The following is a 70,952-nucleotide window of genomic DNA, read 5'->3' as shown; positions in this document are numbered from 1 at the left end:
TTTAGCTTTCCCCTCAGGTCCACATGGTTCCCTTCTCTTCTGCTTTATGCAATCTAGACAAAAATTCAGAAGTAGAACCATAATTTCCAAATCCCAACTTTGCCAGAGGATTTTCCCACTCCCCCTTAATTCTAGTGCCTTCTCTTTGTTGATTACCTCAATTTTTCCTGTCTGTATTTTATTTACCTATAATCCTGTGTGGTTAGTCTCTCCCATTAGACTGAGTTCCTTGAGAGTAGGGACGATGTTTTGCTTCTTGTATTAGTCTGGTGCCCAGTACACACTTGTGCTTAATAAATGCCTGTTGACTGGACAGTTTTTCTGAACACCCCAGGCAAGAAAATTCCTAACATTTCTGTCTTAATTTACATTCATATCCACCTCGAGTTAACCCTCGATTTTTTTGTTATTGAGGCAAAAGTCACTGAGGAGAGACCAGCCCTTTTGTTGGAACTGTCCGTAGTCCTGAGTGTGTGGGTATAACTTCTGGTGTCGACCTGAGTCTTCTGCCTTGAGATGCCAGGAGGGCTGATGGCCCCCTGGAGATCTCCCTTCTCTACCCACCTCAGTCCTCCCTGGTCTTTCTCCTGGTGCTGTTTGCTCCTGGGCTGCCCATTTTTTCTAGTTTTTCTGGATGTGAGAACCCCTCTCTGTGGTCTGGGGACAGCTCTCCATTTCAGTCCCTCACCCAGTGTCTTTGGTTGACTTAAGGAGGTGTGAAGGCCTTGTTCACATTTCATTCTGATAGAATGAGAAGTGTTCTCACATAATAGAGGTAATTGCTTTTAAGTGGGGTGGGCAGGAGATATCTTCACCTTACATAAATGTGACAGGTGATTTGAACCTGTGTCTTCCTCTTCTTAGAGCCAATGATCTTTTTCCTGTGATATACAGCCTCCTTCACCTAAGGCCTAGACAAAGTTAGTGGTAGAAAGAGCAGGTGTTTCCACTTCTGACTCTGTTCCTGTAGTAGGGCTAATCGAGGGAACCCCTTATCTGCTGGCTCACCCACAAAGCTAGCTGTGCATTTTGGCCCTTTGCTGAATAAGATGCACCTTGCTGGGAGGACATAGCAACTCTCGCTTGGTCCTTGTGATTGGGGTAGAGTGGGTGGAAGATCATTGTGTCGGGGGGAAGAACTCTTGTGTAGGAATATCTCCTTTCTGTGATCTATGAGAATGGGGGGCCCCCTATAGCTCTCTCTTTTAGGTGCCCTCTCTCACTGGGAATGCTTTGTCTCCCTTGGATTTCCAGCAAGGGTGGGTTGGGTAGCTGTGGGAGGGGATTTCTCTCCTTCTCTCACCTCACAGAAGTTGTGGCTACAAGCAGGCTGCAGTGGGGACCTGAACTAGCCTAGGGATGCCCAACTCCCCGGTCACACCATTCTATCTGTATCTTTTCTTGAGGATGTCAGTGACCAGAAATCCTGAAAAACAGAAGCTTCCACTCTTGGCAAAAACCTTATGGGTCAAGAGTATTTTGGGAGGAGCTTTTGCTTGGCTACAGGTCTCCTTCATCTGTTTGGTCACTGGAGCTCACCCTGTGGGAACATGTTTGGGACTAAGGCTCCAGAGGTCTCAGTCTGGGGCTACAGAGAAGGCTGAAGCACATGGGGCTGCTCTGCAGAGAAGCAGAGGTCTGGGACTTACTGAGATCTTGAGTGATCTTCCACTGGAAGGGTCTCTGATGGGTCGGGGGCAGCTAGGTGACACAGTGGGTAGAGTGCTTGGCCTGGAGTCAGGAAGGCTCATCTTCCTGAGTTTGAATCTGGCCTCAGACATTTACTAACTGAGTGATCCTGGGCAAGTCACTTCACTCTGTTTGCCTCAGTTTCTTCATCTGTCAAATGAGAAAGAAATGGCAAACCCCTCCAGTATCTTTGGCAAGAAAACCTCCAAATGGGGTCAGTAAGAGTTGGACACAACTAAAATGTCTGAACCTTGCCTGGCCCATTTCCTGTATCTGTAAAAGGAAGGGACTGGACCAGAATTACATGGCCTCCTAGGGTTGTTGTAAGGATCCAACAAGCTTTGCAGATCTTAGAGCAGTGTGGACCTTTGAGTTATTATTTCTTGGAATTTCTCATACTTCTCATGGCTTATTCTCCAGTCATGCAGATACCACGGCACCCCTAGCGCCCACCTTGTTTCCAGAGCTTTGCTACCACAGAATGGCCACTGTGACCATTTAGGTGGGTACAGGAATTCCTCTTGGCTCGTTGAGAGCAGGACCTAGCCACGAGATTGCAACAGTGAGCATAAAAGTATGGCTAAACAAAAGCCAAGGAACAGGGCCAGGAACTCTCTGAGATCACGGTGAGTCCCTGCCCCTAGTACTGTAGAGCCTTGCAGAGCCCGAGGCAGTTCCTATATCCAGGTTGTTTCCTTAACTCTGTTTTTGTTTCTTGGAGGGTTTGATTCTGGGCTAAGGACAAGGGGATGTTGTATATTCAGCAATTACTTTGACAGAAAACAAAAGGTATCAATAGAACTTTTTTTCAAGAAGATATCGAGAGAAGTATGTGGTAGAGATGAGAGCCGGCATGGAGGGGATCGTTCGAGGTTCTGTGGCCCCAGAAAGGAGGAGGGTGGGAAGTGGGGAGAGGGGTCTACTGTCCAGAAACGATTCAAAGGATCATGACTTTGAAAAAAAAATTGATTTGCTATTCCATTAACAAGTCAAATATCAAATCTCTCTCTCTCTGCTCGGTCTACCTGCCCCGCCCCCACATGGGTTCACAGATTCAGAGCAAATGCAAACATTTTAATTCTTTCAGCTAGTCTAACAATCCCCTCATTTTCCAGATCAGGAAAATGGGGCCCGGACAGGCATCAGAACTTTTCCAGGTCTCACAGGTAGTAACTGGAAGGGCAGAGACGTGAACGAAGGCCTCTCTCTGCCTCCATCCCCTTGTATCCTGCTGGAAGGGCAGAGGCATGGGGAGAGGGGAGCAAAGCTGGAAGGGGACGGGGATAGTGGTTGGGCCCGTAGGAAAGCAGATGGGCGGGAGTGGGATCATGATAGAGGCCCGGTTCGGCCCATTCTGCCCCATGAAACCAGCTCCAGGGATAACAGCGTTTTCAAGGTTTAACAAGCCAGACTAGTCCTCCAACAGTTTAGGTGGTCGGGGTAAAGGACCCAGCAACGACGTCTGGTTTACGGAGGAGGAAGGAGGCCTAGAGACTTGGAGACTTGCTTCTCCCAAGGTCACATCGCTGCCAGTGAGCCTGCGGGGTTGTGTGTGTGTGTGTGAGGAGGTCGGGGTGGGGGGAGAGAGGAGGGAAGGGGGGGGGCACGTCTCCAGAACCCAGTTCTTTCCCCTCCGTCCGGTGTTGGCTTTGCATCCAGAGTCTCAAGTGCGGGGTGGGGTGGGGGGAAGGGGGACGGGAGTGGGGGCGGGTATCACACGATGTCTAGGGAGCGGGTCAGGCTCTCTAGCCCTCTCTCCCTTTCAATTGGTCTTCCTGGTGGGCGGAGGACTGCCCAGGCCCCATTTAGGGGTGGACACTTGGGCCTCCGCCTCCCAGATCCAGACAGATCGGATCTCCGCAGCTGTCCACAGCCATGGGCTTGGAACTCTACCTGGACCTGCTCTCCCAGCCCTGCCGTGCAGTCTACCTCTTCGCCAAGGCTAATCGTATTCCCTTCGAGATGCAGAACGTGGAGCTGTTCCGGGGTGAGCGCCCGGGCCGGGCTGCCCCCAATCCCAAATACTGGCCCCGAACAATCTTTGCGCCACCCTTAAACCTACCCCCATTGCCCCTGAGCTCAGCTCGAGTCCAGAGAAGTCCAAACGTCCCGGACTCCATCCCAGCCAAGCCCTTCCTCTTCCCCCTTCTCCCTTCAGACTGAAAGTGGATGTGGAGGAGACAGACCGGGGTGTGCGGGGATGCTGCAGATGGGCCCCGGGCTCCTTAGAGAAGAGAGGGCGGCTCCCCCCGCCCTGACTCTATCGTCCTAAGTATGGGGGGGGGTCGGGAAAAGGGGAGAGACCAAAATGTGAACGGAGGCCGGAGCTCAAGATGGCGGTGGACCTTCCTCCTCCAGCTCCCCGACATTTGGGGGACGCTTTAGCTGTGTTTTGGAGGAGGGAAGGACGGCTGTCCCGCCAGTCACTGAGTGTGCCCCCGCACCACCTCTTTAATGTCATTTAACAGGGAGGTAAGGGTAGTGGCTGAGGGGGCAGGTGGGCTTGAAGGGAATATATGGCTTTATGTGTGTGTGTGTGTGGGGGGGAATCCATCACTTCCTTCCTCCCTCCCTCCCTCCCACTTTCATTTTTTCACTTTTCCCAGTTACAGATCATACTTACTCCCACCTTTCCCTAGTGCTCTCACTGGGAAGCGTTCTTGTCCCATTCTCGACCTTCTTTCCCTCCCTTTCCTTCCATTCCAGAAAAAAAAAAAGTTCCCTTTTTCCCTCTGGAAGCCCAGGCTGGCTCTGAGATCTGGGAGTGGCTGGGCTGTATCTGAGTCAGTCACGTTGTGAGCCCAGTGGGCCTCTTCTTAGGGGGCCCACAGCGCTGGACGCTGTGTCCTGAGGGAAGCCTGCACCACCTCCTGGGTGTTCTGGGAATTAGCTTTCCCCAGGAGTAGAGGCATGCTTGAATGAATGAATGAATGAATGAATGAATGAATGAATGAATGAATGAATGAACGAACTAAACAAACGTCTTTGAAATTGTATCCCTGGGGCTTAGTGGAGCGGCTGGCACTTAGCAGGTGCTTAATAGGTGTTTGTTGCCTTGACTTATAAACGCCCATAAAGAGACTCCTGCCACTACCCCTGTTATGCAATCTTGGAGTGTTGGGCGTTGAGCTTCCGGAGCTCATAAGGGGCCACAGAGCCAGTATGTGTCTGAGGTGTTCTTTGAACCTAGGCCCTTCTGACTCCAAGTCATCTAGCCACAAGGCCAGCTAGCTTCTACTACTTGTGCTGAGGTCAACTCAAACACTCCAGTTCAAACCAGTGACAAATGTACTAACTCTTTCCTCCTCTGCCATCCTTCAGATTTTCCTCTCAGACAACCTCAGAGGACCAGTGGTTCCACTGGCTTACTTTTCCCATCTATCTGTATCGGTAATAATACATTTCTTTTTTGCTTAAGGGTACCCCTCAAGAACTCTCTTTCTTCTTCTCTGACTCTGTCTCCATCCCTCTTGCTCTCTCTTTTCTTTCTGTCCCTTTTTTCTCTCTCCATCATCCCCTTCCTCTCCTCTCTCTCTGTTCCCTTCCTTTTTCTCCCCCCTTCCTCTTTTTTCCTCCCTATCTTCCTTTTTTTCTTCCCTGCCCAGCTTCCCTATGCAATAGATAATAGCCTCCCATTTTTGCAAGGGAAACAACTCTTATTTCATTTTGGCCCCCTTAAAGTCCATGACCACATTAATCAGCTTGCCTTTGTTGTCCAACAAGTTATTCTTTTGAAAATAGTCAGTTAAATAGTCTAAAGATAATCAGATTAAGTGGGAAAATCAAAACTCTCTAATCTGGCTAAACTAGTGGGGGAAAGGACAGTGAGGGGAGGAACAGGAAGCTAAGGGATTGACTGGCAAACTGGAGGGAGAAAAGTGGATTGGAAGAGGAAGTGCTGCTGCCTTGGTGGTCCTCCTTTATTCTCAAAGAGGACCAGTGAATGGGTGAGCAAGAGTCTGAGGGCTGCCCTGGAAATTGGCTGGCCTCTAGAGCCTGCTACTTGACTCAGTCTCATATTTCATCTTAATATCTCAAGCTCCAGAGTCACCCAGGGGTGGGGCCATCTCCAGTTATCTGGCCACTGGATCCAGATGGCTGTTGAGGACAAAGTGAGGCTGGTGACTTTGCACAGCCCTCCCTCACTTAAATCCAATTCACTTGCAAGTCATGGCATCATCTTCCTGATGTTATGGTCCTCTTTGAGAACAAAGAACAAGTCACATCCAGGATTCATATTTGTATATTTCCCATTAATTAATACAGTTTACACACACATATTTTTAATCAACTAAGCTCGGAGTCCTCAGCTCACTTCATCAAATATTTATTAAGGGAACTGGAGAAAGCCACTTTTTCCAATTGTGATAACAAACATTTCTTTGTATTGAATCCCTCAGTCTCTCAGGATTTAATTAATCCTGGGCAGCTATGTGGTGCAGTGGAAAGAGTATTGGCCTTGAAGTACAGGGAAGACCGGGATTTAACTCCTACCTTAATTACTAGTTTTGTGACCTTGGGCAAGTCACTTAACCTTTATCAGCCTCAGTTTTCTTCTCCAAAAAATGGGAACAATGATAATATGCACCTTACAAAGTTGTTGTGAGGATAAATGAGTTAATGAATTCAAAGCACTTTGCATACCTGTAAAGTACTATATAAATGCTAGGGGACACAAAGAAAAGGAAAAGACAGTCCCTGCTCTCAAGAAGCCCACAGTGTCATGGGAAAGACAACACATTAAAAAAAAAAGCTGACAAGGGAAGGAGGGCAGTTGGTGTGGAGCCTGATGAAGTCCAGAGGAGGGTGTAGCTGGGGGGGGAATGATGAGATGGGTGCCCTCCTTCAATAAAGGTCTCCACTTGCCAAGCAGAAGGAGGAAGAGGTCCCGGGGCACACATTCTGAGGAGGTTAAGTATCAGGGGTGATGGGATTTTGCAAGAGAAGGAGATTCTGGGAGAGGACGGTGAAGTCCCAAGGACTGCAGCCAGGTGGCAGACGAGGTCATCTAACTGCTAACTCTCCCTCCCAGCGGCATAGCACCTGTTAATATGGCACTTTGTGCTATTGATGCCTTCATGAAATCACTGATGAAAATATTGACTGGCCAAGGACACCTCAGTAGAGGAGATTTCCCAAGACCCTGTTGAACAGTTTATGACTGCTGTGGGGGTCTGATCATTCATCCAGATTTGAATCCACCAGGATGTTTGCCTCTGGCCCACCTGCCTGTATTATCATCTAACCCAGAGGTTCCCAAACTCATTTGGCCCATTTTAAAAATAATTACCCAGCGCCCCCCTGCCCGGAAATCTTTAAGCCTTTAACAGTTATCTTAAGTTTGTGCCATTTAAAAATACAAATGTTTTTAAATAAGGCAGCTTAAATTCAATAATTTATTGTAAATTTATGGTTTTTTCCTACATTGAAATTTTGATGATGCAATATTGCATCACGTAACTGTATAGTATCATATTGTAAACAAGTCATTACACACACATATTCCTGTCAGGGTATGCTGGAATTCCCAAGAATGCACTAAAGGCTTGCCCAGCAATACTTGTTTGTTAAGACTTGTCAGACTTGTTATAACTCGCATTTTATGTGTTTATTTGGAAAATAATGTTATCACTATAATTTAAGTGTGTTACACAACAGATGAAACATGTACAAATGGTTTTTCAAAGTTTTCTTACCTTCTCTTTTTTATTCAATGCCCCCCCATTGCACCTGAGGCTATCACCACCCCCCTGGGTCATTCCAGCGCTCCCCAGGGGGCAGTATCAGCCACTTTGGGAACCTATTCTAGCCCACCTCTCTCCATCTTTTGCACAGAGATAAAATGAGGCAGTCACTTTGTCAAGTGGCTTGCTATACTAGGGCTTCTACATTGTCTCATCTACCAGTCTAATGACCTTCAAAACGCCTGAGTGGCCTCACATCCATCTCTTCAGACACCTCCAATGGTTCCATATCTCATGGAATCATGCCTTTGCACCTTCAGAGATTAATTTCATTGTTGAGAGCTACCCATTGGTTTGGGTTAACTTCCCTTACAGACTATTGGTCCATGAGATGGGACCTAAGCTTTCCCTGGATCCTTGGGGATCCGCTCCTCAGAAATTCAGGGTGCACAGGAGACCATGCCCACTTTGCATTGCTCTATCACAAACTCTATGGAAAACCCTAGGGCAGCTAGGTGGCACAATGGATAGAGCGCGGCGCCTGGAGTCAGGAAGACTCATCTTTCTGAGTTCAAATCTGGGCTCAGACACTAACTAGCTGTGTGACTCAGAGCTAATCACTTAACCCTGTCTGCCTCACTTTCTTCATCTGGAAAATGGGCTGGAGAAGAAAGTGGCAAACCACTGCAGTGTCTTGGCCAAGAAAACTTCCAATGGGGTCACAGAGAGTCAAACAAGACTGCGAATGACTGAACAAAACAAAATCACGAGCTCTCAGGTAGAATGGTCACCTGCCCCAAGGGTTCCATCATCTCCTCTTTAGCGACCAGTCTCTCTCCTTTGGTCAGAATCAGGCCCAGAATAAGAGGTCCTCTTATTGCTCATTTTACCTGCTCGATCTCTCTGGGAATGAGGGGCTTAGACTGGACGAGGTTTCAGGGCTGTGCCCTGTGCTGTTCTCCCTACCTTGACCTTGAGCTGGCCACATTCATGACCTTGGTCTTGGGCTCACCTCCTTGGACAAGCCCTTTTCCTAGGAGTGAGGAGTCACAGAGAGTGAGGACAATAGTGACAACCCTAATGCCCTCACCACCACATCCTGGCCAACTGGCCCACACTGAGAACCTGGGAAAGCAGTGGTTCACCCCCCTTCAAGGATGCCCAAGCACCGAGAAGGAGAGGCCAGCTCCCTGAAGGCTACAGCTTAGTGGGGAGGGGAGAGGGCCCACAGAGAGTGAGGACAATAGTGACAACCCTAATGCCCTCACCACCACATCCTGGCCAACTGGCCCACACTGAGAACCTGGGAAAGCAGTGGTTCACCCCCCTTCAAGGATGCCCAAGCACCGAGAAGGAGAGGCCAGCTCCCTGAAGACTACAGCTTAGTGGGGAGGGGAGAGGGCCCTTCTTGCCTCGTTTTGCACATCTGCTTTCCCTTTAGGGGAGCACATGACTGATGAGTTTGCCAGAGTGAACAGCCTGAAGAGACTGCCAGCTATGAAAGATGGAGATTTCACCTTGGCGGAAAGGTACGTTTCCTGGCCCTGGGCCCAGCTCCCCTACTGCCCTCATGCCCTCCCACACTCAAACTCTCATTTTGTTCCCAAATTTTCCTTCACTATCTATCTTTGAGAAACTTTTCGAGTGATATGAGCAGTTGTTATTTTTATACAGTTTGGCTAAAGTTGTGAAGTTAGTGTAGAGTTAAGAGGAAGAGAAGGAAGTGGGGGAGAGGGAGAGGGAAAGGAAGGAAAGAGTAGAGGAAGGGGGAGATAGATAAAAAGGCTTTTTGGCTTTGAGTGGCCTAACAGCCAGGATTCAGCCAACATCCAGCCTAAAGACATGCATTGTACTGCATCTCACCTTGTCTACATACTCTCAGCTTTCTTGGAGACCAGAAAGATGTCCAGGGGCATAGAGAGAGAGAGAAAAAGAGAGAGAGATGCATAATGGATAGAACTGGGGGTGGAGAAGAGAGGACCTTGGGGCCCTGAATTCTAATCCCCGCTTTCTCTCAATTACTATAAAAAGTTGGCCAAGTTTCTTCTTTTTTTCTTCATTTTTTTCTTCTTCTTCTTTCCTCCTTGTGTAATTCAAGGGCATTTGGTTGCCTTATCCCAAAGGCTTTTTGACCCTAACAAGGAATGAAAGTCAAAGGCCAGGATGCTGGTCTTGGGAGATCACATAGTCATGTCCTTCACCCCCATCTCTCAACAAACCCACTCTTACAGAGAGAGACAGACAGACAGAGAGAAGAGAGAGGAGAGACAGGCACAATTTTCTGGAAAGAATTACACCAGAATAGCTTGATGAGATGGCCAAAGGAAATCCTTTAATCTTTTGAAGGAAGGAGTCTATTTATAGAAATGCATGAGGACACTGCCCTGATAAACCTGAATGTGTCCTGAGAAGGCGCAAGGGAGAGAATATGGGGAAGAGGCCAGTGGGCAGGAGTTGACTGAGGCTGTCCTTCTTGCCCCCTCAGCGCGGCCATCCTGCACTACCTGAGTCAGAAATACAACACTCCAGCTCACTGGTATCCTCGAGACCTGCAGGCCCGGGCACGGGTGGAAGAATACCTTTACTGGCATGCTGACTCCATTCGAGGCACTTTGGGCTCAGTGCTATGGATTCAGGTAAGACAATGGGCCTGCCCTGATGGTGAGAGGTTAGGGAGTCCTTACAACCTACCCTGGCCTTTAGCATTGGTTGGAAGCCTTAATGCCTTCAGGTGGGGAGACAGACCCAGATGGACTTGGGGAGAGGACTTTTTGTGTGGAGTTGAGACTGAACCCTCCTCCCGACCCCAACAGGTGCTGGGCCCTCTCATTGACATCCATGTTCCCAAGGAGAAAGTGGACAGGAACAGAGCCTTCATAACACAACTCCTGCAACATCTGGAGCAGAAGTTCCTCCAGGACAAGCCCTTCCTCACTGGTGACCAGATCTCTGTGGCTGATCTGATGGCGCTGGAGGAGCTGATGCAGGTGTGGGGGGCAGACTCTGCCCTGGTGCTAGAGGGGGGGAAGGTGGAAAGCTAAGGGTACTTGTCCAGAGCCAGAAGTGAGCTCGTCCCTGCCCTGAACCCCCTCAGCCTAGCCTCCCAACTCCTTGGTAGCTCCCTTCCTGGGGGCCGGAAGAGACCCGAGCACAGCCCCTCAGCTGTCTTGCACATTCTTTTCTGCAGGGCCCTCAAGCCATTCTTTCATGGGATCATGCCACACTGGGAGCTAAGTGAGGGCAGAATTAACATCTCCATTAGACAGCTGAGGAAACCAGGACCCAGGGACATGTCGTCTTCATCAACAACAACACATCCTTACTGAGCAGCTGTTGTGTACCTGGCCCTGTGCCAAGTGCTAGGGGTACCAAAAAAGGCAAAACCATAGTCTTGCTCTCAAGGAACTAGAAAATCAAATAGGGGAGTCAACATACAGATAACAAACTCTATATACAATCTCTCCAGGGTAGATGGGAGACAACGCCAGGCAGAAGGCACTAGTGGGGGGAGGGTGCCCAGGACAGGCTTGTTTCAAAGGGAGGATTTGAGCTGTGTCTTGGAGAAAGCCAGAAAGCAGAGGTGAGGAGGAGCAGCATTCCAGGAATGAGGGACAGCCAGGGGAGAGGCACAGAGTGGACAAATGCAGTACTGTATGGGAAGAACAGCCAGAAGCTGAGATGCTGCTCTTGGAGTATGCCGAGGGGAATAAAGGGTAGGAATACTGGGAAGGGAGTGTCATGAGGTATGCTCTGGCTCTCTATGTCCGTGCCAAGCTCTTCTTCCCCTTAGGGTGGGTCCTAGAGTCCCCATAGGTAGTGATACGCCTTTGCTGTCAGCTCAAACTCTCACTGGCTGTGTCATCTCACATTATTAGGAGCCAGTGACTAGCACTCTATTCCATTTAACCCCAGAACATCAATTCAAAGATAAGGCAAGAACATACAAACATTTTTCCCCAATGCCTTTGAAACATACTGTCCCCTGTACCATCTCAGTCTCTGGGGATGTAGGCTCACTTTGCTAAGAAAGGAGAATGAAGAGGAGGAGAGGGTGAGAAAATGACAAAGGCTGCTGAGAGCTCAGGAAAGATGAAGGCTGAGAAAAGCCAGTAGACTTGCCAATTATGAGATAGACCATTGGTACCTTTGGAGAGAGTAGTTTCAGTTGAATAAAATGAGATCAGAAGCTGGCCTTCAGAGGAGAAGGAATGGAGGCACTGACCATGGATCTCCTTCTTAAGGAGTTAATCCACAAAGAAGAGAGATATAGGGTGATAGCAGTGAGGTTTCGATGAAGTAAGGGTTGACTAAGGATAGGAGAGATGTGGGTGTGTTTGTTGGCAATAAAGATGAGGTTAAGAAGGGAGAGATTGCCGTTTAGTGAGAGTTTGGGGATGATAGAAGGCACAGTCTTCTAGAAAAAATGGAGTGTAACATGATGGCATAACGTGAATGTTGAGGGGTTTGCGTTGGCAAGGAGAATGGTCACCCAATTGCAAGAGAAAGGAGTGAACATGGAAATAGTGGGGAAAGATGTCTGAGTGATATGGGTGAGGAGGAGGGAAGAAGTGGCACCTCCATCAATGGCAAATGGGATAAATGTGAGTGTCACATTTTTTTACTGAAGTAAGGTAAATTTTGGTGGGGTAAAGTTCTCTCAAGTGTGGATGTGGAAGGTGGTAACCCATGGGAAGCTTGGTGAGGGATAGATAGGTTTGGATGTGGCTGTGGTGAGTGCAAGAGGTGTACGAGGATAGCCTTGTTGCAGCAAGGGCCCAGGTGAAAGTATGGAAGGTGAAGCTGTAATGTATTCCACTCAGCTTGGCTTTGTGGTTTCCTCCAGCTCCATTCAATAGCACGAGCACAGGAGCAGAGGCAGTGGTTGATGGGAGCAATCCAGGGTTGGGGCTTAGAGAGCCTTGAGCATCAGTAGGACAGCAGGGCAAGGGACTTGAGTGTAGATGATCCTGTTGAGTTGAAATGGTTCCTCAAGGGCTAAGATAATGCAGTGAGGACAGCGTAGTCAATGCAGTAGACATGGCCTGGGAAAGAACAAAAGAGCTGGACGTCATGGTGAAGACCAAGAAAAATGTTAGGGAGTGTGAGGCAGAGGGAAAGCTGGAACCATAGAAGGCTATGATCAGATAAAGGAATTTCCAAGTTTATGAGCATGGAAGTAGAAGATTTGTGGATGATGGTGAGGTCAAGGATTTGACTATTTCTGTGTGTAGCCAACATGGAGTGCCGGTACAGGTCATGGAAAATGGGTCGATGGAGAGCCTGGGAAGTGTAAGTGTTTGAGGGAGAATGAGTATGTAGATTAAAATACACTAGTATGAGGGCATGAGTTGGGGTAGAGAGAAAGCCAACCTCCATCCTCAAGGACTCAGTGCTTTACTGGAAGATACAATATGATTATAGCTTAAAAATAAATAAATAAATATAAGGTCACGAGGAAAGGCAGAGCACTAACCACTGGGGAGGTCAGGAACGACTTGATGGAGAAGGAGGTGCCTGAGCTCAGACTTGGAGGGGGAGCTGAGGATTCTGGAGGCAGGGTGGTAAAGTGGGAAAGAATTCCAGGCATGGGAGAGTTTGTGTGATTAGGTGTGGAGATTGAGAATGGGATGCCAAGTTCAGAGACAAGCTCGAAGGCCGGTGTGCCTGGGACACAGACTCCATGAAAGGGAGTAGTGCGGAATCAGACTGTGAAGGCCAGGATGGCAGATGTTCAAGTCCAGCCTGCGGAGTCTATTTACATGGCGTTCTTCGGGCAAGGCAATAGGGAACCTCTGAAGGATGTTGAACAAGAGAGTGCCATGAGTAGGGCTAGCCTGTATTTTAGGAAGATGCTTTTGGGAGCTGTGAGGCAGCTGGATTAGAAAGAGGTGAATTAGGCACTGTTTTCCAAGTGGGAGATGATGAGTCCCTAGTGAGTGGAGGCCTTATAACCTGGAGACAGGGCAATGAATGCAGCGTGTCATGGGAAGTTAGAATTAAGGAGATTTGGCAGTTGATGGGCTAGGGGTGGCTATGGAGGAGATGTCAAGGATAACCCTGAGGTTGCCAATCAAGGTTACTGGAAGGAAGGTGGAATAGAAATTGGAAAGTTTGGATGGAGGGGGGAAGGTTAGTGGGGAGGTGATGTCAGTTTGGGAAAAACTGAGTTTGAGATGTTTTCCTGCAGACCTTCTATGCTGGTTTTGATGTCTTCGAAGGGAGGCCCAAGCTGGCAGCTTGGCGTGGGCGGGTAGAGGCCACCTTCGGGGAGGAGCTATGGCAAGAGACCCATGAAGCCATCCGTAAACTCTGTGCAGATCCCAAGTCCTTGAAGGACATCCCCTTGGCCATGCAGGAGGGGATGAAGTTACGTCTTTCAAAGATCCCCTAATACAAGGTGAGATGGAGAGCTGTGGGATGAGAGAACTACTGCTAAAAGAGGGGAAGGCCATGTGAATGTGAAGAGAAGGGGAAGAGAAGAAAGAGTGTCTGGCACCTTGCCTCTGCTTCCTAGAAATGTAATCCGTGCCTCCGGTGACAGCCTCACAAGCCAGGCTCACAAAACACCATGTTCTGTAGGTGCTTCTCGGCTCAGGGCCTGAGGTTGGCTTCCCCTCCCCTCACATCCCATTCTCCTACCCATTGAGGACCAGCCAGCTCCTCTGCAGTCCCCACCCCCCAGCCTGCAGCACCTGGGAACCCTTCAAGGACAAGAGCCTACAGCTCCTACTTTGACAGCCTCAGACCTTCCCAGAAACTGGTGGGCAGAGGGAAGAACCAGGTCCCAGTCCCTTCCCAGTCAGTGAGGGCTAAAGTGAATAAGGTCCTGACCACTAGGATCTACTTCTGTTTCAGAATTTCTCCCTAGGTCAGAACCCTCAAAAGGAATGAGCCCCAGTGATGAAAAGCCCAGTGTAGACAGATGTATCCACGGATATCATCTCCTTCTACATAGATTCATGACCAGCATTCACACACCTCCAAGCATGCATTTGTGCACACCAGCACACATCTGGATACCTCGGATAATTCCCACCCCCTTATAGATACTGACAAGTTCATATCCACACATAGGGAGATATCAGCAAACCAACTGATGTTTGAGGAAAAGGATCTCGGTTGTCTGGAATCCTCATCTGGGTCTGGGAATTTATAGGTTTTACACAAACAAATGTAAAATTGTATTTAAAAAAACCCAACACTAAAACTGAATAGGAAACTACTTGTCATGATGGTAATTCAAGGAGAAAAGGTCCTAGGCCTTTAAATGAAATAAGAGCTTCAAAGGCTGGACAGTGACAGAGACACACCGGGAGGAGTGGGGGGAGGGTTGGCTTTGGAGGCCAAAGGACCTCAGAGCCCATCTGGTCTAATGGGAGTCCAAACGGAATACTCTCTTGGCTATCCCAAAGAGATGTTACTTCTAGTTGGAAATTCTGGACAGCTAGTGATGGGGAACTCATTCCCTTTGGACACAGCCTACCCAAAGTTTCAGATAGTTCCAAGAGTCAGGTGATTTTTCATTATGTTGATCCTAAATCTGACTCTTTGCAATGTCTCCCCATTGCTCCACTCTCTGCCTTGTGAGGCCAAGGACAACACATTTAATTGCTCTTCCTGACAGATCCTCAAATATCTGAAGACTGATTATTGAAGAATAATTCAACATTATTAGCACCCACTATGAACTGGAGGAACTGGGCATACCCCACTCTAATTCCATTCTAATCTAGCCAAGGGCTGTGTTCTGATATCTTCCCAGACGTTTCCAAACAATGCTATCTGTAACCTGGTCGTTCGTCCTCCTCCTTCTCACTCCAGATCCCAGATCCTGCCCCGGGACACCAGACTGTGAAGATGAACAGTGCTCCATTTCACTTCCCAACTATTTCCAAACTTTGTGGCCCCGTGTTTTCCACTCCCTTGTCATGCCTAGCTTTCCTTTATTCTGCCTCCTCCCCCCCCCCCGCTCCCATTAGAATGTAAGCTTTTTGATGGCTGGGACAGTCTTCTTTGCTAATTTTTGTATTCCAAGCATTTGACATAGTGCCTGACATATAGTAAGAACTGAATAAATGCTTTTTCATTCATTCGTTTATTCATCTGGTCATTAAGTCTTGCCTCTTTTTGTAATCTACAGAAATGCACAATCTCACTGATTAACCAACCAGCTCTTAGTCTCTGTGCCAGTTTGTGAAGTAAATGTGGACAGCACACATGGCAAAGGTCTAACTCATAGCTTCTGGTTATTAAGAGTCTTCTCTTAAGACCATAAGGGGCAGCTAGGTGGTACAGTGAATAGAGTGCCAGGCCTAGAGCCAGCAAGACTTATTTTCATGCGTTCAAATCTGGTGTCAGACACTAGCTGGGTGACCCTGGGCAAATCACATAATCTTTTTTCCTCAGTTTCTTCATCTGTAAAATGAGCTAGAGAAGGAAATAGCACACCACTCCAATGTCTTTGCCAAGAAAACCCCAAATGGGGTCCTGAAGAGTCAGACACAGCTGAAATATGAGTGAACAACCACAAACTTAAGACCATAGCTGGTAGTCTTCTCTGGTATGGGGAAATTGCAGGTGTTGGACCTTTGTCCTGCATTGGGTAGCTATTTTTCTGTGTCCCTTTGTGTCAGTGTTAGGTCTCAGTGTTTCCTGTGGGTACGTTGTCAGCTACTGTTCTAATTTTTCCAATACTATGATTAATGAGGGAGAGGGAAGGTAATGCTCCCTCTGGGCTGATCTGTCCCCATTTTTGCCATCTAGTGCAGGCATAAGTTTGTGCCTTTTCCTGGGTCAGAGCTATGCCGGGCAGTGGCTGAAGGAGGTGGGGGGAGCAGCCTCATGGGAAGAGCTCTGCTGCTGGAAGCAGGAGACCTAGTTTGGAGGCCTGGTTGATGCAGGGCACTAGACCAGTCACTTCCCCTCCAAGGAGCCTCAGTCATGTGAGGGTTTATCAGCAGACATTTATTAAGCACCTACTATGTGCCAGGGACATTGTGCCAGGTTCTGGGGATACAAAAGATGAAAAGGAACCAGTCACAGCCCTCAGGGACTTGCATCCTCTCCGAGGAGACAATGTGTCCACATATGTAGATGTGTACATATATTTTGTATATATACAAAACTGAGAAAAATACTGGGTAAGCTTTCAGAGGAGAAGGCACTGGGAGCTGGGGTGCGGGGAGGGGAGACTGGCCAAGGGACAGCCTCATGCAGAAGGAGGAGCCTGGGCTGAGTTTTGAAGGAAGCAAGGGATGGTAAGAGGTCAGAGGTCATTTGGGACCATATCTCAAGCGTAGGGACAGCCAAAGGTCTGGAGATAAAAGATTGAGGGTCATTTTGGAGAAAAAGCAAGAAAGCTCTGACAACCACAGAAAAATGAAAGGTCCAGAACGCTGGTGGGAGGAGTGATCAAAGCATTTCTCCCCCACCCCTCTTCCCACAGACACTTTGTTGACGGAGTGGGGCTGGGACAGGTCGATGAAGTGGCCCAAGGGAACCTTCTGATACCCTGAAGGTGTCTGGACATTGAGAAGTGTGAAGCCACTGCCCTGAGGCACAGGGGAATGCCCTGGAAAGGGGTAGAAAGGGGATGGAGGAAGGGGTCTAGAGGACTACGTTGAACGTCATTCCAACTGTAAGATTCTGTGAGAAAGCCCCCCCTCACCAAGGCTGTCTTCCTCCATACACTGCATGCCCCCCCCAAGCATAGCCATCCTGCACCACCTGAGATAGAAGTACAATGCCCTAGTCCAATGGTACCTGCCTCCCCAGCAGACAGACCCATGCCAGTGTGGAAGAGGACCCATCCTGATGTGCTGACTTTGTGCAGGGCACCTTTGACTCCATACTGTTGATCTGAATGAGAGGACTGGGCCCCTAGAGAAGGGCTGCTGTCCCTGCTTGGCACAGTGTGGTCAGTGCTGAGCACCTGAGCGTGTTGAGGTAAGGTATGGCCATGAGGGTGACTGTGCGCAGCTGGACGTCAAGGACTGCTGAACCCTCCCCTAACACACCAGCCTCGCTTATCAAAGGCCATCTCATGCAGGAGAAAGAAGACAGCAATGTGGCCACAGTGGCCCAACCCTACAGGGTCTAGAATAGAAGTTTCTGCAGGATAAGCCTCTCCTCACTGGTGTCCAGATCTCCCTGGAGGAGCTGGCGCACATGCATGGAAGAGCCCCTGCCTCTGGAGTGACTGAGAATTATCTGGAGGTCAAGCTCCAAACTACCTCGATGCTATCAGGCACCCCAGCTTGGGCTGGATCTCATACCTCATTTCCTGCCCCTCCCCACTTCCTCCCTGGAGCCAACCTTCGGCCCAAAGAGTTTTTTGGATTTTCGAATATACCTGTTCATGTTCATCCTCTCCTTTGAGCCTGAGAATAGCCTGGTGAGGGAAGTGGGACAAAATCCTTGTGTCCACTTGCCAAACGAAGAATCTGAGACCCAGAGAGGTGGAGGGGGGGAAGGCCCTGCGTTTACCAGCACTCGCTGAATGACCCCGTCCCTGCTTTCAAAGAGAGATGGAGAATCCAGCTCTAGAGTGGATGGAAGGGCCCAGTGGTCTTTAAGGGGCTGCAGGGGGCAGAGAGCAAGGCCCAGAAGCCTTTGGGGTTCATCTTCAGGCCAGGTGGTTGTGCCCTGGCTTGTCTTCACCAGGAAGAATCCCTCAGAATCACACACACACAGACACACACACACACACACACACATGAAACCACCACCCATGTCCCTACAGCCCAGAATTGTGAAGTACTAGGTGTGTGACCCTGGGAAAGTCAGTGAACCTCTCTGGGCCTCAGTTAATGAGGAGGTTGGATTTGATGGCCTTTACAATCCCTTCCAGCTCTGAATCTGTGATCTTACGATCCCCTTCTTTCCAGGCAAGTCAAGTTCAGAAGCATTTATTAAGTGCTTCTTAAGTGCTACGCGTCTCTCCCAGTCTTTCGTGGTCAGGCCAGCACGCAGGCTTTCCAATCTCTCTTCTCCTCTGAGAAGGTGGTCCCTTGCTATTCCTCAGGTTGCTGAAGGCCTGATTTCTCTGTGACTCCTGGCCCTGGCTAGGCATTCTTCCCCATCGTGGCTTCTCTTTCTTGGCCATGGTTCCCTCGGCTGCCCTTTTGCTCCAGCAGAGAGGATACTCCATAGTAGTCCCCTGAGCCAGGGGACCCTGCTCTGCCTTCCCTTGTCCCTCCCAATCACACTGCAGGGCCTCCTGCCCAACACTCTTTCCCATCTCTGCAGGGACTGCCCAGGGGTAAACTGAGGACCTTACCTGTGGAGGGGCCAGGGGATAAGGGATGTAACAAGGCATGCATCTTGAGGTGCGACTTCCCCATTTGGCAAGGTTCCCTGAGGCACTGGGCTACTTGCAGCCCTGTCAGTCTTCCTCCTCCTCCTGAAGTATTTATTAAGTGCCTACAATGTGCCATTCACTGTGCTGATTGGTGGGGATCACAAAAAAGACACAACATTTTGTTGAGCATGTTGTAGTGGGATTTCTCTTGCCAGTCTAGGTTGGACTACATGGCCTCTGCAAGTACCACATCCAACTCCACATATCTGTGCTCCTGTGATCCACATATTATTTTCTAAAAAATTAGCCTGTTAAATTCATTATATGTTTTTTAAATTAATTAATTAATTTTTAGTTTTCAACATTCACTTCCATAAGCTTTTGAGCTTTAAGTTTTTTCTGCCTCTCTCCCTTCCCACCTCTCCCTTCCCAAGACAGCATGCAATCTGATATAGGCTCTACATATACTTTCTTATTAAACATATTTTCACGTTAGTCATGTTGTAAGAAAGAATTAGAACCAATAGGAGAAACCACAAGAAAGAAGAAACAAAATTAAAGAATAAAAAAAGAGCAAATAGTCTGCTTCAATCTGCATTCAAACTCTATAGTTCTTTCTCTGGATGTGGATAGCATTTTCCATCGTGAATTTTTGGAAATGTCTTAAGATCCTTGTACTGCTGAGATGGACTAAGTCTATCAAAGTCAGTCATCACACAGTGTGGCTGTTACTCATCATTTCTTATAGCACAATAGTATTCTGTTACATTCATATACAACTAATTCATTCCCCAACGGATGGGCATCCTCTCAGTTTCCAATTCTTGGGCACCACAAAAGAGCTGCTATGAATATTTTTGTACATGTGGGTCCTTTTCCTGTTTGTATGACCTCTTTGGGATACAGCCCTAGAAGTGCTATTGCTGGGTCAAAGGGTATGCACAGTTTTATAGCCCTTTGGGCATAGTTCCAAATTGCTCTCCAGAATGGTTTGGATCAGTTCACAACTCCGCCAACATATTAGTGTTAAAATTGTCCCGTATCTTCTATTTTGTGTTTTAATAATATTTTATTTCCCCAAATGACATGTTAAAACAATTTTTAAAACTTTTTTTTGTTTTGAGTTTCAGATTCTATCCTTCTCTTTCTCTCTCTTTCCTCTCCTCCTCAAGTCAGTAAACAATCGAATATAGGTTATACGTGTGCAACCATGTAAAACATTTCCTCATTTTGTCATTTTGTCCAAGAGACAAACAAAAAAAGAAGAAAAGAAAGTGAAGAATAGTATGCTTCAGTCTGTAGTCAGACAGTATCAGTTATTTTTTTCTCCAGAGGAGGACGCTGGATCCAAAGAGTAGTCATTAGTATGTTAGCATGAGACAGCTGGCGAGGCAGCAGATTTGATAGATGTGGGGCTCGGCAGGCTGGAAGATCTGACTCTGAATTCCATCTCAAGTGTTTTTACCAGCTGTGTGACCTTGGGCAAGTCACCTAACCTCCATCTGCCTCAGTTTCATTGTCTGTAAAATAAGGACAGTAGTACTTCCCTCCAGGTTGTTGTAAGGATAAAATGAAGTCATGCACGCATGATTTCATAACAGGTGCATAATTAGATATCATTACGCATATTTGGACACATACACACGCGTATGGGTGATGAACTTTGCCAAGCTTAAAGAGCTATGTAAATTTTCACTGAGCAGTGGTAGAAGAAGTAGTAAAAATCATTGCTGCTGTTGTCTGAGGTCTCCAGTGGAGTGCCCCAGGGATCTCTGCTCGGCCCTGTGCAATTCAACTTATTTAGAGACTTGTATAAATGCACAGGTAGTGCGCTCATCAGATTCGCAGATGATGCAAAGTGGGAAGGGAAAGGGAACAGATAGGATGAGAGAATCAGAATTTAGAAAGACCTTGACAGATTAAAGCATTGGGATAAAGGAGAGTCTTGCACTCAGGTATAAAACTCCACAAGCCCGATGTGGGGGAAGGAAGGGACAGACAGAGGGTTTTAACAGACTGAAAACTCCACATGAGGCGTCCATGTGTTGTGGGAGCCCGAAGAGCCTGGCTTGCCTTCAGAGGGGCTGGGCTGCCGGGCCTAGGGAGCCCAGAGTTCTGGACTGCCCCCTCCTCAGACTCCAGCCGGAGTTCCGGCTTCAGTCTGAGGCACAACGGTTTCAGAAGAGGATCGTTCAACTGGAGGCTGTTTTGTGAAACACAAAGATAGTAAAGGGCTTTGAGAATCTACCACAGGACAATCAGGTGGGGCAACTGGAAATGTTTGGCATGAAGGAAACACAGGATGACTGCATTCAGGTACCTGCCAGTTTGCCGCAGGGAAGAGAAATCAGATTTGGCCTGGTCTGTCCGGCCCCAGAGGGCAGAATCAGGAGCCTGGGGGAGAGGTGGGCATGGCAAAGAAGCCAGCTTGGGACTGTAGCTCCTCACAACAGGAGCTGTGCCAAAGTGGAGCGGACCATCCATTGTCTAAGGAGGGTATCCAAAGAGAGGCTGGATGACACCTGTTGGCACATCACGGTGGACAACTGCGGGCATTAGCCCTGACTTTAATCCTCACTCTCGGACTCCCACTCTAACCCTCTGTGCACAGGTCAGACTACAGGGTCCTTTTCCAGCCTCCGTTTTGGTGCTTCCCAGGCCTCCTGGTCTCTGAATGCTTCCTTGTCCACACATCTCCACCAGATGTTGCTGGGCTGGATGCTGGTCTCGGGGACTTGCAGGCAATGGTTACTTCCCCACTAACTACACTAAAGTTCTGGGACTCAGGCTTCCTGGTTTTCAAACCCTAAGTCTTGCCCTGGATGTGTGCTGTAACAAAAATGCTGAAAAGACAAATCACTTTGCAAGATTGAAGACCTCTGATCACTGCAATGACCAGCAGCAATTCCAGGGGCCTAGTTACAAAGCATCCTGCTCACAGAGAGATGATGGACTCAGGAGCAGAACGAGACACACAGTTTTAGCTCACTCCCCTCTCCCACCTGCTGCTTGGCCGGGTGTCAGCTCCTGAACACGATGCTCCTCCCCAGGGTAAGCCCCTCACATTTAATTTCATTGCCATGCTGCTAAATAAAGCCTTTTCTGACTGCCTCCCTTAGCTTCTTCTCCCCTCTAATCAGAGGGTGGAGTACTAAACTTCTCCCACTGCCTTTCTTTACAGATTGCAGAAACGGGACTTTTGGGCTCTCTCCACTCTGCTTTTGCTGCTTTGCCTGTTTCCAAATTCATGGAAAACAATGTGTCTGACCTGGTTTCCCCCGGTGTCCCTGTTCACCACCCCATCTCCCCAGCTCTTTCCAGCCTCATTTTGTGTGGTTTTTCTCCATTAGATTGTGACCTCCCTGCAGACAGTGACTATCTCTTTATTGATTGTATCCCCAGTGCTTAGCACACTGGCTGACACACAGTAGGCACTTAATAAATTCTACTTTTACTACCTTACTTAATAAACAAAATAGTTTTAGGATATGGCTAGTGTAGGAATTTGTTTTGCTCGACTATGTAGATTTGTTTTCTTTTTCTTTATTTCTTTTAAATTTAAATTTATTTTTCTTCTTAATAAGGAGAGAAAATACCTGTTTTGTTCTTTGAAAAGTGAATGGGGTAATAGGTATACTACAGACTTAATGGGTCGGAGTTGGGATGGGAAGGATCTTAGCTGCATTCATGGCCTGAGAATCCTAGGACTGGGGTGATTCTTAAGCCAGTGAAAACACACATAATTCTACCAAAACGGAGATTATATAACCCAAAGGAAAAACAAGGAATTTTTTTTTCTAAACTTCCTTTAAAAGCTGAGAATGTGCTGCTCCTAGTTTCCATATCTTTCACAATTTGTGAATAGTTCACTCAGTGAACGAGCCACATGAAACCTACAGCCTCTGGACAAATGAACATAAACACACGTTGTTTGTTACCTGGGGACTCAACTGATTAACCCACCACTAAGACCTTCTCTGCAAGGGGGGAGGAGCAGTCTGCACCTCCACGGATCATGGGGATTTTAAGTTTTCACTCATGTTTCCCAGGCAAGGAAATATTTCTTGGTTTGGGTCTGGGTATGGGACTTGAGAAAGAGAGAAAAATTCCCAAGGGGAAGGAAGAGAGCCTGTCTGGGACAGTAGGTGCAGCAACCTCTTTAGAACTGCTGTCAGGCAGCTCCCGTTGCAGCCATTTCCCCTCCCCACGCCACACAGAGGGGAGGGAGGGAGGACTGATGCAATCCCTCTTATGGAAAAGTTGAAAGGCCTGCTTCCTGAAAGGCATGTAATGGGAATGCCCTGTGCCTGGAGTTGAAGCGTGCACAGATGTTCTGTATTCGGTTCTAGTCTGTTAACCACACCATGAGGAGAGACTATGGCTGTGTAGCCAACATTGCAGTGTTCAAAAGGCACTGGTCAGCCAGGGCCTTAATCCCCTTCGCTCTGTGGATGACAGAGGGAAACATGCAAAGTCAGGGACCTCAAAAGCCCTCTGATCAAAGGCCAATGTGTGGCCCATGAATTTGGACCTCTCTTGACCTTGTTTTATTCTCCTGTTTCAGGCGGAGTGTTAGAAAACAGAAAGTGCCTGGAATCTGGGCCCTGGAGCTCATGAAGAGGGACATTCCAAGTGACGTGTTGGCCTAGCATCAGCACAAGGGAGGGAGTCCCTGCCATCACTGACGCCACATTCAGAAATCACTTTGGGATGAATGTCCTTAGCAGTCACATAACCCAAGGGACCAACACAGTGTCCTCAGGTTTAGGGAGGAAATGTGTGGAGTTTCCTTCTTGCTTTGTCTGCAGTAAATATCCCTGTGCAAAAGCAAACTGATGTTAAACGGAAGAAATGGAATTGGAGTACTAATCGCTGGCAGACAGCCAAGCAAGATAGGGTCAGTCTCGTTGGGACCCAAGCGAAGGACTCGTTCTGTCTCTCCAGAAAGGGAGTAGCCCTGGCGCCTCGACAACTGCGGAGGCCATTCCTCTTACTAAGCCCCAAGGAGCTCCCAAGTCTGGGTCTAGGTGTGTAAGATGCCCTGCCGTCCACCCCTACTTACTGGCAGATAGTTCTTGAATCTCATATGTCCTCTTGTAAATAAACACCTTTTTGAAAAAGATTCAACTGAACCTGGAAGGGATGCTGGCAGAAGGGAAAGGGGCATTACCGAGTGGAGCCAGATAACCCCATTCTCCAGATGTTATCACACCGCAGCAGCGGCAACTGACTGAAGCCCGTCAAAATGGGTTAGGGGGCCATGTCGGTTAATGAAGATTAAGCGCCTACGTGCCAGGCACTGTTAAGCACTGGGGATGTCTCCGTCCTCAGTACAGTTCACAATCCAATGGGAGAGACAATATGCATATAACTATGTACACATAGGCTATACACAGGATAAATAGGAAATAATTAACAAAGGGAAGGCATAGAATTGAGAGATTAAGAAAGGCTTCTGGGAGGTAATGAGACTTTTGTGATGACATGAGAGAAGCCAAGAGGTGGAAATGAAGAGGAAGAATGTTCCAGGTATGGGAACGGCTAAGAAAAAAATGCCTGGAGTTGGGAGAGGGAGTATCTTAAGTTACAAAGGACTTTGTCACATGGACAGAGCTATAGCTTTAAAGATGTCTTATCTTTGGCTGATTAAAGCTATTTGGCTTTGGGAAAGGTGGTGAAAATATTTAGATGCAATTAATAAAGTTTTATATATATATAAATGTACGTCCACACATACACAGACACTCTTTTTGAGGCAATTGGGATTGACTTGCCCAGTCACACAGCTGGTGTCTGAAGTTGAATTCAAACTCAGGTCCTCCTGACTTTAGGGTGGGTGCTCTATCTCCCATGCCACCTGGCTGCCCTTCACAGATCATAATGTTTCACTGTTGTTTTTGAAACTGCTTCAGAAAATTCTCTGAAGCACTAAAATAGGAAAACAAAATGAAGCTAGAATAATGTATGTTAATTCAAAAAGTCTTCAACAATGCTGAAACTTCTTTAAAGAGCTTTTTAAAAAAAATCTATGCCATTAATGTTAATTTCTGGAGACTTTAACACACTGTAAGAAAATGTCGTTTTTTTTCACCTTTTTTTCCCCCCCTAAACTACCGAGAAAGTATTCTGCAGGTATTTTACTGCAGCACCCAATTTTGACACTGGTGCACATGAATTACTCCCCACTAAGAATCTTAATGAACTTCATATTCATGTGTCATATACACAAACCTACTGCTGGTGGATTCATAGATGGGTTACTACTGAAATGGTGTTTTAATTTCATTGTTATTATTGTGATGTAATTAGCCTTTTTTAAAAAGGCAATTGGGGTTAAGTGACTTGCCCAGGGTCACACAGTGTCAAGTGTTTGTTCTGGGATCAGATTTAAACTGAGGTTTTCCTGACTTTAGAGCTGGTACTCTATCCACCATCTAGCCGCCCCTGGTTAGCCTTTTCTTGCACTAGAAGTCTAAATCTGTGAGTCTAGAAATGCAACGATCTTTTAAAATGTATACATTTTGTTTCTGCACTGAGAACCGTTATAATTGCATTGTAAGGAGAAACTACTCATTTGGGACTGTCTTGCATCTTGTAAACTCCAAAGACATCTATGGTGATGTCTGGCCTTACAGCACCTGTAAAAATACACGTGGAGACATGGAGAGGAAATTTCAGAAGAGAACAATGAGCAAAGAGCATGAATATGTCACAGACTGGAAACGTGGACTGGGAAAACTTACATGCCCCAAGAGTCAAAAAATTAGCCATAGTAGAGAACTGTGGCAGCAGTTTGAGGGGCAGAAGGCAGAATACGAGAGCCCTCCAGGACTACTGAAATAGTAACATAAATGAGGACGTCATCTGCCCATAGGGAAACTGAACTGGAAGGGTCCTCCACCCAAGAGACCCCCAACTGTAACATACCTTTGCTCGAAGACTCCTGGGGGTGGGGCTGCCACCTCTCAAAGCTGCTCTCATTGTTTCCTATCACTGAACCTGAATTAGCCGCTCTGTCCCTTTCATTCGATGCTCCTAGCTCCTGCCTTTTATGGCCAAAAGGTCTATGCTAACACTAGATGATGTTTCTAGAACCTTTAAGGATCATGAAGTGTTCTGTGTACACTATTTCATTTGACTGTCATGACCACCCCATACTCCTCCCATAAAGGGTGAAGGGCCCTACCTCATTCCCCAGAGGCAGGATGCTTATTCTGAGCCCTTTGGACTCCAAGCTATGCTGGCCCATCGGTACCTGGGTTTGACGAGAACAATTCAGGAAGTAACTACACAAGACCAAGTTACTGCATGACTATGGTTTATTGCAGGCAGCACTAGGTATCAACCGGCAGTTCCAGCAACAGTGAATGCAGCTCCCTGCAGGTACCGAGCAACACCCGAAGCCTGGCTGGCCCCACTGATAATGACAAGCAGAAGTGTGGCCCAGCAGCCCGACGAACCTCCAAGCACACAGACTCAGGACCCCTCTGCGTCCACACTCACTAATGAGATGGATGGGATGGGCAGACAATATTGGCAAAGGTGAGTTTGTTTGTTCTGAATCTAGTTTCCACAGGGTCCAAGAGTACAGGGAACCTGGATTCTGAGCTCTGTGGCTGGTCTTGCACAGAACAGCTGCAGAAACACACAGATCGGGCCAAGTGGCTCATGCTTTCTTTCCCTGTCTGGTGGTAAAGCAATGACCTAAGAGATTCCTGGGAAACAGGCACTGAAGGGGACCATGAGACATGCAATCTGTGTCTACTACACAGAAGGTAAACAGTCAGTACTGGGATTGGCCAATGACTGTTGTCCTCCATGGGTCACTCCTGGGCATTCCTCTTACATGTCTTACAGCTGTAATAGATCATTAGGGGCATACCTGCTATTCATAGCACTAAGGCTGCCACTGCCATTTAAACAAAACATAAAGACAGGAGAAATTACAGCAACTGGCAAGCCCTATCAGCTCCCAGAGGAACATCCTGGGTGCTGCTACCCCAGTCATCTAAAGGCCTCTGGCAGCCAATCCTGACACCCCTTAGAAGTAGGCTCTGTGGCAGGGGAATAAGAAAACTTCATTTTCAGAAGGATCAGGAAGGTGCTGCTAGGAGAAATGTTACTGGCCCAAAGAGCTATGAACACACACCATGTAACCAAGAGCCACAGGAAGAAAAAAGAACATCACAGAAATTTGGGATTGGTAGCTATGTCTGAGTTGATTTTAGAGATCAGCTCCATCCTCTTCTTTACTTTCTACTACCTTGCAGCACCTTAAGTATCTGTATTCTCTTTTCTAGCATCCCTCCCTTTCATATTCAGTTGGGACACTGCAACCATTTGTTCCTTGACACAAGTTAGAGAAGTGCATAAATATCACATAGCAGTTGGGAGCCTGTTTTTTTAAGAACCAAAACATTTCCTCTGACAAGAAGGTGGCACTCTCACGATGCCACTGAATTACAGACTAATCTTTTATGATTTTTCTGAGCCTAAATTCTTTTAATTTTGCTTTGCTCTGGTAAACTTGAGATCCTGAATTGTCATGCCATTCCATTTATCTTAATACTAGGCAAAGGGTATTAGAGATTTGTGGTTACCTACATTTTGGGTGGGTGAGGAAATGCCCCTTTCAAGTGAGGGAAAACAATTAGTTCTACCAAGAAAAATCCAACCACCATCATCCTTCGGCCACTTCTGCAACTCTTCTCACTGCTACCATGAAGCCCCCAGATGACAGCGAGTATTCAGATGTGCTACTCAGAACAACACTGGAGCTTCGAAATGTCTTCTCTATGTACTGCTATAAGCAGCCTGCTGCTAGAACCCATTTTGAGTGGGGGGTTTGTCACATTAGTAATTTCTAGCACCAACCTGGCTCTCTCTTGTTAGAGAGACTATTGCTAACCTCATAGTAGGTGGGACAGAATGCCTCATTCCAATGTGAAATAGGGGCATAAGCAAATCATAAGATGTAACCTGGCCCAATGCATTCTACTCTACACAGTGGGGTTGATGTTTCAATCATTTTCATAAACAGCAAACTAACTATATGAACTTGGTGAAATATATCTCTAGATCAACATTAGCTAGCACCTAGTCGGTCCAAAGCTAGAGAAGAGCATGTGATTAATTAGTAGATGATGCACCTTTGTCCTTACTCAACTTTTTAATATATCTAAAGTTTTCACCACTTTTCTCCTCTTCTGTTTCCAGCCCCATATCTCTTTCACAGGGTCATAGACTTACAGTTAGAAAGAAACTTCTAGGTTATGTAACCCAAACTCTTCATTATACAAATGAACAAAATGAGGCACAGACTGGTTCTGTGACTTCCCAAGGTCTTACCGGGAATTATAGATTTAGAATTCCAGGTCAAGTCCTCTGAATTCTAATCTCACACTCTAAGATATAACCATTAAGCCAAAAAAAATCAATAGGACATAACAAGAGCTACAGTGAAACAGGAGTATAACACAGGATGAACCAATATAGAGGAGAAGGAAATAGATCAAAATCATTAAATCAACGAGCAAGATCCTCCAACCACTCACTCATTCTCGTTCAGAAACCCATGTTGTGTAAGTTCTCCAAAGGTCCAGGTATCATCCAATCTGCATTCATGTTTCTAGGAAACAAATCATGAAGTTCATCATAATTCACCTTTCAGTCTACGGTACAGGAAGGTTCTTCTAGATAGAAATGTCACCAAAGACGTCTGTCAATTTCCAGAGTTCAATTTCAGTGCAGGTGCCAATGAATTTTCCTAAATGGCATCATTACCCCCAACACTACTTTTTATTATTTTCCAGATATTCCTTGGTATTCTTGACTTTTTGTCTTACAAATGAATTTTGTCTAACTGTAAAAGTATCCCTTAAGTAGCATGGTATGTCACCAACTTTGAAATTTGGCTATTACTTCACTACTATTATAGCGGCACAGTCTATCCAAGAACATTGAATTTCTCTGCAATCATGAGATCTTTTATTTCTGTAAACAGTCTTGTAGTTCAATTTTTATAAGTCCTGTGTGTGTCTTTATAGGTCAATCCCTACTTATTTGATCTTAAATAGAATTCCTCTTCCAATCTCTTCTCCTAACTTTTATTAACATATGAAAAAGCTGATGAGTTCAATGAATTTCTTTTGTATCCAGCTACTTTATTGAAGTTATTGGTTCTTTTGATTATTAATATTTTTTTTCATCCAGCCTCTAAGCTTCTCTATGAAAACCATAATATCAATATCTATTCATAGTGGAGAAAGAAATTTTATAAATGTAATCATTGTGAAAAGGAACACAAATGAAAAAAAATAGGATTAAAGGAAGAGTGGTAATACCAAATCTCAAAGTATATAAAGTAAATATACAAAGAATCCATGTCCATATCAAAGCAGTAATTCTTAAAACAATCTGGTACTGCACAAAACATAGAAAAGCAGATAATGAGACAGAGTAGATAAGTCGGACTTAGGAATAAATGTACATAGTAGAATTTGGTAAACTAAAAAGTACATAAACTACTGGGAAAGGAACTATGTGAAGAGATACAGGGAAAAACACAAAGTAGTATGGTTTAAAACAAAGTTTAGATGGGCATGTTATGTCAAATTTCACAAAAAATTCCCAATGGACATGACCCAAACATAAAAAAGTCACATCATTAAAAAAAAACAAACCCTAACCTAAACTAAAGGAGAATTGAAGCCTACTTATTTTACAACTACGGAAAGAGGGAAATTATTAATCACTCACAGGATAGGTCACAAAAGAAAAAACACAATTATGATTATATAAAATTTAAAAGTTTTTGCATAAATAAAAATGTAGCTAGACTCAAAAGAAAAGATTATGGGTGAAAAGTCTTTGCATTAAATATCTCTAAGAACAGTCTAACATTTAAAACCAAAAGGCAACTGCCATATGTTCGTAGGTTAACACTTGTTCCCAAAAGACAAGTGGTCAGGGCATATGAAAACTTTCAAAAGAAATACAAATGCTCAAGTATTTGAAAAAATGTTCAAGAGACTCTTGTAATCAGACAAACTGAAACGAAAACTACTTAAAAAAACTGCCTTTCATGTATCAAATTAGAAAAGATGGGGCAACGAACTTAGTGTTGGAGAGGTTACAAGACGACAAGCACATTTCGTGGAATTGTCAATGAGCTCGACCCCTCCAGAAAATAATGAGGAGTTAGTAAGAAAACTTACCAAACTGCTAATACTTCTTTAACCCACAGATTCCACTACTGGAGCTATCCTCAAGGAAGACGCTGACGGAACCAATCTGAATAGACATGTTCTGAGCTACATCACATGTGGTAACAAAAGTTGGAAACAAAACATATCCCTAGTGATCAGGGAATGACTGAATAAACTAATATAAAAATATTGCAGAATATTACTGGGCTACAAGGGATGACAAAGATTAACTGGAAGAAACTTGGGAAGATGTGCTTGAAGAGTGGCAGAGCAAGGAAAGCCAAGTCAAAGCATCAACAGACATAAATGCCTCAATGATGTAAATAAAATCAGCACTCAGAGGAAAACAAAAACCCTTGTCAAATACAATAGTCAATGTTAGTAAAACAATATATAAAATATAAGCACAAATCTCTCCTGTTAACGAATGAAAAATTTTTGAGAATGTATGTTGTAAAGGTATTTAGGTATTGATTATCAGGACAGATCTACTGTGAAAAGATGTATCAATAATTTTTAAAGGAGTAAAAACCCCACTCCATTCACCAGGTTTTTCTCTTTACTAAGAATTGGTGTTGAATAAGGTGTTTGCTCTGGAGCAAGCCTCCCTCAAAGTTTCTCTCAATTATGCAGCCTCTGATGTCTGGTTAGACCAGCACTCAAGCGGAAGCACCTCCCACATTCACTACATTCAAAAGGTTTCTCTCCAGTATGAATTTTCTGATGGCGACTAAGCTGGGCACTCTGACGGAAACACATCCCACATTCATGACATTCGTAAGGTTTCTCTCCAGTATGAATTCTCTCATGTTGAATAAGATGCGTCCTCTTGCAAAAGGCCTTTCCACATTCACGACATGCATGAGGTTTCTCTCCTGTGTGAATTCTCTGATGAGCAGCAAGGGATGAGTTGTAGTTGAAAGTTTTCCCACATTCATGACATTCATAAGGTTTCTCTCCAGTATGAATCCTCTGGTGGCAAATAAGCTGTGAGTTCTGGTGGAAAGCCTTTCCACATTCATTACACACATATATCTCTCCCGTATGAACTTTCTGATGTCGAGTGAGTTCTGTGCTCTGGCGGAAGGCCTTGCCACATTCATTACATTCATAAGGTTTCTCTCCAGTATGTATTCTCTGATGGGCAGCAAGAGATGCACTGTGGTTGAAGGCCCTTCCACATTCGTTACACTCATAAGGTTTCTCCCCAGTATGAATTCTCTGATGGGAAGCAAGGGATGAGCTGTGATTGAAGGCCCTTCCACATTCACTACATTCATAAGGTTTCTCTCCAGTATGAATTCTTTGATGGCGAGTAAGATGGGCGCTCTGTCGAAAAGTCTTCCCACATTCAGTGCATTCATAAGGTTTCTCTCCAGTATGAATTCTCCAATGTTGAGTAAGCTGTGTCCTCTTGTAGAAGGCCTTTCCACATTCATCACATTCGTAATGTTTCTCTTTAGTATGAATTTTCTGATGTTGAGTAAGCTGAGTTCTCCATTGGAAGGCTTTCCCACATTCAAAAGGTTTCTTCTCAGTATTTAGACTATGATAGTCAATAAGGTCTGAATTATAACTGAAGGATTTCCCACAGTCGTTATACTTAGAAAATATCATTTTTGAGCTTGTTCTGCTGTATTTTTTTTAACTGTCTAAATAGTCTAGAGTTCTTTCTGTGTATCACATTTGTAGAGACTGTCTCTAAAAGACACTTTGTGCTATAGACAAAGGACTGGCCCTACACCGAAGATTCTACTTTATTTCTTATCTTCAAATAGGTTTCCTTTGGTTGACTTCCAATTTGGAGACACAGGGAAGTCTCACTCTTTCCCAGGATGGTTCTTCCAGAGAAACGCCAAATTTGAAATGGACTCCTTGGTTTCCGGTTTAGTCTCCAAATCTGAAAGAAAGAAAAAAGTCAATGTCCACTGTTCTCTAGTTGTACATGGAGCCTTGTCCTATCTCATGTATCAAGAAAAATAACTCAAAACTTTAAAGGGCAGTAGAAATAACAATACAATCTCATGTTTTACAGGGCTGTTGTGAGAAAACTACTTCTCAAACCTTAAAGCACTATACAAATGTAAATTAGTAGTATACAGCGTATTAAATGACTCAGATTGAAACAATTTATGAGGTAACATGCTATCTTAAATTGAGGAAACTGAGGTTCAGGGTGCTTTAGCAATTTTAGCAAAACGTATGCGCCCAAAGTCACACCATTAATAAGTATAAAATATTGGACACGAACTAAATGGAACTTCTGACTTTAAGTCCAGTATTCTTTCCACTTAACGAAGGAAATAGGCTTTTTTTTTCCTATGCAGTTCTAAAGAGCTTATCTTGAAAAATAGATAGAAGTTCCAGGAGGGCTGTTTTCACCTCATTATCAAGGAAGGCTACAATCAGAGCTGTCTAAAATCAGACAGGCAGACGCATAAAACGTTAGACCTTATAAAAGATCATCTACTACAAAACCCTCCTTTTGAAGATGAAGAAAACAAAGCTCATAACTATACTTTTACTTTTGAGTCTCTCCTCTCTTCAGCTGATCCCACAATCAACCTCTCCCTCTACTACTCTTCCCTCTCCCCTGATCTACTGGTTTAATCCCTGATACTTACAACCCTACCTAGGTCTCCCTTCTGGCTGTAAAACACTCTCAGTTGACCACACTATTACCTCCAGCTATAATCACCTCTTTCTTCCTTTTCAATCAAACTTAGGAAAAGCTGCCTATTCTCGCTGCTTCCACATCCTTTCCTCTTTACTTATTTCTCAACTCTTGACACCTCTACATATATATGTTATCTCATCTCAACTGGGCCCTCACTGAAGCAAGACAAACATTCTACTATTTCACACATGAATCACTATCCCACTTTCACCAGTGGATGTTTGAAGCATTCACAACTCTCCTTCAGGTCACTCCATGGCAACCCCTCACACACTCTCTTAACTGAATAATTCACCTCATACTTCAATGAAAAAAATTCAGTTCATTCACCAAGAGCTCACTCTTCTCATTTCACATCATTCAGACATCTTTCTCCACAATCTCCTCTTGCCCTAAATCATTGAATGGGTGTTGCCTCAGACAAACTGAGACCTGGGAAAGACTTTAGCTTAGAAAGACCAATGTCTCCTACTGCTACTGGGGCCATCTCCAGTCCTCCTGATCTATATCTTACCACTGGACCCAGATCTGGAGGAGAGAGAGAGAGAGGCTGTTGATTTTGCACAGTCCTGACTACTTAAATCCAATTCACTTGCAAGTCATGACATCACCTTCTCAATGTTATGGTCCTCTTCAACAATGAAGGATAAACAACAACAGATGAAGGTAGCCCTTCTTCTTGCCAAGGCAACCCCTCCCCTCCCAATGCACCTGTGATCAACTCTTTTCAACTTCTCTAACACAAGAGCTTCCATTATCATCCCCATTATTTCTCTTATCTCCACTCTGTCCCCACACATTAGATCTTTCTCTATCACTTACAAACAAGTCCACGTCTCCACCTTTAAAAAGTCTGCATTTGACCCAACTATCCTCAATAGCTATCATAGTGCATCTATATACCATATCATACAATCATACTAGATCTCTCCTTCTGAACTCCTTGATAAAGATGTCTGTCCCTGAGGTCTCCATTTCTTCTTTCACTCCATTCCAATACCTCTGACCTCATAATTCAACTGAAACTGCCCTGTCAAAAATAATCAATGATTTCTATGCCAAAACCAATAGACTTTTCTCAAACCTTATCTTCCTTGACTTTTCTGAAGACTATCAAATTGTTGGTCACTGTGTGCTCTGAGATATTCTTCTTCTAATTCTCTTATCTTCACAATTATTCCTTCTGAATCTCCTTTGTGGGTCTTCATCCACGTCAGGCCCACTAGTATCCTCTAAGGCTCTTCTCCTGGGTCTCCTCTCTTTTTCTCTACACTGTATCATTTGAAAATTTCATCAGCTCCCACGAGTTGAGTTATTATCTCCATGCAGATGGTTCTGAGATCTGTAAAGCCACCGTTGGTGTCTCCTCTAAGCCACACTCACACACCTCCAACTGCTTATTCCACATCTCACCTGGCTGTCCCACAGGCATTTCAAAGTCAATGTGCCTGAAACAGAAAATTCTCTTCCTATCCCCCCCCAAAACCTACCAGTTAGTTTCCAAACTTTCCTATTGCTATTGAGGTTGTCACTATCCTCCCAGCCACCCAGGCACAGAACCTGTGTCATCCTGGACCCTTTACTTACATTTACCCCACATATCTCATGGGTTAACAAATCCTGTCACTTCTATCTTTGTAACATCTCTTACATTCATCCCCTTCTTTCCATTCATGACTGCAACCCCTGGTTCAGGCCCTCATCACCTCTTAGCAAGACTACTGCAATAGCCTTCAACAGCCTTCTAACTGGTCTCCTGAACTCTCATCACTCCCCAATCTCCACTCTAATCCATGCTCTACTCAGACGCTAAGGTGATTTTTCTAAACCTTAGGCCTAAACCAAGTCACTCCCTTGCTCAAAGAACTCTAGTGGTTGTTCCTATTATCTCTACTAATATAAAAGTCCTGTTTGGCATTTAAAGCTTTTCATAATCAAGCACTTTTCCAGTCTTCTAAAACCATCTCTTAATTACCCCCCTCCCCTGCCCCACCGCCACCTCCCAACAATCCTACTGGCCCACTTGCATTTTCCCTTTTTTTTTTGAGGTAACTGGGGTTAAGTGACTTCCCCAGGGTCACACAGCTAGTAAGTGTCAAGTGTTAGAGGCCAGACTTGAACTCAGGTCCTCCTGATTCCAGGGCTGGTGCTCTAACCACTACGCCACCTAGCTGTCCCAGAACGTTACTTTCAAAACTATCCTGTTTGTCTTTGTTGCATCTGAACATTCCCAATTGCATATTTTAAAACATGCTTAAATGACCCTCTCTCTCTCTCTCTTTTTTGGGGGGGAGCACACACATTATTGTCAGCATCATCCCCCACCCCTTCCTCACCAAATCCATAAAACCAAAACCAAACAATCATACACTTTTAACAAATAAGCTCTGCAAATAAAACAAATCCCATATTTGCCACGTCGAACAATGCACGTCACATTTAGCACCTTGGGTCATTCCTCTCTCAGGGGTGGGTAGCATGCGTCATCCTTGGTCATCTGAAGCAGGGTAGTCGCTGCACTGATCAGAGTTCTAAAGTCCTCCCCAAGCCAATTTTCTTTATAGTGTTGTTCCTACATAAAACGCTCTCCTGGTTCTGCTCATTTCACTCTGCACCAGTTCATGCAAGTCTTCCCAAATTTCTTTGAAACCTCCTTTTTGTCAATTTTTTACAGCAGAACTATATGTCACAACACTCAAACTATTATTTGCTCAACCATTCCAACTGTCCTGTCCCTCTCCTCTTTTAATTACAGTTCTTCACCAAAATAAAAAAAGCAGCTACAAGGACTTTTTGTACACATGGATCTTTTTCTCTCATCTCTCGAGGTATGTATAGGCCTAGTTAGCAGCATAACTGAGCCAAAGGGCATGAAGTTTATTGACTTTTTGATCATGATGCCTAATGGCTTTCCAGGGCTGAACCAATTCATGGCTCTGACATGTACCAATGTGTGGTACATTGTCTCACTGTTGTCATTTTCTTTGATGAAACTTTCTGTTTCTCTGATATGTTCTTTGACCCACAGATTTTTTAGGATTAGGTTATTTAGTCTCCAATTCATTTTTAATCCTTTCTTCAAAGGCTATTATTTCTATTTTCTGCACCTGTGAAGTTTTTCTGCCTTACAATACATGGTAAGTCAATTTCTGTAAATATGATAGGTGCAGCTGAGAAATGTTTACTCCTTTCTGTTTCCAGAGGCCTAGTATCTATGATTTGATTCAGATCCTTGGGCTAGGCTGACAAAGAAATACCTTTTTTTTTTCCTAAAGCCACTTATAAATCATTCTCTTAATAGACTAGACTCCAGAATACATCACTACAGATCAAGTTCACTGGACAACATTTTGCAGACTCCACCTTGTTCTTTTTCTGCAATTTGGGCTCCTTTCTTTTCTCTAGTCCTCACCACACTTCTGCTCTATTATACAGTATCTTTTAAAGAAAATCCAGTGACTCAATAGTTACATCTGCCAGTTTTTTCAGAGCACCAGGGCAATGCTTTCAAAGTAGAAATGACTGGAATTCTGGAAGGAAGTCAGCACTGCCTCTTAGAGTTTGTGAGAGAGAAGTCAAGGAAATCCAGGCATTCTGTGACATACACCCTGGATTTGGGGAAAGTAGATTTCAAAGAGCTCAGAAGAAAGACGGGGAGGAAGAGGTCAGCTTAGGGAGCAGAGCAGACGCTCAAGAACAAAGGGTGGTTCTCCTTGGCCATGGCATCAAACTTGGGAGGAGTGGCATAGGAGAATGTTAGCTATAAAGCATGTTACCCATTTCTCCACTGTTCGGCTACTGGCAGAGCACAAGCTAATACACAGACAGAGCCTCGGTGCCCATGCTATCACTCTGATGCCTCTGTGCCAGGCGGGCCATGATACAGCTCCATGGCAAACACAACTTCTGCTTTTTCCATTCCCTTTGATCATTAACCAAAGCCTATCCTCTTTCTTGCCTCCCAAATGGGAACTGGCATGCATGAGCATATATATCCATCCCTACTACACTAACTTTTTTGGGGGGGAGTGAGGCAATCAGGGTTAAGTGACTTGCCCAGGGTAACACAGCTAATGTCAAATGTCTGAGGATTAAAACTCAAGCCCTCCTGATTCCGAGGCCGGAGCTCTATCCTCTGCGCCATCCAGCTGCCCCCTTTTTTTTTTTTTTACTGTTTTTGGTGAGGCAATTAGGGTTAAGTGACCTGCCCAGGGTCATACAACTAGTAAGTGTCAAGTGTCTGAGGCTGGATTTGAATTCAGGTTCTCCTGACTCCAGGGCTATTGCTTCATCCACCGTTTCACCTAGCTGCCCCTAACTTTTTTATTTATCGTTTCTTCTCAACTAGACACATAACCTCAGAAAACCAAATTCCAGTTGGCCATCCCAATCCGTCAAGCACCAGACACCTACTGAGAGCAAACTAATCTTTACCCATGAGGATCCTTGTTCACTGGTCACCTGAGCTCACAGCACTCCTGGATTGGAATGGCCCTGAGCAGCCTTCTCATGGACCCTATCCTGCACTACAACACCCTGAGAATGGTAACCTAGCCTTTGCTTAAAGATGTTCCATGTCTCTCCCGATGTGGAGCTACCCGAAGACGGCAACAGAGTTGTTGTAGTCTGGCCACATTCCAGGTTCAGGTTAGCTCAGATAGCCTTGGGTTTTCCTTCTCTCAGAAATGTGACTCTATTGGTGTCTAACTTGGCACAGTGCCTGGCACACAGGTGCTTAGGAAATGCAAGTTGCCTGACTGACTCTGCAGTAGGTGGACGTGGGCAATGCCAACAGACTGTGACATTCTGAACTTTGACTTCATCAAAGACTCCCTCCGATGACCCAGTCCTACGCCATCTTTCATCTGTCCAGTGCAGTCTTCCATTCTGCTCTCTGAGGACACCCTCAGGGTGATGCTCAATAAACATTCTTTAAAAAGGTTTTTTTTCCCCTCCAGGGTTTCTTGATGCTTTAGGAGGCAATGGCGCCCCTAATCACTGTGACTTCTGAGCCTCTATCACAATACAAGCCTAAGATTGGTGTTGGAGGGAAAACGGTCTTGAGAAATTCAGTGTTACGTGGTATAAAAACAGGTCCCATGCTAAGTGCTTTACAAATATTATTTCATTTGATCCTTATAATAACTGTGTAAGGCAGGTATTATTACTATCCCCATTTTTATAGTTGAGGAAACAGAGGCAAAGTGACATAGCTAAGAAACGTCTGAGCAGGATCTGAGTTCAGGTCTTCCTCACTCCAGGCCTACCACACTATCCACTGTATCATCTAACCGACCTCCTCAAAAACAAGGTGATATCCTACTTTGACTTCACATCTAAGGGACATGGCATAGTCATGGCCTCCTGGAACTTCCAATGTGAAGGCAAGCATGCTCCTTTTTCTGGATTACATGGTTTTACTATCTCTGACTAATCTTTAGTGAAGAGATCTCTCTGATGATATCAAAATAAATGGCTTCTAGTAGGCATTCCTGAAAATGAAAGTGATCACCCATAAACAATTCCATTTAAGAAGTTAATTCATTCATCAAACTGGAGAGATATCTTCTAGGTATTTCATCCTAGAGGGTCTATGAGGACACAAACATCATGTGGGGACAGGTTCTATTTGGATTCAGTTCCAGGCAGGTGGTAATACATGTCCTGACAATGTTGTCAAGTTGAAGTAGTTTCTGGCTGGTCATATGACAGTCTCAGCAAAACCTTCTTCTCTAAGGAAACTCTTAGCAATATCTACTTACAACGAAGGCATCTCTCTAAACAAATTCTAGAGCAGCAGAACCCACAAAAAGAGAGAGTGAAACAAATCTCCAGCCCAAGACAACCTGGATGGTTGATTGGAAAGGTCTATCTCGCCAGGCTGAGAGAGAAACATAGTTCAGCACAGGCGCGCAGGCAAAATATGTCTCAGAGAACCTGGAGCAGCCCTCACAGGACTGAATCATGGGCAGCTGTGGCCGTTTCCAGACTTCTCAACCCATAAACCCCAAAGACAACTTAAAAGGTCAGTAGGAAAAGGTCTACCCTGTGGTGAGAGAGGAGCTTGGTCCCAGCCCTAGGGTGGTGGCGGCTTCTGGCCCACAGACTGAGGGGGAATCGAGTGGCTAATCAGAGAGGGATTGCAGGGATCTCTGCTGGTGCTGAGGCAAGATTTTCTTGCTTTGCCTGTACTTGGATCTGGGTCACAGTTCTGGGTGGCGGTCCTGAGAAGAGAAAATCCTCCTCACAGTTCCAAGGCAGAAAAGAGTGCTTGTGGTCATTCACAGACCAGAGCCCAGGCCAGGCATGGAGTAAACACCTCGCCCTTAATCATACCACCTTGGAAGAACTAAAAACTTAAAGGTCCCTAGAAGCATCTCTGAAAACAACTGCACAAAACCCCTGAAGCTTGGGACAGTACATTCTCCACACTCGAAGCAGACCCCCTACCTTAACAAAGAGTTTAAAACACAAATAAAGGCCAGCCCCTCACCTAGCATGAAAGACAATCTGGGTACTCTTAAGACTGCGATGTAAAGAAAACTATCACTTCCCACAATAAAGAATGTCAGCACTTGGCAAAGACTGGTTAAAATATCTATTTCAAGAGAAGGATGAAGGGTGACAGATGTCCTGATCAATATGTCATTACCCATTCTACATTTTCCAAGTTCTATCCCTATACTGAAAGAATGGAAAACACTTGGAATATATTCTCCTGGTCTGTCCCACCATCCCTCCCCCCCTCCACCCAACAACCTCATTTCACACAAGTTTAGAACTGGAAAGGATCTGTAACTCTCTCATTTTCCAGATGAGGTAAAACATACCAAGGTAAAATTGGCAGCTCAACAGCACACCAGAAGACTGCTAGACTGGAGTCAGGACATCTGAATGCGAATCCTGCAGCTGACACACTTACCAGCTGTGTGACCCTGGGTTAAGTCACACGACTAACAAACAAGAGCACTTGCCTCACAGCTGCTGTGAGAACTACATAATATGATGCATGTAAAGCACTTCGCAAGCTGTACAGTGCTATATCAGCTATTGTCTATTATAGTACGTTTGGGAGAAGCAGAACTAATCTGCTCACTCAGTTTAGTGATCCCTAGCTCCCATTTCTATGCTCTGACCAAAGGTTTCCAGGATAGCCCAGAAGAGTCTGCATTAAATGGAAACCACTAAATTCTACCCCAAATTACATCCCTTGCAGTGTCTTCCCTCCCAGATTAGAGATCTGCCACTTCCTGTTTACTGCGTTCCTACTTAATTGTATGTTCTTGGGTTTCATAGAAGCTAGAGACAAGCACCATCTTTTCAAGCAGCCTGGGGACCTTTTTTGCAAAAGCTGTCCCCCTTCCCCCCCCATTCTAGCCTTGTGATTTCATCTATGCTCAAAACTCTAAGCAGAATGACTCCTTTCACAGCTGCAGACTACAGCAACTCACTCACAGCTTAAGAGTTTTAGAGAGTGGCCTGAGGCACTGAAAAGTTGTAACTGGCCTAAGGTCACACAACCAGGACCTAGCTAGGTCTTCCTCCCCCCAGGACCAGTCTTCTGGCGTCCCACAAGAGATTTCAGGGGACATAAGAACGCGGATATTATTTCACTATAACTGATTTCTTTTGTAATCCTATATATTTTCCTTCTTCCTTCCAGAGAAGGGGGTGAGAAGACTGCCCAACGGGCCCATGACACAAGGAAGGAGAAAAGTCCCTGGACTCCACCAGGCCGCCAACTACATCTTGCACGAAGATTACTTCCCATGTCTACATTCTCTGTATGCTTTATACAAGGACCCCCACGCCAAAGTCTTCCTATGTTTGGTTCCAGGAAAGGGTAATGTTGGAATTAATGTCATAGTTTTCAAGGTAATGGGCTGACTCAGTCTTGGCCAACAGCACTCAGACTGCCCTCCAAGGCCTGCTACAAATTCCCAGCATGCCACTGTTCTGTGTCTAGTCTCCACTGTCCTCTTTTACAGGTGTTTTCATTGTGTAGGCTGCCTCCCAGTCTTTTGGAGGCAGCAAGTTTAGTTCCACTACACTGAAAAGAAAGCAATAAACCTAAAGTAAGTTTTCTAAAGTAAGTTTTCTTGAATAATGATCTTCACAAAGAGCAGCTTTGGAGGAGGAGGAGGAAGAGGAAGAGGAGGAGAAAGGGGGGAGGAAGAGGAAGGAGCAGAGGAGAATCCAAAGGGGAGCTCAGGCCCTTCCAAGGGCTCTCCAGATGGGCGGCATCATTTCATTTGGGGTACTTCTCTTGTGAAATGTTTTATTGGATTATTCTGCCAGACCTTGTGGGGAAGAACATTCTGTCATCATGCACTGTTTGAGGAATTTTTCTAATTGCAAACCCGGATTCTAATAAACCAGTACCAAGAGGGCTAGGAGAAGGGTGGAGGTGGTGCAGGGACTTTTAAATGAAGCAAACCTGGAAAAAGGAGAGCTGACCGCCCCAGAAGCCCAGCTGGCATCAGCCATCAGGGATGGATACTCCAGCACTGACGAAGGTCAGGAGCAGAACCAAAGCTCTGGCTTCATGAAGGGAGCAAGTCTTCTTGCTTCTTAGCCCAGAGCCATTCAGCCTCAGTCTCTAGACAAGGTGTCTTTAGGTCAATGGTAATAGGCAGAGGAGGCAACATCAGCAAGAGTTACAGTGTCCAAGGGAGAGTTTCCAGGGATAGAACATAAGATCTCCTCAAGAAGTAAAAGCAACAGGCAGCTTTATCTAACAAACGTTATCTCACCTGATGATATTATAATAACCCTGGAGAAAACTGAGAGAGGAAGCGACTTGGCCAGGGTCACACAGCTAGTAAGTGATCAAGGCTCCCTGACTCCAGGGCCAGCACGCTATCCACTGTGCCACCCTATTGCATCTATATCAGTATCTCTAAATGATATCTGACTGCAGGCAGGAAGATCTGAGTTCAAATCCCACCTCAGACAATGGCCAAGTCATTCTGCCTCTCTCAACCTCAGTTTCTCTATCTATAAAATGGGGAGATAACAGCACCTGCCTAATAGGATCGCTGTAAGGTTCAAAAGAGATGACACAGGTATTATAGCACTTTACAAACCTGAAACACTTTTATAAATGCTCGCTCTAAATTACCTACAGTTGAGATCTGTGTGGGAGGACGGAGCTCCGTAGGCGAAGGGGGAGGTGGCAATGTGGATGCTCATTTATTTATACTTTTTTTTTTTTACATTGTAGAGGATAAACAAATGTTCCAGAAAGGAGGCTTCTTCCCCAGGGCCCAAAATAATACATAATAATCTAGCTGAGTTCACTTAGTTGTAGAAGCCTAAAAAATATTTCCTGAAAGACTAAGGAAGTGGAAGGTGAGCTAGGCAATCTCCTACCTGGACCTGAAGCCCCAGGGAAAACAGAGTCAAGAAGGCCAGGACTCTAGGAGGTGCATGGACAACTGGAGACAGAGCAACCTGCTGCAGGCCGGGTGGCCACACTCAGATCTATTTCTGGGGAAGCAGATTCTACAAGAGCCACCCACCTTCCTTAGGAAACCACGTCCATGAGATGAGGGCCCTGATCTGATCTAAAATCCAGTTTGGAAAGGAGACAAATGGCGTGCCCTCAGAGAAGTTCTGTAAGTTATGTCAGAAAAGGGATGTAAGAAAAACCAAGAGCTAGCTTGCCACTGGAGATCCAGGGGACTTACCTCTGTACTTTGTGAGCGAGGGAGGAAGGCTGGGAATCCTGAGGCCGGGCTGGGAAGTCACAGGGAACAAACCCCAACGGCCTTTGGGGCACTTCTGGAGCCAGGGTTTTACTCCTCACAGAGACCTGGCACAGAACTTCCCAAACACCTCAAAATTCCAGCTTCCTCTTTTGTTAAGAGACCTGTCTTTCTGGAGAATTTGTTTATTCCCTATAAGGTAAAAAAAAAAAAAGTAAATAAAATGAACATTACCCATTGCCCCCACCCCAGGGATTACTCCCTCCACCCACACAGATCTCCATGCCTAGGTAATTTAGGATCTGGTTGAGCTGCCTGGGGCGCTAAGAAGAGATTAAGCCTGCCACACAAAACTGGGATGAGGCCAGAGGCACGGGCTGAGAACCCATCCTTCAGCCCACAAGCCAACACAGCCTCCAATTAGCTACACACTTAGATCAAATTTCCGGCTAACAGAACACAAGAAGAACTCCTTCTGAATCTCACTGGGCTGAGAGCTGCCTGGTATCTCCCCTACAGGAAGGTACCTCCCATCTCCCCACCTACTGGCCACCTTCTTTACTTTCTAGTCCCTCCCTCTGAGTTCTCTTTTCTCCCTCGATTATTTCTCGTAACCCTTTATCACCTCCTGTACTGGCTTCTTTCCTGGTCCCAAAGAACGCTCACTTGATCCTGCCCGCTTCCCCTCACTCCCATCTCAAACTGTTATGGCTCAAAAGAACTGTTTCATCTACTAAAGAACAGACACGGGGAAGCTGCAGGGACTATTTCGGAAGTACTTTGCTATACAAGGCAGTTTTAGGCAGCTAGGTGGTACAGTGCACAGAACATTCAGCAGGAAGACGGAAGTTCAAACCAAGCATCAGAAATTATTAGCTGTGTGACTCTGGGCAAGTCATTTAACCCGTCTGCTTGTTTCCAACTGTAAAAATGGAGATTATAATAGCACTCACCTCCCAAGGTTGTCGTAAGAGAATCAAATGAAATAATATTTGTGGAGTGCTTAGCAAAGAGCCAGGCACACAGCAGGTGCATGTACACCTAGTAGGTGCTTAAGTAATGCTTGTTTCCTGCCTTGGGCTTCATTTATCGCCATACCTAGCCTTGACCTGAGTTTGCCTTTTTGACAATTCACTAGCTACCACACTAAAAGCTCTCCTACTTAGGACCTCTCTGTTAATTGACAAGCGTGGGAAATTCCCAATGATAAATTTCTCCTCCCCAGAGGCTGGCTCCACTGGTAAAAGTCACACAACTGAGATGATTTTTATCCACTATAAATTTAGGGTGCATCACCCCAGTTGGGTGGTGGAAAAAACCACACCTTCATATTCACTAAACTTTAAGTAAAATTTAGCCTTCAATTATAAATTTTTTTAAAAGTATGATTCTGATGGGGCGGGGTCCCCAGGCTTCACTAGATGTCCCTGATACAAAAAATAACCCTGGCACTAGGCTCTGAGTGACCCCCTGAATCATTCTCTGTGGCAACTGCTGTTTTCCTCAAGCCTCCAAATTCATCCTGAACCTGTTTGCCCAGCGGGTATATCCCCCCCCCCCCCCAGGCCAAGGAGAGGATCTTATCTTTGGACAGCTCAAAGTGCCAGATGGTTTTTCTCTAATCTGAACTCAAATGTGCCCCTTGGGAACTTCATACTTCTGCCTCACCCCACCCCAGGTTCCTCAGTGACAATCCTCTAGGAGCCAGGTGACTTCTCTGAAAAGCCTGGCTTAGAAGAAATCTCCTATTCTACTTACTTCCCATTTAGGGGAAGAGGTACCTTTACTTCTTCTAAAGGCGAATCCTTCACTCACTGCCCTTGATTTTGTTCTTTGCCCAGACCTTTGGTCCCCTCCCCCCAGGTATCTTCTGCCTCTCCCTTCCCTTGGCTCCTGACATCTGCTTTACTCCAACCCCACTGCTCTAGTCAAATTTCTTGAAAAAAATGGCTGTGGCTCACCCTTTGCACTTCCTCATTCACTACTCTCTCCTCAGCCTCTAACTGGCTTCAGATTGTACTTTCCCTGATACTTGAGCTCTAAGTCACCAATTTCCTCTGTCAGATCTACCTTTTAATACTCATCATCTTCCTCGATCTACTTACAACACATGCTGAAAGATGTTTTTACCCAGGAAACAACTGGCTCTTAATTACTGCTTGACGAATTAAATGAAAGATAACCCTATCCCTCCATTTGTTTGCTCTTCGTTGGGTTTTGAAGCCAGGGTCCTGCCTTTCCTTCCCAGAGTCCTCCCTAGTTTCCTGTGCTCCCCTCCTACAATCTTCCCAACCCCATCCTGAGTGGCCCCCAAAGTTCTTTCCTAAGCTCACCTCTCTCCTGGCACCTTAGTCACTCCTACAGTTTCAAGTATTACCTTGAGGACCGAGAAGTTGTTTTTGTTATTCTTTTTTTTGGGGGGGGGGGGAAGGAAACCTGAAGGGCTGTTAACCCCCAAAAAGGCACTGGATTTGTTCCCTTCAGCCCCGGTGAAAAACTAGAAGCGATGAGCAGAGGTGGCAAAGAAACAAACTTTGGGTTTTATGACAGGATTTGAGCTCTCTAGAGACAGTCTGGGCTTTTTGAGTCTCAGAAGTCTGCAAGCACAGGCTGGTGGCTGCTTGCAGTTTGGCTGAAGAGGGAGACTGTTTTCCAGACACAGTCTGGATCTGATGGAGGCTCTTCCAGCCCAGTAAGGGGCGTGCAATCTTCCCAAGTGGCCTCCCTGGTCCCCTCCCGTCTTAATCACGACTGCTGGGATCTTGCCCTCTAACCGCCTAGAGGAAGGCAGCCACAGTGCAGTGCAGCAGAGTGTCAGGCTTGAGTTCAAATCCTAAGACACTGCCTCAGGTAAATCATGTGACCTCTCTCAGCCTCAGTTTCTTCATGTGAACCAAGGGGGTTGGCCTCAGTGGTCTTTAAGATGCCCACGAACCTCTGCTCTCTGTGTGGACCCAGCCCTTCTGGAACTTCAGATTCAACTTCCCTCCAATGGAACCTGCAGACCTGATATCTGACACCCTCCAGACCATGCAAGGGTCTTCCCATTCTGGCACCATCCTATCTTGTCACCCTCCACGAGGCTCCAGCCAAACGCAGACCCTCAGTGTCCCCGGCTTCCTTCCTGTGCTCCCGCTGCCTCCAACGCCTGGAAGGGTCTCCCAACATTTCTGCCTGCTGAATTCCTACACCACCAATCCAAAAGCCACCTTCCCTGGAAGCCTTCCTGGACAGTAAGGGCGCACATTTAGAGAGTACTCTGGGGTTTGCAAAGCCGTTTTCATATACTAGCTCAGTGGATCCTCATGCCTCAGGAAGAAAACAAAATGAGGTTTAGAAAGATTAAATGGCCTGCCAGGATCCTGGAGTTCTGGGAAATTTTAGGGAAGCTTTCCCTCCCCTGGCCTCCTAGCTCGACTGCTGTTTTCCAATGCATTTTTCCACATTATGATAGATTTCAGGATCTTGGTCTAATCTCCCAACTAGACTCACCCATCATTCTGTATCAGACACCTCTAGGCAGGAGGCAGGGTGGTGATAACAACGATGATGATGATGATGACAACTAGCACTAACACAGCACTTTCAGGCTGGCAAAGCACAGTACAAAGACTACAAAATGAAACCAGTCTCTGCCTTCAAGCTTAAACTGTACAGAAGAAAAACAACAAGGCAGTACAAAACATAGGGATAAGGATGGGCCCTGCGATTTCTGATGGACGGAATCAGGAAAACTGGAGTTTGAATCCTACCCCAGACAGCCACTAGCTGGGTGACCCTGGGCAAGTCACTTCACCCTATTTGCCTGAGTCTCCTCATCACAAAAGTGAGCCCGAGAAGGAAATGGCAAACCATTCTAGTGTCTTTGTAAAAAACAAACAAATAAACAACACCCCCCTAAACAACCCAAGTGGGGTCAAGAATCGTTGACATAACTGAAACAGCTGAACACTGCACACACAACAGATGCACACAGATGTGTATTTACACACATATAATGCACATACATGTCGACATATTTACACGTCATACACACAAACACATCGAGTGTGAGGTCAGGAGCAGCAGGGTGGCCCTGACTTGCTCCAGGGCTGGGTCCGGGGGCACAGACTCCTTCTCTGAGGTCCAACCCCACCCTTTTACAGAGGAGAAAAGCGTGGATCAGAGAGGGTCAGGGAGTGGCCGGAGGGCACCAAAGGCTGGGCTCCTCTGCCCCCCATACCACCAGGTCCAGGGGGCTCGGGCATTGGAAGCCCGGGGATCCCCGGGTCCGAATCCCCTCCCCCACCTTATTTATAACCGGGTCGGCCCTCGGGGGGGGGGCCAGGGTCCTGCCAGAGGCCAAGAGCTCCCACTTCCGGGACAGCCTTGGCCGGTCCACTGAGCCCCTCTGCTCCTCCTCCCTCGCAAAGTGCGGAAACGAGGCCAGAAGACGCGGGTTCGAATCCCACCAGGGTCCCTAAATAGCGTTTCTATTACATGAGGAGCTGGGGTCCTTTCGCGTCGGGACAACAATAACGATCACGATATTAACGGCCGTTTCGGAAGCGCTTCCCGCACATCGCTTCCTGGGCCCCTCCCTCCCTCCGGAGGTCGGGTAGCGACGATCCCTTCCATTTCTCAGCCAAGGGAACTGAGGCCCACGGAGACGACGGGACCTGCCCGGGGTCTGTCGCACAGCCAGCGTGTCTCGGTTTCCTCCTCGGTAAGGCCGGGGCGCTGGCGGCCCCGCCCGCGGACCTCAGTTTCCCCGCCCAGCCGCAGCGCGGGGGCCTAGACCCGGCTCACAGGCGGGAGCGGGGCCCGGGCGCGAGGGCCGCCTCGTCGGGAGCTCCGGGCGGCGCAGCTCCCCCACACAGTCTCTCGGGCCCTCGGACTCACCTCCTCCCCTCCCCGGGGGCCAAGGCCCCTCCTCAGGCCCGGATACAGCGAGCGAGCTCCGGCCGCGGCAAAGAGCAAGACCAGGGCGTCTGCGAGCCAAACACCGCGAGAGCCCGAGCGAGCGCGAGCGGCGAAGCCCCGCCCCCGGGCCACGCGCTCAGGCAAGCCCCGCCCCCACCCGCAGGCCACCTATGAGAGCGAGAGAAGGGCCCGTTTCCCCGCCCCCCTGCGATAGCGTCGCTCCCCGATCGCCCCGCTCCCCGATCGCCCCGCCCCGGCCAGCTCCGAGCCCGGCCCGCGCGCTGTCCCCTCTCCTCCGGGCTCTGCGTCGTGTTTGTTCGCGGTCGTTTGCTTCGAACCCCGCCTCAGCCTGCTAGCCCCGGGAGGGCGGGTGACTCTCGGCCTTTCTTTGTATCCCCGGGCTTAGCCCGTCTCCAGCCCTCTCCCCCAGGCGGGGCGCCCCTTTCCCTTCCCTTCCCCGCCCTCCCGGGGCCGACCTTAGCCTGCCGTGGAAGGGCGGGGCGAGCCTTGAGGCTGCGCCCGCAGTGAAGGGCGGGACCCTCGGGAGAGGGGCGACCCCGTCCTGGGCGCTCGGGTGGGGGGTGGTGTCGGGGTGGACCACAAGCACGAGGCGGGGGGGCTCAGCCGCTCCTCCGGGATGCCCTCCCTTCCCCCGGCGCACTCCCGGAGCGTTATTTACCCAGCATCTAGGTCTGCATGGAGGGAGGGGGTTTCCACTTCCCAAATTCCCCCACGCGGGTGGAGGGACTTTCCATGCTGAGAATCCCCCGCGTCAGTCTAGGGAGTTTCCACCCTGGGAGTTCCCCGCCTCCATAGAGGGAGTTTCCACACTGGGATTTCCCCATCCGGCCGAGACTAGGGTGGGGCCGGAGAAGACCTGGAAAATCACTTCCCTCCTCACGGCGGGGAGGAGCTGTCGGGGAGCTGCCCCCCCCAGGGGCTTCACCCCGGGCGCGTCGGAGAAACGAAAGCCGCCCCCTGGGGCTGCCCAGCCGAGACGGAGCGGGGCCGCCGCCGGACCGGCCCAAGCGAGCGCCCCGGGGTGGCTGGCCGCTGCTGGGAGCCTTTCCCCGCTGGGCAGCCGGCCGGGAAAGCCGCCCGGGACGCGCCCCCGGCCCGGGCCGTCAGACGGCCGAGTCCGATGACCGGGGAGGGCAGCTCATCGCCTCCAGGCCTCGGGACTGGCCGGGCCGGGGTCAGGTCCTGAGCGGGAGCGGACCTGGCGAGGCACCCCGCACCTGAAGGCCGCATCTCCTTTTGGGAAAGAAAAGCGAACGCCTCCGTGTCCTTCTTTTATCCTCAGGACATAACATTTCGCTTATTTGTGTGAGATTTGTTCTTTGGCTCGGCCAAAGCTGCCCGACTTTTCCGCCGTAGATGCTCGCTTGATCCTCGCAGCACCCCGCTGAGGCAGGCTTTGTAAGCTGCCCAGATGTCCTGGCACACCTGGCCCCAGGGGCCCTGTGGCTAGGAACCTGCTGACCCGACCGTCTTTTCTGTATCGTGACCACACCTTCCTTTTTACCAGCGGCTTTTCTGGGTGGGAGATCTGGGGCAGCAGTATCCTAGTAGCCTCTCATTTGGATTGAGGTCATAGGGCCTGGGCTACACAGGGGCCTCAGTATCCCCAGTGCTTACTTGGCACAGTGCCAGGCACGTGGCAGGAACTTACTAAATGCATTTTCACCAACTGCAGATAGAAGAGTGTGACATCACCGGGCAATTCTTCCCCCAAATCTTGGAGTCGTTGCTAGAGGCAGCTTGGTGATGGAGTGGATAGAGGACCAGGAGCTAAAAAGACCTGGATTCAAATTTGACCTCAGATGTGTGACCCTGGGCAAGTCACTTAACCTCTTCTGTTTGACTCAGTTTCTTCCTCTGTAAAAGGGAGGTAATCATAGCACCTACCTCCCAAGGTTATTGTAAGAATCAAATTGTAAAACACTTAGCATAGTGCCTAGCATATAACCTTGAGTGATCCTGACTGTGGCTCCACAGTACTTGAATTGTTTCTTTCTGGCTGTTTGCAATATTTTCTCCTTGACCTGGGAACTCTGGAATTTGGCTACAATATTCCTGGGAGTTTTCATTTGGGGATCTCTTTCAGGAGGATATCATGGATTCTTTCAATTTTTATTTTACCTTGTAGACCTAAGATATCAGGAGAGTTTTCCTTGATAATTTCTTGAAATATTATATCTAATCGTTTTTTTTTTTGTCGTGACTTTCAGGTAGTCCAATAGTTCTTTTTTGTTTGTTTGTTTTAGGCAGTGGGGTTAAGTGACTTGCCCAGGGTCACACAGCTAGTAGGTGTTATGTGTCTGAGGTCGGATTTGAATTCAGGTGGTCCTGAATCCAGGGCCTGGCTCTATCCACTGCGCCACCTAGCTGCCCCCAGTCCAATAGTTCTTAAGTGATCTTTGCTCGATCTGTTTTCCAGGTTAGTTGTTTTTCTGACAAAATATTTCACATTTTCTTCTGTTTTTTTTTCATTCTTTTGACTTTCTTATTGTTTTTTGATATCTCATGGAATCAATCATTAGCTTCCAGTTGCCCAATTCCAATTTTTAGGGATTTTCACCAGTGAGCTTTTGTACCTCTTTTTTCCATTTAGCCAATTCTGCTTTTCAAGGAGTTTTTTCTTCAGTGGACTTTTGTGCTTTATTATTTTTTTTTAACTAATAGTCCAATTCAGCTTTTAAGGTATCATTTTTTCATGCTTCTTTTACCAAACCTAATTCTTTAAATAATTTTCTTTCTCTACTCTGATTTCTTTTCTCAATCCTTCCTCTACCACTCTTATCTCTTTCTTTAACTCTTATAGGAATTCTTATTGGGCTTGTGTCCAACTAGTATCTTTATTTGAAGCTGTAGGTGTTTTCATATCCTTGTGTTCTGAGTTTGTGTCTTGGTCTTCCCTGCTACTGTAGTAGCTTTTTTTTCCCCCTCATTTTTCTAGCCTGTTTTTTTTTTTAGTTTTGGTTGGGCCATTGGGGTTCAGTGACTTGCCCAGGGTCACACAGCTAGTAAGTGTTCTGTGTCTGAGGCCAGAATTGAACTCAGGTCCTCCTGAATCCAGGGCCGGTGCCCTATCCACTGTGCCACTTAGCTGCCCCTTTAGCCTGTTTCTTGACTTTGAACTTTAACATTATGTTAAAGTTGGTAGTGTCCCAAGATTCAGGCTTTTTTTGTGCTGCTGTTTTCAGAGCTGGTTCGGGGGTCTGCAAGGCGTGTGATCCAGGGAGAGGCTCTCCTGGTGTGTGTTGTGCTAAGTTTGCCCATGAATGGCCCCTGCTCCTCTGCAGCTGCAGGCGCTAGTGTTCCACTTGGCTCTGGAACTATGAACAGGCCTTGTGCTCTCCTGCAGCCACCAGTGCTACTGCTCCTTGGCACTGGGACCAGGGCTCCGGCTCTTTTGTTACTGACCACAAGCACTCCTCTTCACCCTGGAACTGTGACCTAGAACTGCGTATGGGCAGTAGAGTTCTAAGGATACCTACCAGTGAGGGGTTGGAGTGTTTCTCGCTCATGCCATGGGCTCAAGCCCCCGTTCTGAATGCCCCCCAGTGGGGTAGCCCTAGTGGGTAGCACCCCAGTTCCATCTAACTCTTTACATCAGTTTGCTTTTAAAAGCGAACATTTACTTTGAAGATAGAACAATAATAAAAGCACCCTTCTTAAGCGCCTCCTGTGTCTGAGGCAGCTAGGTGACACAGTGGGTAGAATACTGAGCCAGGACTCAGGATGACTCATCTTCCAGAGTTCAAATCTGGCCTCAGACATTTACTAGCTGTGTGACCCTGGGCAAGTCACTTCACCCTGTTTGCCTCGGTTCCCTTATCTGTAAAATGAGCTGGAGAAGGAAGTGGCCGACCACTCTTTGCCGGGAAAACCCTGTATGGGTCCTGAAGAGTCAGACACGGCTGAAAGACCGTGTGCTGAGTACAGAGAAAGAAAGACCAAAAAATGGTCCCTACTCGGAAAGAGCTCACGGTCTAATAGAGGAGACACTGCTTAAACAACGATGTACAACCCAGGTATGCTGGGGGATAAGTTGGGGGATAGTCCCAGAGGGAGGGTGCTGAAACGAAGGAGGCCTGGGAAAGGCCTGTTCCAGAAGGTTAGACTTGGAAGAAGCCCAGAAGGCAGGAGGCAGGGACAGGAGAGAAGTGGTTTCAGGCATGAGGGACAGAGAACTACTTGGGGTCAAGAAATGAGTGTCTTGTGGAGAGACAGTGTGGAAGGGGGTAAGGCAGAAGATGTCTTCCATTCCTAATCCAGAACGGAGCTTGGGTTTGACCTGTGAAGCCTCTTTCTGTGCAGCCAGCAGCAGCTGAGATCAGGAACGCCCTTGTTGACATTCACCGGACTGAAGGCCAGCTCTCCCTAGTTAGGCCTTCTACCTGCTGAGGTCTGATCAGGGCCATCAGTCCACCCACTTATCCAGCAGTTGTCAGCTGGCATTGATTAAGCACCCGCTATTTGTCAGCCGTGGTGGCACTGGGTTCTGGCTTCAGGGCAAGTCACTTGATCTTTCAGGGTCCGTTTTCTCATTTTGTGGGGAGCTTGAGTCCCTTGATATTAAAGCTCTTGAGCTGGAGAGGAAGGAACTTGAGTCATCTAGTCCAAGCCCTCATTTTATAGGCTAAGAAGCTGCTCCTCCCTGTGACTTTGGGCAAGGCTACCCTGGGCCTCAGTTTCCTCCTTTGTGATCCTACAGGAGAGTCCCTTCCCTCTGCCTTTGTTTCAGGACTTTGCCTTTTCCCACCTTTAACCCGCTGTCATCTCTGAACCTCCAGCCAAGCCCCTGAGCTGGACCGGTTGGGCAAGTTCAGAGAACTGCCTTGGGTGGCTCTTCATGACCTGTTGCCCTGCTCCTAAGGCTGCCAGGCACTTCCCTTTCCCTCTCTCCTCTTCCTCCCCTCTCCTCCAGACAACCCATATGAATTTTGTAGGGTTTATTTACAAGGGAAAATGGAACACACTGACTCCCCCATAGGGCAGCGAGGTGGAACCATAGTACACAGAGTGCCGGACCTGGAGTCAGGATGACTCATCTTCCAGAGTTCAAATCTGGCTTCAGATACGTACTAGCTGTGTGACCCTGGGCAAGTCACTTAACCTTGTTTGCCTCTGTTTCCTGTAAAATGAGCCGCAAAAGGAAATAGCAAACCACTCCAGTCTCCTTGCTAAGAAAACCCCAAAATGGTCATGAAGAGACATGGCTGAAAACGACTGAACGACATTAATTTTCATACATACCTAAGGTCTTTAGAACTACTTATGAGAGATACCTGTCCAGCCACAGATGCAAGGTTATTACAAGGTCTCCCCAAAAGCCCTTGGCCATATCATCCTAACCCACACCAGCTAGCTATTGGAAGGAGGACTGGAGAAACATCCCCTCCCTCACTTACATCCATCCAGTTCAAGAATGTTCCCTGAGGGGTCCCATATTAAAGCAATGGGTTTGAATCCTGAATAGATAAGGCTCTCCATGAGTCAAATAGCAGTCCCCAGTGAGCCATAGGAACTGAGTTAAGGAGGAGGCTTGCTGCCCAGCAAAAAGGAGGAAGAGGAAGGGCCTGTGGCTGACAAAGAGCTAGTGAACAGCCCATGCCACATTAACCATGCTTGCTGTTTTGATGGGATCACTGAAGTATGACCTGCCCTGCCACTGTCCCCACAGAAAGCAGCCATTCTCTGGGACTTGGCTGTTGGAGACCATATTCCCCATCCTCACTCCAGCATCTCGTCTTCTTTGGGATTCCCAGTGGAATCAGGAACACTCATCTTCATAGGTTCATATCTGGCCTCAGATATTTAGTAGCTGGCTGACCCTGGGCAAGTCACTTCACCCTGTTTGCTTCTGGGAGAGGCCTGCACGGGGGATGGGAGAGGGGACCCTGGTGTCCTGGGATTCCTTGGAGGCCCAATGCAGAGGCTCACAGGGACCCATACATCCCTGGGACAGCTGTGAGCTGCACCTTGGGGGCCTCAGACTCTGCAGAGCTTTCACCCTCTCTCAGACTTCTCTTTCACACCGTAGGGTAGAATCCTTATTTCCGTCACAGTCACCCAAAGACCATTGTGGTGGAAAGGACTCTGGGTTTGGAATCAGAACAGTTGAGTTTAATTCCTAGCACAGAGGGCGCCTAGCCATAGGACCCTGGCAAGTCAGCTTCTCCCCCAAACCCCAATCTTCTGTGTTCTCATCAGTGTGGTAGAGTTGGAAGGGCCCTGGGGTCCAGACTTGTCTCTGCAGCTGTGTTCCTGTGTGACCTTGGGCAGTGTACTTAACCTTTCTGGGCTTCAGTTTCCTTATCTGTAAAATGAGGGATTTAGGCTCCATGGTCCCTGAGGTGCCTTCCAGCTCTGGGTCTATAACCCTATGAGTTGTAAAATTGTGATAATACAACGGACACAACCCACCTTACAAGGCTTTTGTTTGTTTGTTTTTATTTTGTTTTTAGGTGAGGAATACTCTTTTAAAACTTCAGACTCTCTAATTGTGAATTGTTCTCGTCAGTCAGTCATTAAGCATTTATTAAGCACCTACTGTGTACCAGGCACTAAGGACTGGGGATACAAAGAAAGGTAAAAATGTTTCTTGATCTTAAAAAACTTATGGTCTAGTGGGGGAGACAGTGTGCAAACAGCTATGAAAAAACAAATTAAGACAGGATGAATTGGAGATAACAGAGGGAAGGTCCATCTCATTGATTAACCACCTACTATGTGCCAAGCACTGTGCTAAATCCTGGGGATACAAAGAAAGGCAAAACATAAGCCTGCTCCCAAGGAGCTCGCAGTCTAGTGAGGGAGATAACATGCAAATAGCTGTGTACGTACAACTATGTAAAACAAACAAATGCACAATGAAAATGGAATGGAATCTCAGAGGGAAGGCACTAGCTGGGGGTTGCAAGGAAAGGCTTTTTGCAGCAGGTGGTGTTATCACTATCTCTCAGTGCCGCCCTAAAGAGCAACGATAGCAGGGGTGGGGTGGCACCTATAACTTCAGTTGGTGCAAGGGATAAGGCTAGTGGATTACTTGAGCTGCTATAGGGCTAGAACAGATAGGTTGTAGTAAGTCCCATACCAATATGGTGGGAGGGAGGGGAGTATTTTGTCAGGGAGCAGCAGAGACGGGGAGGGTGCAGGTCAAAGCTTTCGGGTTGGCCAGAAGTGGGGTCAACCAGTGTACGGCCACTGTACTTACAACCTGGGTGAGGCAGGGAAACCCAATATCCTCAAAGCTAAACTAAGTGACTGAATGAATGAGTGAATGAATGAGGGAGTGAATGACTGAATAAATGATGACAGCTAACATTTATATATTTTATAACAATTTAAGATTTTTGAGGTACTTTACATATAATATTTGATTCTATTCTCACAGCAAACATGGGGGATAAATGCTGCTTTTATAAAACCCCATTTGGCAGTTAAGTGGCACAGATACTTACTATCTATGTGATCCTGGGAAAGTCACTTCTGTCTGCCTCAGTTTCCTTATCAGTAAAATGGAGAAAATAATACCACTTAAATGAGATAATATTTATAAAGCATTTTGTAAATCTTAAAGTACTATATAAATGCTAGTTTTCTTGTTATTATCAGTTTTACAGATGAGGAAACAGATTGAGAAATGTGAAGTGACTTGCCTAGGGTCACGTATCTAGTAAGCGGCGGAGGCAGGATTTGAATACAGGTTTTCCTGACTCCAGCTCCACCTCTACTCTGTCCTGTAGGCTGTAATGCCAAGCTTATTGTTTGTTGAATTGAATTATTACCCATCGTCATCGTTAGTGTCTAGAAGGCTTCATTCTTCTGTCACTTTTTGCTGCCTCCCAGGAGACCCTGGGCGGGTGACCCAGAGCCCTATTATGGGCTAGATCACGAAGGCAGTTTGGTTCAGGGAAATCGGGTTACCCAGTGCACATTCTTCTTGCTGTCTGCCTTTGGTCACTTCCCACTTGCCTGCTTCTCCAGGCCCTTAGTCTTTTCCACTGGGAGCGTCAGTCATTCCCTAGGAGCTCAGGGGGGGCTCTGAGTCCCATGGAACCTGTTCTTTGATTCCATTGGCATGCCTCTTCCTGTTTAGGCCTCCCCTCTGTGTTATTACCTGGGAGTGATCTGCACAGGCCTGAGCTTGTAGCCTCTCTGGGCTGGGAGGGAAGAGAGCTGTGAGGGTCCTTGGGAGATAGGCTGGAGGTGCTGGACCTCATCTGAATGCAGAGTGAGAGGAAGGCTTAGGAGTGAGGTGTCAGGTGGGAAATGAAGAGTGGGGAAGAGAGTGGGGGTGGGAGTAGTGCCCCCCAAAAGGCAGTCTGGGGTGATGGGACCCTCCAGTCCCATGTCCCTTCCCATCTTGTACAGAGGTCGCCAAGTTCCCTGAGCTCCTTGCGTCTCTTCCCAGGCATTCCCCAGCATTCAGTCTTCCCCAGCAAACACCTACCAGAGGGAGTCACATTCCTGAAGCCCGCACCAGTTTCATGGCCCTAGGCCCAGTCAGACTGGTTCCTTTTGGCGGCAGTGTGTCTGGAGGCTGTTGCAATCTAGCAGTAATTAAGGCTTCAAACCAGTAAAGTGGGTGGGAAATCCTGGGAGAATGGGGGGGGGCAGGATCTTAGGCCCACGGACTTCCTTGGGCCATTTCTCCTCAGTCTAGGGTAAGCCAGAGAAGCCACTGGGACTCTACTTCACTGGGACAGAATATGGCATACCGTGTAAGGAACAGAAAGAAGAATCACAAAATCTTTGAGATGGTGGGGACCTTGGTGACCACATTGGACAAGGAATCCATCATTTGGAAACCTGGCTTCTAGTTTCTGGGTCTGCCACAAAATCTTTGTGTGGCTCTGCCCAAATCACATCCCACATCCGGGTCCAAGCTTCTCTGTTTCCTTATTCAAAGTGCTGGCTCTTGGGCCTTAGCAGTCTGCAACACTTACAGGGTCAAGACTTGAGTTAACCTTAGGAAGGCGTTAAAGGAGAGCAGGCCTCACAATAATATTCTACTTCAGCTTGTTCCAGAATCTGACAGGCCAGGACGGACAAAACACAAGCTTGGCCCTTGGTGGGGGCCCAGCCTTCTCTTAGATGCTTATTTGGCAAATGCACCCCAGGGACCTCACCACCTCTCTGCCCCTGCCCTCCTCTCTACCCCAGGCCCTCCAGACACCCTGCCCTTCCAGCCTGGAGGACCCCATCGATTCAATCAGCTCAGCCAGCACTTGAATACCTACCATATGCCAGGCCCTGTGCGAGGTGCTGGGCATGCATCCCTGCCCTTGTGGACCTTAAGTTCAATAAGTTGACTGGGCAGCCAGTCAACAAGCATTGATTAAGCACCTGCTACATGCCAGGCGCTGTGTCTGTCAGCTGCAAAGAAAAAAATGTAACTATCCCTGCCGTCGGGGAGCTTACCTTCTACTAGGAGATACTCAAGAAAATATAAAGGAAGCAATATGAAGTAATTCCCAAAGGAGGGAGGAGTTCAACATCCCATTTCTGATGTCGTGATTGAGAATACCGGGGATGTGGCATTGCCTCCTTCCTGGCCAAAAGAGGGGCAAACTGGCAGCCGTCCCTTCTCAGTCACACATGGCAAGGGGGCTGACTGGCTTCACTTGGGAGGTCAGAGTGCTGCTGGGGGGGGAGGGGACAGTGGGAGACATTGCCCCCTATCCTCAAGAGCATCAGTCCAACAGATGGCAATGCCCAGAAGAAAACAAAAAGAAGTCAGAGGGAATCACCAGCAGACAGAGTGATTTTGTTACTTTCTTCTTAGAGTATACACGTATGTGTGTGGAAACTTGGACATACACACGCATAGGTATCTTTAAAAAGGAAAAAAAAATTGCATATATGCATTGCAAGCTTGTTCCCTGGCTAGGCCCCTGACTTAAAACACACACACATATACACATATACACATATGCACAATATATAGCATGCTGACATATATACACCTCTACAAAACAAAATGTATGCACACACACAGACACTTATGGAATGTAAATCCCTCCCCAAAACATTTCGAACCCCCAAGACCTGAGAAAGGCCTAAGACATGGACTTGCCAATCAGGAGAGACATTTTGGCCCACTCTGAGCTTAACCTGCCATGATGCTCTGCATGCTCTGGCGTAACAGACGTGCTTTGCTTTGCTTTCTGAGTGAACCCAAAGTGCCCCTTCCTGTGTCAGCAACTATGAGGCCGGACAAAGCTGATCAAGAGAATTCTTCTGTTTATGGCTGCCAAGGGCAAGGTGCCTTGAACTAGACACTAACTTGAATAATGGGACTTTTCTTATCTTGGTATTTATGGACATATGCTATGTTACGTTATATCATGTCATGTTAATGATAGAAAAACACAGATATCCTGGATCTATAATTTCAAATGACACTTTAACACTTCTCCTATCTTATTGTATTTACAACCTATTCAATTTAAGAAAATTCCTTTCTCGTATTATGGTTAACACATATGGAGACTATAATTCTAGCTGACATAGGCATCCTGAGCCAGGAAGGGAGGGAGAGGTGAGAGGGAGTTGCTCTAAAGATATAAGGTTCCCTTTGTCTGTCCATCCTTGGATTCATTGTCTACCATGAGCTCCCGTGTGCATCTCCATATACATGTTCCGAAAGCTTTGAGAGAAATAAACACACACATGCAGCCTAATTTTGTTTGTCTTTCTAAGAACAAACAGTAATGGTTGACAGCACACATATCCATATATTTTTACAAGCAAGCTTACACCTATATATACATATGTACTCAGTGCACAATACATATGTATATACATACATATACACATACCCACATGTACACATGCATACACAGTAATATAGACGTATATGTACACACATGTACACACACAATAAACACACACGTATACACACCCATACTGAACACAGGCACGCACATGCACATATGCATGCACACACTATACATATACTTATATGCATATACTAACACCGTTATATACATATATACACAGTGCACAATATATGTGTGTACACTATACGTAAATACACACATGCATGCACATACACAAATATGCACGTTTTAAAAGATTTAAAGAAAAAGATCAGGAAAGTATTTCAGAGAGAGTTTGTGTTTTATCTTCCCTTGAGTATCTTACTTTTTCTTTTCTCCTAAGTTACTGGTAAAACCCTCCCACTTTAGGTTCAACTGACTTCCCGAAGGACAAGGATGCCCAGGGCTATAAATGGCTGAGGTTTCTAAGCCCAGTTCTACCTTCCTCATCACACCTGGCTACTAGACTGGCTGCTGCCCTGAATTATCCTGCCAGCCAGGACTCCTGAGTCCCCAGTGCCCCAGCTTGTAGGGATGCCTCTCTAGCTAGTATAAGGCTGGAAACAGGTGATTTAGTGAATCCATATTAGGCTATAAAGAGTGTTTTTTTAAACTTTTGGGACTTTTTTTTCTTTGCCTTTGTATTATGAACTGTCTTGTCCTTTGGTTGTATCTCTGAATATTGTGAACTCTTTCCTTTGAAGAAATGGGGAAATTATATCACAGAATCACAGAAACACTTTTCCCTCAGTCTCTTCCACGAACTCGGTTCCCACATTTCTTTCTTTCTTTAAACAAATTTTCTTCTCCAAATAGCATCTATGAATGTTTCCATGTGTACCAAGTGCCTCTGGAAAATGGAGAAATGCATGATGGGAGTGTTCCACAGGCTGGAGCAGAACTTTGGGGTCATGAAAAAGAGCATGAGTCCTTGGATTCTGAGGGACAGGACCCTAGCTGAGGAAGGTGGGCATAGGGATTGGAAGTGGGAACAGCAGGAATGCAGTGGGAGGCAGTATCTGTTAAGGACAGAAGCTTTAACAAGTATGTCAGTTTAAAAGCCTACAGAGACTAAGAATGGGCTGCTGAGATGCCTTGAACTCTCCCTGCTCACTGGTTCCTTGGCTATAAAGTGGTGATAATAATAGTATCTCCCTCTCAGGGTTGTTATAAGGATTAAATGAGATAATAATTGTAAGGTGCCTGGTACATAGTAAGGGCTACGTAAATGTTAGCAATTATTATTAGTAGTAATAGGTTTACTGGGGCAACTAGATGGCACCATAGTGGGTCAGGTACTGGGCCTGGAGTCGGGAAAACATCTTTCTGAGTTCAAATCTGGCCTCCAACATTTCCTAGCTGTGTGACCCTTGACAAGGCACTTCACCCAGTTTGCCTCAGTTCCCTCATCTGCAAAAAATGAGCTGGAGAAGGAAATGCAAAATACTCTAATATCTTTGTCAAGAAAACTCCAAACGGGGCCACAAAGAGTCAAATATGAATGAAACTACTGAGATGAAACTACTGAGCAACGACAATAAGCTTACTAAAAAGCAGGACACTTTCTCAGAGGCAAGAGGCCTCAGGAAGAGTTGACTTCCTTTATTGTTTCTTTTCCTTTGAAGTTGGTTGGAAATGTTGACTAAGAGTCGAATTCCTATTGGCTAAAGGAGGAGTTGGGAAAAAGTGATCATGCCAACATTCCGAAGGCGGTGGGATCTGGAGCAGAGAGTGAGTGGTCCTGTCAATTTTCCCTTTTCCATCTTAAACTTGCAAACTCTGTGAGACATTGCCACCTTCTGGATAAAAGTGGCAATCTCATCTGGGATAATTTTTTTGAGCATTTGTACTTTTTTTTTTTGGTTTGGGTAGCTTGGGTAATATTCAAATTCTTTCTTCACACTTCTTTTAAAACAGAATTTCCTGTAGGCATTGAAGAAACCTGTACTAGGAAAAAAGAATTAATTTTGACTTTTTCCCTGAATCCTGAATTTTTAATTTTTTTTCTTTACAACTTTGAGTTTGGAGGTGAATAAAGTTCAATTTTTGTTTCTTTAGGGGAAAACTCATGTTTATTGATTTAAACATTTTCATTGTTTAAAAATTTTTTTATAATTTTATACGTTAAATTTGTAATTTTAAATATTTTTATAATTTTAACAAAATTCTTTTAAAAGATGTTTTATTTTCCAGTTGTTATGTTGTTTTGTTATGTTATGTTATGTTATGTTATTTATGTTATGTTATGTTATGTTATTTTCTCTCTCCCTGGATTCTGTTTTGAATTTTTTTCCTATTTTTAATCTTTTATTTTGGATTTTCCCTTTCCCTGAGTACCTCCAATCACAGAGTTCAAAGGATAGTCTCCTTATGTTGCATTTGCATAGGTCTCTCTATGTGTGCATTAAATTTCCATATTAGTCATGTTGTGAGAAAAACACATACAAAAAATAAAAAAAATAATGAAAGTGAAAAATAGTATGCTACAATCTGCATTCAGACCCCATCAGTTCTTTCTCTGGAGATATATAGCATTTTTCATCATGAGTCCTTTGCAAATTGTCTTAGATCATTGTCCTCCTGGGAATTGCTAAATCATTCACAGTTGATCATTGTATGGCATTGCTGTTACTGTGTACAATGTTTTCTTCATTCTGCTCATTTCACTTTTTGTCAGCTCATGTAAGCCTTTCCAGGTTTTTCTGAAATGATCCAGCTCATTATTTCTGTTATAGTCTTGCATTCTTATATTCTTACATTCTATTACATTAATATACCAAAACTTGTGTAGCCATTCCCCAATTTATGGACATCCCCTTAATTTCCAATTCCTTGCTGCTACAAAAAGAGCTGCTATAAATATTTTTGTACATATAAATTTTTCCCATTTTTAAAAAATCTCTTTGAGATACAGACTTGGTAGTGGTTTTGCTGAATCAAAGGGTGTGCACAGTTTGACAGCCCTCTGAGCATAGTTCCAAGTTGCTCTTCAGAATTGTTTGACCAGTTCTCAACTCCACTAAACCATGCACTATTGCCCCAGGTTTCCCACATCTCCTCCAACATTTATCATTCTCCTTTTCTGTTGTATTGGCCAGTCTTGTAGGTGTGAGGTGGTACTTCAGAGTTTCAATATGCATTTCTCTAATCAATAGTAATTGAGAGCATTTCTTCATATGACTATAGATGGTTTTGATTTCTTTTTCTGAAAACCACCTGTTCATGTCCTTTGACTATCAACTGAGGAATGACTTGTATTCTTATACATTTGACCCAGTCCTCTTTGAGAAATAAGGTCTTTATCAGAGACTCTGGCCATAAAAAAAATTTCCCCAGCTTTCTGTTTTCCTTCTAAAATTGGTTGCGTTGGTTTTGTTTCTGCAAAATCTTTTAAAGTTAATATAATCAAAATTAACCATCTTATATCTTACAATGTTCTGTCCTCCTAAATATTTCTAGTCTAGGTGCATTTCTTAAAGGGTCAAGTCACTTTGCTCATTGCTATCCCCTGGAGTGGTTGGCTTTGAACAAAAGCACTACAGTGGGCCAATACACTATGATAAAATTTAAGATATCCTTAACTATTAATCAACAAGAAGTTTTATCTTTGAAATTTTAAGCATCAAGGATGCCTGAGGGAGAGATAAGACGTAACATGTGCCAGGTAAGTCAAACCATACCACTGCACTGACCACCATCTTCCCGCAGGCTCTAAAGGAGATAGCACAGAACTCTGAACATAGAAGTTTTGGGAACAGCAGTGGTTCATGAACCACCACACACTTCCAGCCAAGACCCCACAGCCATCCTTAAGGGGTGAGATCATTTTAGAGAAATGACCCACCTTCCTCAGCACCACTAGTAACAACTGCTTACCAGCTATCACCGAAAGGCATACACGCACAAGAGCAGCAGCACCTCCCACATCAGAGTCCCTGTTTCTAGCTCAGTCATCACAGCTATCATCCATGGGAGTAACTCTTGTGGAGGAGGCTTAGCTATCCTCAGCAACTGTCAACCAACCACTACCCACAGCACAGGTGAGCCAAGCTACTAACCACCCCCCCCCCAGGCAAAAGACAGGGGGTAGCATTTTCCAAGCAAGTCAAACCACCATCACCTGCTTGACCACCCTCTCCCCTCAGGTAATGAGGACAATGGTCCAGAATTTTGAACCCCAAAGCTAAAGGAATAGCAATGCTTCCAGCCCAGAGTTCCATAGTCATAAAACTAAGATACCACGTTATGGAGATACAGCTTGGCAACTACTCCTGCAGGTACTACAGTCACAACTTAGAAAGACCCAGAAAAAAAAGGTTCTTGTCCCCAAATCTTCAGCTCTGTGAAACGGTTCCCACCACAAAGTGATATAATTTTAACAGTACAAGTGGGGATAAAGAAGAGGCATGACCATCTGCTTTGCTGCTACACTCTAAGGACCATGGGACCTTTCTATCTAACCTGCAGCTGAAACCCTCCAGTAGAATCTAACTACGCTCCCTAAGAACAGGGGCTTTTTTCATTTTCCATTTGGATCTCTAGTACTTAGCATGGTCCTGCCATCATAAGTGCTTAATAAATGCTTTTTTGTCAATTCATTTCTTGTGGCTATTATTAGATTCCTATGGCAGAGGTGGGAAAAGTAAAGACCTCTTTATCAGAATCTGTCTAAATGGATTCTCTTTGCACATATGCCCCAAGTCTCCTTGAAAACTCTTATCACCTTCAAAGACTGATGGAAGAATTATTTGGAGTTATGACCTTTATGAATGTGTTGAAGATATCATATTCTTTGGGAAAATTCTGAAAGAGCATGAGGAAATACGATGAAAGTGTTGCAATGGACAATCCCTAGAGCTACACAGAGACATTATTATGGATTTGGGTCTCATATATCACAGTGAGGTACGAACACATGCCCAGACTAGACAGAAATGCCCCCAACTTGGCTATATACAAAGACCCTTTGACACCTCAGGATTTTCTTCCAATTTCTTCACCATTCATTAAAAGTAATGGTGCTATTACCAAACTAATAGATGTACTCACATGAGCATATGTGATTGAAGAGTAATGAAGCAGAAGAACAAGAAGCAAATCTTTGTCTGAAAATGAACCAAACCTTTGGGTAACTACTTGTGGGTGAGAGAAAAACAAGCTTTCGGGACTTGGTCACTTCCACACATGCACCAAGGTTGGCCTCTCCTGAGCCAATCCATCCTTTTGTCCTGTGGACAGATGCTAACTTGGAGGCCTGGTGGACAGCGAGCAGGGGTCTTGTTCTGGCTATGGGGCCCCTGGGGTTTTCTTACAAAGGTGGGCTGGATTAGGGGGCTACAGCCAGTAGGTGGCACTGAGGACTGATCCTGGGCAGGCAGTGGGGACCTGGCACCCCAGAGTTATGATCCAGATTGTCCTTAAAAAGAGCCTAGATCAGGCACAGATTTGCATTAAGTCCCCACTGACCCTCTCATCCACAAGAAGTTACCCAAAGTCTTGGTTCATTTTCAGACAAGTGTTTACCTCTTCTTCTGCTTCATTACTCTTCAACCACATATGCTCAAGTGAGGACATCTATTGGTTTGGTAATGGCACTATCACTTTTAATGAATGGTGAAGAAATTGAAAGAAAGTCCTGAGATCTCAAAGTGTCTTTGCATATAGCCAAGTCAGGGGCACTTCGGTCTACTCTGGGAGAGGATAAGAGGGACCTGGAAGAGCCTAGGCCCTGTTGGGTGTGCTTTGGGGAACAAGGCTCTTGGGATCCTCTGCATCATATTCTTATAAATTTGACAAAGTTCTCTATATCCTTGAGATATGAGCACTTTACCTGATAAACTGTAAAATTTCCCCCCCAACTTTTTGCCTTCCTTCTAAGAAGTCTTGGCTACATTGACTTTATTTATACAATACTTTTTTTAAAATTTAATGTAATCACAGTTATCCATTTTACATCTAAAAATGTGATCACTCATTTATTAAAAAATTCTATCCATAAATCTGATAGGTAATGTTTCATGTTCTCCTAGTTTTCTGTCTCCCTTTATATATAGGTCATGTATCCATTTTGACCTTATCTTGGTAAATGGTGTAAGATATTGATCTTTATCCAATTTCTGCCAGGCTACTTTTTCTTAACAATTTTTTACTAAATAGTGTATTCTTATCCCTAGAGCTTGAGTATTTATATTTGTCAAACACAGTTACTATAATCATTTACTGTTGTATATTGTATGTCTACTCTATATCACTGATCCACCTTTCAAAACAGAAAGCTAAAAAACATTAACCAGTACCAGATAATAATTATTGCCTTATAATATAGTTTAAGATCTGGTACTGCTAAAACTCCTTTACATTTTTCATTAGTTCTTTTGCTGTTCTTGATCTTTTGTTCTTCCAAATGAACTTTATTATTTTTTCTAGCTCAATAAAAAAATTTTTAATTTTAATTTTAATTTTGATTGCTAGCATTTCTAATACAATATTAAATAATATTGATTATAATGGTATCCTTGTTTCACTCCTGATCTTATGGGGAAGGCCTCTAGCTTATTCCCCTTGCAAATAATGTTTGCTGATGGTTTTAGGTGGATGCTTCTTATCATTTTAAGGAAAAGCCTTTTTATACCTAATGCTTTCAAGTGTACTTAGTAAGAATGAGTTTTTTATTTTGTCAAAAGCCTTTTCTGCATCTATTGATATAATTATATGATTTTTGTTACTTTTATTATTGATATAATCATGTTAATGGTCCTTATGTTAAACCATCCTTGCATTCCTGGCATAAATCCCACTTGGTCACAATGTATAATCTTTGTGTTATATTATTGTAGTTTCCTAGCTAGTATATTATTTAGGATTTTTGCAACCATATTCATTAATCAAATTGTTCTATAATTTTCTTTCTCTGTTTTTGCTCTTATTGGTTTAGGTATCAGTGCCGTATTTGTTTCATGAAAGGAGTTTGGTAGGACTCCTTCTTTGGCTATTATTCCAAATAATTTATTTAACCTTAGAATTAGTTGATCTTTAAATGTTTGGTAGAATTCCCTTGTAAATCCATCTGGTTCCGTTGCTTTTTCTTGGGAAGCTCATTTATGACCTGTTCAATTTCTTTTTCTAAAACAGGTTTATTTAGGTAGTCTGTTTCCTCCTCTTTTAATTCAGGCAGTTTATATTTTTATAAAATTTCTTCCATTTCATTTAAATTGTTAAATTTATTGGGATATAATTAAGCAAAATAACTCTTAGTAATTACTTTGATTTCATGTTCACTAGTGGTATGTTCACCGTTTTTATTTTTGATGCTAGTGATTTGTGTTTCTTCTCTCTTTTAAATCGTATTAACCAATGGTTTATCGATTTTGTTTTTTTTTCATAAAAACAATACCTACTTTTTTTTTTTATTAATTCAATGGTTTACTTGCATTCAATTTTATTAATTTCACCTTTAATTTTTAAAATTTCTAATTTGGTGTTTAATTGTAGATTTAAAATTTGTTCTTTTTCTAATTTTTTTTAAAATCTCATATCTAATTTATTGGACTGCTCTTTCTCTATTGTATTGATATATTGCATTTAGAGATATAAATTCTCCTCTGATTACTGCTTTTGCTGTATCCCATAGATTTTGCTATGTCGTCTCATTATTATCATCATTCTCTTTAATGAAATTATTTACTGTTTATATGACTTGTTCTTTAACCCATTCACTCTTTAAGATTAGGTTATTTCATGTCCAATTAATTTTTCATCTGTGTTTCCACGGTCCCTTGTGATCTGAAAAGGTTGCATTTGTTATTTCTGCTTTTCTGCATTTAACTATAAACTTTTTATGCCCTAATATGTGGTCAATTTTTGAAAAGGTACCATCTACCACTGAGAAAAAAAAATATATTCCTTTCTATTTCCTTTCAGTTATCTCTAGATAGCTATCATAACTGGCTTATCTAAGATTGTACTTGTCTCCTTGACTTTTTTCATGTGTTTTTTTGTTAGATTTATCTAGTTCTGAGAGGGGAAGGTTGAAGTCTCCCATTATTATTGTATTGCTATTTATTTCTACCTGTAATTCATTTAGCTTTTCCTTTAAAAATGTAGATGCTATAACATTTGGTGCATATGGGGTTATTGTTGATATCACTTCATTATCTATGGTACCTTTAATCCTAATGTAGTTTCCTGGCTTATCTCTTTTAGTTAAATCTATTTTAGCTTTAACTGTGTCTGAGATCATGACTGTTATCCCCTCCCTCTTATTTTGCATCTAGTGAACCAAAATAAATTCTATTCCAGCCCTTTATTTTTACTCTATCTGTATCTCTCATTTTAAAATATGTGTCTCGTAGACAACATACTGTCAGATTATGGATTTTAATCCATTCTGCTACTCATTTCCCTTTTATGAGTGAGTTCATCCCATTCACATTCAAAGTTATAATCAGTATTTGTGTATTCCCTCTATGCTACTTTCTTTCACTGTTAATCCTTCTCTTCCTCTCTTTCACGTATCACTCCTCAGGCAACTAATTGACTTCTGACCACTGCCTCCCTTTTTAAGAATTACTTCCTTACCTCTTCCTTAATCTGCCATTGTTCTAAGAGTCCCTCCCTTATCTTATCCCCTTGGCCTCTTATTTCTTAATTTTCATGCCCTTCTAAGAGTCTCTTCCTTATCCTATTGCTTAGCCCTCTTATTTCTCTGTAAATTGAAGTTTTATATACTCATCTAGATGTATATATATTATCCCCTCTTTAACCCAGTTCTCATGAGAATAAGGCTCTAGCACTCCCAGCCCTCCACCCATTCCTACCCTCCACTGTAACAGTTCTTTCATTCATGCCCGTTTGTATGAAGTAATTGCTCCATGTAATCTTTCCCTATCAATTTTATTTTTTAGGATCATCCCATCATACACAACTCAACCCCAAACCTTCTATCTATATATGCTCTTTCAAACTGCCCCAGTAATGATAATATTCTTAAGAGTTACAATGTTTCTCCATGTAAGAGGTAAACAATCTGACCTTATTAAATCTCTTATGATTAGTTTTTTATATCTACCTTCCTACGTTTATCCTGATTCCTGTAGGTCAAATTTTCCATTCAGTTCTGATCTTTTCCTCGCAAATACCTGAAAGTCCTTTAATACATTAAATATGCATTTTCCCCCCATGCAGGATTACATTCAGCTTTGCTGGGTAAGTTATTTTTGGTTGCAAACCCAGCTCCTTTGCTCTTCAAAATATCCTATTTCATACCTTTTAGTATTTCAATGTAAAAGACAATTCAAATAGAAATGATTCTATTTTCTGGCATGGCCCTGCTACATTGTCCAGGTCACACAGCCAGAGTCTGTGCAGTAAGGATTTAAACTCTGGTCTACCTGACTCCAGGCCCAGGGTTCTATCCACTCTGCCACTTAGCTATTAAAGTTGTGTGTTTGTGTTTCATTTATTTTAGCAGAACTCTATTGATGGTGCAGTGACTTCAGTTTTTTTCCTAGGGCTCCAACACCCAGAGAGGGCATGCCTCCTTCTGCTGCCCCCTTTTGCCTACCTGTTCAGTCTCCAGTCCCCCTGGCCCCCAAGCTTTCAAGGTCTCCTTCATCGTTATACACCTATTCAAAGTTTTCCTTCTTCACTTAGATTTCACTTCTTTGTAAGCCAACAATTGCTTTTCACTGGATTCCAACCTCACTCCTCCCACCCCATATAAGATATAAATGCATATAGGGTCAAAAAGGAACCACTGTGAGAGGTAAAATATGCTTTTCTCTAGAGGCAACAATAACATAATGGATGATGTCAGATTTGCAGTCAGGAAGATCTGAGTTCGAATCCTTTCTCAGTTGCTTACTGACTATGAGCTCCTGTACAGGGCATTGTTGCTCTCTCTAGCCTGTTTCCTCATCAGTAAAATGGTGAAAATACTAGCACTTATCTCACAGTGTTATTGTGAGAATGAAATTTGATAACATGCAGAGCTTTATAAACCTTAATATACTATATGAATGCTAGCTAACATTATTGGTGGATTGAGCTATTTATTAATAATAGGGCCTTAGGCAAGATATTTTACTTTGATCTATAAAGTTTTATATATATATATATATATATATATATATATATATATATATATATATATATAACAATAAAGTTAATCCAACATATGCTCTCTCTATATATACATACATACATATATATATATATATATATATGTGTGTGTGTGTGTGTGTGTGTGTGTGTGTGTGTGTGTGACTTTATTGTTAAGGTTCCTTCAGGTTCTAAATCCCATGATCCTAGGATTTTGGAGGAAAATAGGCATTCCCACAGCATATCAGTATGGCAAGATGGGACCAGTAGATGGTGATTCTTTTCAGGCGCCATTTTGACTAGGTACTCTCTGACGCCTGATTTGTGTTCCCTTAGGCTGTCCAATTCTATGATCCTGACCATGGGGAGTTCCTGGACTTGTGAGTTGATCCAAGCACAAGATGGAATCTGGCTCAGAAGTCAGTGGACATCACAGCTGTGAGTCCTGTTGAGTCGCAGCTCAGGTGCCCCTCTGAAAGTTTGTTATTTTTTTCTGTTCACACAAACTCTACCTGATGCAACTTCTGCCATCTCCAGGATTCTGAGTCCCTTGAGTGACACAAGGACACACAAACTCTTCCATAAGGGTCCCTGTCTACTAGTCTCTGTTGTTAACATGGACAGATGTTCCAAAACATTTTTCCACTTGTGGGTTTTTTTTTTTACCTTTGATTCAGGGACGCAGCTGGAGATGCCTGAGGCAGGAATGGTCCCCAGAACTCCTTCATGTCTCTGTGGACAGCATTGTCAGTGAGTAACTACAAGGTTGCTGAGAGACAGAACACAGTTTAGGGGCCAGGGAAGCCATATAATCATCCACATGGTATTATATCACTGCCCTGTCCTTGATATGGGCACAACTAATGTTCCTTTGTGTTTCCTTAGATGTAGAGGGAGGGCTTGACCTGACCATTGGCCCCAGAATAGGACATTGCAGCTCCAGGAGTTTTCTTAGCAGACGAAGCCTCAAATGTTTGACTTTGCTCTAGTTCTGGCAGCAACTTGGCTCCTGCCAGGCTTTAGGCTTTATGTAACGTTCAGGAATATGTGGCCTCCTGTTCAGAGAAAGATTTCTCTGTTCCTTTCTGTCCTGTTCCTTTCACTGCTGCTGAAACTTCCTGAGAACAGGACAAAGGAGTCACCCTGCTTCCCCCAAATCAGCCCCAGCCTTGTCAGAAATGGGGATCTCATGATTGGGACTTTTCTTCCCATGTATTCAGTTCAGGTGAGCAGTGTCACTAGAGCAGGACGCTTTGGAAACAAACCTGACAAGGATTGTCGGAATTATAAGCAAGTGCCTGCCTGCCTGTGCCTCTGACAGGGATGATGACTGCAGAGATCTTTATGGGAGAGGAGGGCAGGAAGGTGGGCCCTTGCCCCCTAAGCTAGGATCTCTTCTTCCCTCTGTTCTCTGACTTTTGTTGCTCATGGTCAGTTTCCATCCATCTGATTATCTTTCAGAGCTGAAGAGTGAAAGGATTCTCCCTGTCTGTCTCCCTGTCTCTGTCTTTTCCTGTCCCTGTCCCTGTGTCTGTATTTGCACCTGTGTCTTTCTGTCACCGATCTTGGGCAGAGGAGAGACCTGGCGTGTTGTCTTGGCTCCATTCGTGTTGTGAACGACTTCAGTAGCAAGCTCCCACTGTAAGGGTAGCATTGGACAAAAAGGCCATTGTGAACCAACTATCCCCTGTGCCCATTGTAGCCTTTAACAGACTTTCCCTTGAGAACAGTAGTTGTTCATGTTGACAGGGGAGTTGGTTTCTTCATCCCTGATTCTAATCGTAGCAAGAGTGGATGAAGAAAGAAATGGACACAGGGTTTCAAATTCTCAGAAAACAGGCAGTTAATAGAGGCCAAGTCAGTTTGGATGTTAATGATAGAGTGAGGAGGCCTGAAGATTCTCGTGTGTTGGCCTATCACCTCCTGGAATACAGATCAGAATTATCTTAAAGATGAGAGTTACTTTTGAAATATTTCTGGATTGTAAATAGTTAGAAACATGACATTAATATGGGATCTGTTTGACCATCAGTTTGGGGCTGTTTGATTAAATTCTTGATAGTAATTCACCATTTTAAAAAAAATTTTCTCAGTCCCTGATGTGGAAGGGAAGAGGTGAGGAGAGAGGATGAGAGGTCTGAGTGATCACTCCTGATCTTGAGCTGAAGATATTTAGACAGCACCTGCTAGCATATTCTGTGGGTAGAAAATTGAAGTGTTTCTTATCTCTTAAATATGTTCCTGTGCCTTTGTGCACTGATTTCTCTCTTCTAGAGATCCTCATCTCCACCCATGTAATTCCCCATCATTCCAGGGCTATGATTCACTTCATGAAGTCCTCCTCTATTGGGAAGGTGCCTTTCATGGCCCAGCATTCCTGACTCTCTCTGTATGAGTAGTAGACCAGATAATCATCACTGCCTTGTGGCCTATCATGCTTCCCTTGGCTATATCCTAGGCCTTCTGGGCACAGGAGATGTTTGGATAAGTTAGGGGAACATACTCTTGTCAGGTACTGTCGTAACACAGAATCAGGAGCATTCAGTATACCAAGGAGGAAAGACAGCAGTATCCCTTATCTCCCACTTATATCACTGGGGAAAAGCTATGTGGATTAGATGCTAGACACAGTCCTGATGTCAAGGAAAAGAAGGAGGCCAGTGGCACTGAGGCACCAGGTTCCCTGTTCATCCCTAGTTCTCTATTTTCCCTAAGTCGGAAAAGTAGGGAAAGCAGTGAGGATACTGAGTTCTAAGAAGAGAAATCTATAAGGACTGGAATTCCTTGTCAGAGGCACAACAGCATTGGACAGAGCCAAAAGGAAGGAAAAACAAAGAAACTATAGGAAGGAAGATTT

At 45.2% G+C, this 70,952-nt stretch overlaps 3 protein-coding genes across 7 annotated transcripts in view; 2 read left to right on the top strand and 1 right to left on the bottom strand.

Annotated features, from left to right (window-relative positions):
• The first annotated feature begins 3,466 nt into the window (after window positions 1-3,466).
• Window positions 3,467-15,463, top strand: LOC110202534 (glutathione S-transferase theta-2-like). 4 transcript variants are annotated; one of them, XM_020978744.2, is made up of 7 exons: window positions 3,467-3,676; window positions 5,011-5,079; window positions 8,815-8,902; window positions 9,859-10,009; window positions 10,187-10,360; window positions 13,561-13,770; window positions 14,229-15,463. In XM_020978744.2, exons 1-6 carry the CDS (start codon window positions 3,565-3,567, stop codon window positions 13,762-13,764), a joined length of 798 nt encoding a protein of 265 aa, XP_020834403.1. In that variant the 5' UTR covers window positions 3,467-3,564; the 3' UTR covers window positions 13,765-13,770; window positions 14,229-15,463. The 4 variants fall into 4 exon arrangements, with proteins under 4 accessions (XP_020834403.1, XP_020834405.1, XP_020834404.1 ...); XM_020978746.2 differs by having other exon boundaries at window positions 3,468-3,676; window positions 15,136-15,463; XM_020978745.2 differs by having other exon boundaries at window positions 3,469-3,676; window positions 15,195-15,463.
• A 12,533-nt stretch (window positions 15,464-27,996) lies between these two features.
• LOC110202532 (uncharacterized) lies at window positions 27,997-47,251 on the bottom strand. Of its 2 annotated transcripts, XM_020978737.2 has the most exons (3): window positions 47,145-47,251; window positions 42,246-42,455; window positions 27,997-31,779 (listed from the first exon to the last, which is right to left on the bottom strand). In XM_020978737.2, the coding sequence occupies exon 3, from the start codon at window positions 31,494-31,496 to the stop codon at window positions 30,501-30,503; it is 996 nt and encodes a 331-aa protein (XP_020834396.1). In that variant the 5' UTR covers window positions 31,497-31,779; window positions 42,246-42,455; window positions 47,145-47,251; the 3' UTR covers window positions 27,997-30,500. The 2 variants fall into 2 exon arrangements, with proteins under 2 accessions (XP_020834396.1, XP_020834398.1); XM_020978739.2 differs by lacking the exon at window positions 42,246-42,455.
• Window positions 47,252-69,205: 21,954 nt separating this feature from the next.
• LOC110202524 (vomeronasal type-2 receptor 26-like) overlaps window positions 69,206-70,952 on the top strand; it is an 86,885-nt gene continuing 85,138 nt past the window's right edge. Inside the window, 1 exon segment of the mRNA XM_020978728.2 lies at window positions 69,206-69,385. Coding sequence (XP_020834387.1) covers window positions 69,285-69,385 — 101 coding nt within the window. The 5' untranslated portion in view covers window positions 69,206-69,284.

Source organism: Phascolarctos cinereus, unplaced genomic scaffold (genome assembly GCF_003287225.1).
Source record: "Phascolarctos cinereus isolate Bilbo 61053 unplaced genomic scaffold, phaCin_HiC Scaffold_4;HRSCAF=312, whole genome shotgun sequence".
Taxonomy (NCBI): domain Eukaryota; kingdom Metazoa; phylum Chordata; class Mammalia; order Diprotodontia; family Phascolarctidae; genus Phascolarctos; species Phascolarctos cinereus.
This window is presented reverse-complemented; position numbering and strand designations above follow the sequence as displayed.

Coding starts and splice junctions, on each gene's coding strand:
- LOC110202534 (XM_020978744.2), top strand. CDS start 3,565: ATGGGCTTGGAACTCTACCTGGACCTGCTCTCCCAGCCCTGCCGTGCA. Junction 3,677..5,010: donor GAACGTGGAGCTGTTCCGGG/GTGAGCGCCCGG, acceptor GCCATCCTTCAG/ATTTTCCTCTCAGACAACCT. Junction 5,080..8,814: donor TTTCCCATCTATCTGTATCG/GTAATAATACAT, acceptor CTTTCCCTTTAG/GGGAGCACATGACTGATGAG.
- LOC110202532 (XM_020978737.2), bottom strand. CDS start 31,496: ATGATATTTTCTAAGTATAACGACTGTGGGAAATCCTTCAGTTATAAT.